We start from the raw sequence: 72,089 nt of genomic DNA, 5'->3' as shown, positions 1-72,089 counted from the left end.
TAGGGGCGGGGGCAGCCGCTTTGCGTGGTCAGAGATCGTAGAAGGGCTCGGGAGGGATCACTTCTGTGATTAGCTCGCACTGGTTACTTTGGTCCGTCTCTTGCTTGTTTTCGGCGGATTCTTTGATCGTCACCCAGAATATGGGGTCTGCCAGGGAGTAATGTAGAAGCCACCTCAATGGTTTGTCATCTGGCCATTCTTGGTCTGTCTTGCCGTCGTCCGCATCCCAAATCAGCCAGGTGGGTGGGTTCAGGATAATTTCTCGCCACGTCTGTTGTGTCTTGCCGGAACCCGCAGAAAGGAGTTGTGTAATCTGTCCACCCCGGGGACTACTGTCCCAGGTGAAACGTACTTGCCACCTCTGGGTGCCGTAATTTCAGCTTCTGGGAACCCTTGAAATGTTAGGTCCGTGAGCTCTCTAATTTATACTGCCCAGGTAAGGGAAGATTGCGGCCTTGTACTAACGTGACCGGTGACTCGCCTGTGATGGAGTTTACTCTCCGGCGTAAACAGTACAAGATATCTGGGACGCGCCTATGCCACCAGGTGTGGTTGTCCTCAAGTTGCAATCTGAGCTGGACTTTAATCTCTTGGTTTCGTCTCTCGGTGGGATTTGCTCTGGGATGGTATACTGGCTTTGAGTGGGGCAAGAATCACCACCTCATGCAGAATTAAGCCCACCTGAGTCCCGAAAGCTGGATCTTGTTGTCTGACAACAATACCCTCGGAAATCCCCACCGGGGAAAGAACTCTGTTTCCAGGGCCTGCGAAATAATCCCAGCTTAAAAGTTTGATAAGAGGTATGCTTCTACCCATCCGATAAAACAATTGGTTACAACCAGCAAGAACGTTTTTTCTATGTGATGAGCGTGACAGTGTGAACAGATTCGGTTGGTAGGCATGACACCTGCTGTTCCCAACTGTCCGGGCGTCGGGTCTTGCGACGTTGGTAGCTGGTCTAGTTGATACAGTGGTAAAATCATCTAAACGTGCAGCTGCGAAGAAGCAAAGTGAAGGGGGAAGAGGCATGGTCTCAACATTCAGGTGCCGTGCTTGTGCGGGAGAAAGTGGCTGTGACTGTTTTTGTTTTGTGAGTAAAAACTTTTTTTGAACCATCAAAAGTAAATTTTTACATTCTTGTTTGAGATGTCACTGAGGAACTAACAAATGCACTGTTTTTCAAATTTAGTAGTCATAGTAAATATTACTTGGTTTGCCAGAATTGAAAATGGCTGAATGTTTCTTAGGGAACTGCAAACACATTCTTTATAGATAAAATGAAACTCTTTCATCTTATGGGTATCCACCCTATCCACTGGCCATTAATAAGAATAATAGCAAAACTGAAAGTAACGTTTATCTGTTTACAACAAAAACCAAGTCATTAAGTTAATAGAAACAATGACGAAAAATATTAAGTTGGCAACCAAGCTACAAAATTTTAATGTCATCAAATCAAATAGTACTTAAAATACTTTCACAAAACACTTAATAATATGTTTACTAGATCTAAATACATTTGTACATAAAACTAAATACAATTATTGACGTCACAACCAGTAGTGTAGCCAGGATTTGTGTATGGGAGGGGTTAAGAAGCAGAATCGGTAGGGCTCGCTTACTCTTCCCCTCCAGTGCAGTGGCCGTTGATAGCAGTAAGACACCCAGGCTTTTAACTAACCTGCTTTCAGATAAGAAAAAAAGAATGGTTAAGGGAGGGGGGGGGGGGGTGGTTTAGAACTCCTAACCCCCCCCCCCCCCCCCGGCTATGCCCCTGATCACAACAAAGTCAGACATAGAAAAGTAGAGCAAAACATAAATGTCCGCCATACTGCCACAAAAACTGATTGGATGACATGGTTACCAACTACATCACTACATACAAACCCAAGTAGTTATTGTTCTCAAAGCTCAGCAGAGGAACCACACCACGCCAACACTCACTTAAGAACCACCGGCAGAGGCACGCTCAAGGCTCCCCTTCCAGTGCCAATCCGCGCCAGTCTCGCCACACTTCCAGAGGACGCGCCAGCAGCTATGATTGCGATGCCGAACTTGATGGGCTGTATGTCCCCTTCGTCAGTCTTCACCTGCGCGACACAAGAACCAGCTCTGCACGCACCTCCTGCGACGCGACACAACCAGGTCTACCAACAACTGACCTACCAGGAGCCTGTCCAAGCTCTCGTAGCTCCCTGTGGGCATGCCCTCGACCAGGGCATCTTGCATGTTCCTGAACTCGAATGCAACTGCCTCTGCCTTCACGTAGGTCGTGCCCAGAGACCTGGCCTTCCTCTTGAACGCACCCAGCAGAGACCACGGGTCGATCCTGTCCAGAACAATACAATTGTCAATTGCTTTACCAAAGATCGGGTTCATTCTCATCAGCTTGCTATTGTTTTTACAAAATCAACAAGGTAATGTTTTTGTGTTCAAACTTTGTGTCCAATGCACGTGGCGACTAGAGCAATAGGAGGAAGGAAACACAAAAATTATAAGTTTGATGGAAATACAATTTCTTATCAACTGTCCAATGTCATAACAATGTTTCGCTGGTGCTTACAATTTGTGAGTCGTTGGTAACGAGAGGGAGTTACGCGATAACAATCACCGGAGGGCTTGGGCAACAAGTGTTGAAATGATAGCTACTTGTTTATCACTAAGGTTTGGGTAAAAAATTGCTAATGTGGTTTTGGTACAGAATTTTTATTAGTTTTTTCTGTCTTCTAAATAGCATTTAGGTCCTTGCCCTGTTCCCCGACTTATGAACCCTGTGATAAATCTCCTCACACTGCTCTCGGCAGTCGGTTCAGGTGGAACATCCAACAATTCACCTCAACTCCAGAACTCCACAGCCCAGACATGCACTATGTGGCTTGCCAACGTAACAGGCTTATCCAACTATAAAAAATTGTGTATTTGTCTAGACAAAACCATGGTTTAAATTATAATTTAATAAGTAGTTTAGTAACAAGTAAGTTTAATTTTAGTACAAATTCTTAAGATTTAACTATAATCTTTATAATAATAGTAGGTATCATTAATTTATTGGCAAATACACTGATAACGTTTTATCTGAAAGAATGGCTGCATCCAAGGAGTTTATCCATTACTTGATGAGTCAAACACCATGCAATGATGCAGCTGCGAAGTGGTCCACTCACCAGCCTTCGTTCTCAAGGCCGTGGCTGGCCAGCGCAACGTCGTCCACGTTCATCCACGGGCACCTCTCCTTCAGCTGCTGGGGCGACAGCAGCTCAGTCTTCACTCCCAGCTGTCTGCAACCATTTATTCTGCTCTTTTGTGCTTGTCGTCTGCTTAACACAACCTACTCTACCGTCATACAGTGTTGAATATGAAGTGATGGTTTAAAGGATCACGTTTACCAAATCCAGATTTATGTCACTAAAATTTGCTCCAGCCGGTTTACTGAAGTGCCTAATTATTATACTTTTTTAAAATAATGAATTCCCCTTCCCCCCCATATAATATTGCATTAGCTAACATTGAAAAGTCAAATTTTCACACAACTGGTACTTTAAAAATTATTTCTCCCCTTATGACACTAAAAAGTTCAACATTAAAATCATCCAAATTTTTGGTGGTAAACTGACAAAATTTAAACTTTAGTACTGATAATTACAATTAAAAGTGATTCAAATGACAAACAAAGTAACCACAGCCTCATGGATAGTAAGTGGAACAGCTACAATGTAGCTCCTAGACTTACGTCTTTTTTATCAATGTTTTAAAGGGATCTTTTTTTATGATACTTTTAGCAATAATGATTTAATGTACTACATATATAAGTTTATTTATTAATCTCATGACCGGCGCAACACTAGCACCACCACTCTGGTTCCAGTCACTTCTGCCCGTCAGAGAGAACAGCTGTGTCTCTTCTGCTCTTTCAGCAGCGCTCTGAGTTGGCCAACCTTGTGGCATGTTGCAGCCTCACGTCACACCAGGTCGAATGTCTACAGTTTTAGCCCACACACATTTCCACATCACTGAGACAAAAGAGTTACTGAGGCGTGCTAAGACGCGTGGACATAGACACCTTTAGAGTCAACTGCTCATTTTATAGCATTCCCATCGCTTAGGACATATCAGATTTTGGCATAACTGAATGATACAGGGAATCATCTAGTCAGCTACGGGTACAGAGTCTCTGAGCTCAATAAATAACAGTGGCGCCTTACATCTTTTAAACTGATAATAAACTCTACTGATGAGATCCTTATAAAAAAAATATTGAAAAATTACATTACATTCCTATAAAATTGCAACAGATATAAACACAAACAAGCATATCCAGGGTGAAACTGTAATTTTGACAACAATAATTTATCCAAAGTGAGTCAGCACTCTAATGTTGAATATTGAAGCCATTATTTTTAAATTTTAATTTTTATAAAACTGATAAAAAAAACTCTGAACTGCAAAGATATTTCTATAAATAATTTGCCTGGAAAACGGAAATATGTGTTGATTTTAATCTGAGCTGCAGGAAACTACCGTACTGCAATCTGCATGGCACATAAAATACATCCTAAGTGGCGACATTGCATGTTCCCACTCAACTACCTCCCCTTTCTCTGGCGCTGAGAACACTTGGCCAGCCGATGGCTGAGGTTCACTCCAGCGAGTGCTACTGTTAACCACACGACAGAGAGAGAGAGAGTGCAAGGCCCTACTTCTGCAGCTTGTAGGCCTCTTGCAGATGCTCCGCGCTGCTCTCTGAGGCCAGGAACATGTAGCCACACGGCGTGAACCGCACGTCTGGGGCCTCGTGGTTGGGCACGGAAAGGTGGGTCTTGATATTGCGCAGAAACTCCGCGCCGTACAGCGACATCTGCACGTTCTCCGGGACCGTGAACTGCTGGCACAGCCCACCGCAGGACAGCACGGTCGACGCCTGCGCGTACTGCGGCACACCACATTCCCGTGACACTCCAGTGGACGGAGGCTCTTCTACCATGTGATGTCGCAGGGACACCAACCCCAGAAAATTAACCATACTGTAACTGGAATCATATGTTAGGAAGGCTAATGAAGGTATTGTTTTGAAAGTCATACGTTATTTTAATAATCATGTTTCCGGCATAATCATTTCAGGTATTTTATTTACTTGGAAAAAAAAAAGTCTTAGCTAATACAGGATGTCCATAAAAGAATGTCCCAGTTTCAGTAGTGTATCATAACAGTTTAATTCAAACTATTTACAACAAATCATACATAAAATTGAAGGTAAACTAACCCCACACTTTGGTTAACATGTCCAGAGTAATGAAAGCAATAGCCTCTTCAATTGTGTGTCTCAACTGTGGCAAATCATTAGGTATCTTAATATAACATGTGGGTTTGGTTTAGCGCACGCGCACGTCAATTGGCGTGAATTTTATATATATATATATATATATATATATATATATATATATATATATATATATATATAATATGTGTGTGTCATGAAATAGAATATTAGACCAGTCTAGTCAGGGTGGGTCTAATGGTAAAATAATAGCTGGCAGTTTGTAGTTTCTGGCATATAAAACAATGTCAGGTTTTCAGTAATGAAGATTGGAAAGTAAAATAGTCTCTAATTTAATACATATGTATAAGGCGTAAGGCCACTGAAAACTATTGACTTAGTAGTTGCATAAATAAAGGAGCCGAGGTGGGGGGGAGGGAATATACTTGCTCGTTAAACTCTGCAACATAGAAAAATTGGTATTGTGAAGTAGAATACAAATCCTCCCAGTCTATTCAGTCTATTATGCAATAGCGGATTTTTATTTCGAACAATTCACTTTTCCCGCAACATTTTCAAGTTTTCTAACAGGGCACGCCGATATATTTCATGATACCGCCTAAGTTGTAACATCTAACGACATAATTTTTGATACTGAAATATCAGTACCACAAAATAGACTAGAGCAGAGTGGATTATAGTCTGCTTTACAATACAATATTTAAATAATGAAATACATGGAAAATAGTGTTTATAGTTGCCCACCCAAAGCCCCATATTCCCGTACTTATCCCACAAGAATTAAGGGGCGGTAATGACATAAGCGACGCCATCTAGGTGACATCATCAGTATTGTTATGGAATCGGGATATTGATAGTTGCATGCAAGAGAGAAGTAGATTTACCGATGGATCCCTCTCCACCACGACTACTTCCAGGCCATCGCGAGTTCTCTGCTTCAGCCAGTACGCTATGGACGACCCGATTACACCCCCACCTATAATAACTACATCACAGTGATGTGGGAACAGAGGTGTTTCCTTCTTAAATCCAAGCGAAGTCTTAACATCATTTCCCAAAATTCGCAACGTCCTTTTCACAGGATGCTCTGGCGGTGGAGGCGTGTAATTTTTGGAATCTGATAAACTCCTAATTATTGTACAGTTGAAAATACATTTCGACGGCCTACATAACTTCAGCACTGTGCCACTCATGTTTCTGCGACTTTTCTACGCCGTAACAACAAATAACCACGCCTGTTCAGGTCATATCGCGATTGAAAAAAATACACAACTTAGGGCCAATTTCCCCACACTTTCGCTGTATAAAATTTACATCATTTTAGAACATAGGTTAAGCTGCTTTACTTCACCCGGCATTTCTTGTATTTAAGGATAATAATATATCGATACATCATAAATATCGATATTTAAAGTGCATAATATTGCAATATTTCAATTGATATTATGATTCCGTTATTAATTGATACAGATATAATAATTCGATAATATCGAAATTGAATAGAGTTCTAGTTTTCAATTGAATAACAAGTTTATAAAAATTATCTGTAAATAAATTAGGCATAGCAATTATTAAAATGGTGAACCGAAGGCTTCGAGGAGAATAAATTATTATTTTTAATTGGGGGGAGGGGGAATATTGCAATTCACAGATATAGCATTGCAATTCAGATACAGGTCGACTTAGGGGTAGGGCAGTGGCTGGTGACACATATCAAATGTTTTTTTATATTTTTGCGTCGTCCGACCGAAGGCCACCACAAATCCCGTCCTGCAACCGCCAGTATTCGACCCCGCTAACGGAACGCACCCCTAGCCATGGCCCACCCGTCAGGCGAGCACCGGTGCAAGAGGTAAAATCAAGGACCATGCCCTAATTAATCAGCCACCTCAACCCCAATTCATGATAAATCAGACACAAATTAATGGTAATGTCACTTTTTATTAAAAACCCCGTTCAAGGAAAGTGCGATGTAGGAGTGCCCGGGTCACTCACGTGTGAATTTACAATACATTTGTGAGTGTTCCCCTTGTGGCCTTCTGCCTAAATTAGAGTATTGTGTAACGTAATTATGACCTCCCCGTTTTTTTGTGTATTACTAGCCACCGAAGCAGTCAACAAGTGACGAACGGTCTCCCGTGTGACTCGTATTATTTAAACATAATTTATGTAAACATGTTAAATCTAATTCTTAGAGAGTATCTGCAAATTAGGTTAATCTTTATTATTTAATGTATGAATTTAGAGCCACTTTCAATCTCTTGTTGATTTAATAATTTCCGAATAACGGAACTTTAGAAAATTTGGCGCGAGAGAACGCTGAGGCAGGGTCTCCACAGTTAGTACTTTTGTACTAGATCTAGTACTTTTATAACCTTTTTAGTGGTTTAGTACAGATCTAGTACATTTTTCTTTAATATAATAATGCTATTGCAACTCCAATATGTTTTATTATTAAGCGTAATTATATTTTTAAAAAACTATGGAATTTATGTGTGTGTGGTGTGATATTTAAGTTCGAGCATTGCAATGTCATAATAACTTCCTAAATTGTTAAAAACCATAACAAATTATAATTTAGTATTTATTTTTTTCTAATCTAGTACTTTTTTCTCGCCTAAGTTGGTACGAAATATTTTTTCCTTGTGGACACCCTGCGCTGAGGCCACCCCTCGCGCCAAGGGCAAACGCCAGTACCGAGTGACTCGCGGACCGGGGCGGGTGTGCGTCCCACGGGGAGTCTTCATCCTTTGTCTCCACTGAAATTCACTACTGGCAACTTGACGTCGTCTGGCCGACGACCACCCCAGAGCCCGACCTGCACCCGCCAGTATACGCTCCCGCTAACGGAACACACCCCTGGCCATGGCCCACCCGAGTCAGGCGACCCGAACAGCAATCAAAGACAAAGCCGCGGAAACCTGAGTAGACAAGAGAAGAACCGTACCCATTCCTCCTAAAACATTAAATTAGGATTTTAGCGACAATAAAATCTCTTCCAGACACACCCGTTTGGAGTCTAGCGTAATGAGGTCACGCCTGGCGCGAGAGAGGCCGAGCCTCCCTCAGACGCCATGCCAGTTCGGCAGTTCAGCGCAGCTCATGGACCGGGGCGGACCTACGTCCCACGGAGAGGCAACATCCTTTGTCTACATTGAAAGTAACGTCCGGTAAATATAGTCACTAATTAACCAAACCCCTTTTATTACTTAACCTCTCCGTGAGTACCCGGTCCCTTTTTACGGTCCAGGACCTAATCCGGCCGCATCAACTTAAGGACACCCCGCACCACACTTGGTCAGTGGGGCTGCTCTTCAGCATACGGCACGGGCCGTCTCCCGCAACGTACAGAACTTTGTTTAAGGTCACGCGCACGGCGCTGACCACAAACCCGCAAGGGAACTTGGACAAACTTAATTGCGGTGCGTGTTTCACCACAGTGGGCACAACACCCGCGCCGAGACATTTGCATACGGGATTGGCCGTCTCCAATCGCCCGCCCCTTAATTCAGTGTATTTTTGTATCCCGTATTTTGTACTGCTAACTTACGTTACCCGAGTAACGAGTGCCACGTAACTTGTGCGCGCCCCCTTAATCCAGTGTATTTTTGTATCCCGTGTTTTGTATTGCTAACGTACGTTACCCGAATAACGAGTGCCACGTAACTTGTGCGCACCCCCTTAATTCAGTGTATTTTTGTATCCCGTATTTTGTATTGCTAACTTACGTTACCCGAGTAACGAGTGCCACGTAACCTGTACGCGCCCCCTTAATTCAGTGTATTTTGTGTCCCGCCTTTGTGTTACGAAATTACGTTACCTACGTACCCAGTGAGACGTCTGAGACATAACAGCATCCGAGGCCACGTAACGCGGAACACAAACAATAAGGCGCCACGGAATAACAAGTAAAAACCCCCCGGGGACCTCTGTAGAGTGTTGTATTGTGTACGACTCGCTCCTCTGAATAAAAGGTACGACACCACCACCTCAACTCCACGTCTCTTATTTAAAATCATCTCACGCAACACCGCCGCCGGCCCTAGTGGGCCACGCAGGGGCACATACATCCACGACCCCAAATTCACGACTAGAAACGAGCTAGTCTGGCGCCCACCCGGACAACACAGATCAAGAACCGCCTTTTCCCACTAGGAGCCACACCGGGACTCGAGCCCGAGACCCCGGACGACGGCAACTATAGTCATAATGTAAATCCTTTTTTGTTCCGTAAACTTCCCGTGCGTACCCGGTCCTTTTTACGGTGTAGGGCCTTACCCAGCCGCTTAAATATAAACTCCCCGCACAAAGAATTACGCGGGGCAGTTCAGCATACGGCACGGGCCGACTCCCGCCACCCAGGACTTTTGGATAATCGCCGAGTGCACAGGCACCAGCAACAGCGACGTAAAGACTTGTAATAAATTTAATAGCGAGCCGCGGGCCACACAGGTGGACCCGTGTACCGACGCTTTGCAATTTTCGGGATTGGCCGCCTCCAATCAACCTCCCCCTCAACCTCGACTGGCGTGAGGATTTAAGATTAGTGACGGCGCGTCAGAGCACCCAGTGTCAATTTAGTGTAATATTCGTAGGGTGATTCAGTGTGCATTGTGTAACTGTAAACTTCAAGTGTAACTGTTCGATCAAATTAAACGTCCACTCCGCACACTCCGTGCGCGACGTGTATACGACAGTGCAAAACCGAATCCTTGTAAGTTATTGTGTGAACTTCCCTAACCCAGTCAGGAATCAGCGTGCTATGCAGTGTAGGGCCCGTAACGTGTCAATAGCCAGGGATCCCTCCAACCACTACCACCGCCGACGTTCCTAGCGGGCCACGCAGGGGCATTCGCACCCAATGACCCAACTCTTGGTTAGATACAGAGCTAGCCTGGCGCCCTCCCGGAGACTCTTTCATTAAAAAAACCAGCCTTCCCACTAGGAACCACACCGGACCTCAAACACAAGAACCCGGACGACTGCAATTTATATTCATTATTTTCATTACTGTTACGGAATGGAATTATTTTGTATTCAGTGAAGTGACAGTATGACTTCTTAAAGTGAAAATAAAAATTAACAACATTGGTATACAATATTTATATTTTATTTTTGTATTTGACACACAGACACACTCATGTGTGTTTATGATTAAATATTAAGAATTATTTGTGTACTTAACATATGACTATGCATACTAGTGGAATGGTTTAAGATTAGGAATTTTAATAGATCTTGTTCAAACTATATGGTGATAGAATTAACAGAAATTGTTATATTTTAAATTTTTCCTTAAGAATTAAGAGAAGCGCCAATCAGATCACAGTAGCATGTGTTGTTGGCGCAAAATGTTTTCATGTGTATTATGAAAGGAGCGGGTAATGTGGAATTACTACCATCATGTTAAGAAATGATAAATAATTACTTAGGCTGGTATTAATAGTCGCGTCTTGAGCAATCTCTTGAGTCCATCTTGGCGACGACCGTCTTGTTTCTCAAGGCAGCGATTTCAATATCCATGTTTCATAGTCCATGAACAAGATATTGTCGGACCTGAGCAGAAGAAATGGCTGTGCGAGTTGTGTGAAGCACAATTAAAAATTGTAGATGTACAGACCGACTACGGCTGTCCTTCCCTGCGCTAGCTTAGTGCAATGTATGGTGAGCAGTCACACGACAAGTTTGAACGAGTATGTGCCTGTACAAACTCGCAGCTAATGTGGAAATGGTATTCGCAGTGTGAGTAGGAGCCTGCATTTATAAAAGTTGTGCAACCGTTCGTGCCTTCAGTTGTTGTCCGACTTGCACGAAGATGTTTTCATTTCATCCTGCCAACATATACGCAAGCTTAAGACCTAGCTTCAGCAGTGTCGAGTACAGATACCTACTGGGATGCTGGGTATCTACATACATATATGGAAACATGTAATGGAGGCGCTCAGCACTGGCGGTTTTTCGCAATTTCCTGTGTCCTACGAACCGACTCACCAGCTAATAGATTGCTGCGAACCTCTAAACGACATGCGTCTTGTCGTAGTTCAGTCAGTGAACCTGTCTCAACAAGCACCGATTCAAAGCCCAGGCGTGGCCGTCACAGACTTCGTCGTCCATGTCTCACCGGAATTGTCGTCGGCGCAGAAAATAACAAGCTGGAAACCTGTGTTCCTGAGCCTTTGTCCTGCAAACCAGTTGGAACTGGAATCAATGAACCAGTTGGAACCAGAGTCAGCGAAACAGTTCTCGGAGTCGACGATACAGTTCGTGCAGCGTTAAAGACCTTGCTTACGAAAATGCTTAATTCCTTAACCTAATATGCATTTGTGTAGTTTTTCGAAATAAATGTGTAAAACTTGAACTTGTGTGTTTATATTTCTAGAATTTTAATGTACCTGAATTTTAACCCAAATAAAAAGTAATTTTTTAAATAAAGTCAATATTTTGTCCTAAGTAGTATACAAGTAGGCCACAGGTATATAAGTGAGGTCCAGACAACGGGCCCTCAGTCGACCTCTTGTCGCGGTGCAGTGCTGATCGTCTTGTTTCACTAGTCTGGTGTATAAGTCCACTGATCTTGAGAACTAGATGGTTTCCTGAACGCCGACCTGGATGGATGATCTACCATTGACATCAGAGACCCAGATGACATCTGCGTCGTCAGCAGCGAAGCCGACGACAGCGGAGAGATCAATGACCGTGGTGTTGGCAGCATTGGAGAACCCGACGTCATCGGTAGCATCAACCACAGACATTTTGATGCAATCTGTGATCTCGACATCGACTTGTGCTGGTCTATCAGTTGAGTTTATAATATATACTGTTAATACAAAAATAATTTCACCTGCTATGGCATGATTGGCGCTGCTCCGCACATAATATTAATTGGCATAATTTTGAAAATCCATCCATAAACGTTATATATCCTACTTCTGTTTCAACAAACTCCATTATATAGTCTTAATTTTTCTTATCGCTTTTATCAGACAAATTTTCTCAATCACTGTTTAATTGTGCCGTGCTTACAGACTTACTCAAATTCCCGCGCAACATTTACAAAAAGTAAACAAAATCCCAACATTGGCCGAAGTGAATTCTTCTGGTGTGTTCGGGTATGATCCACTACTCTTGTACATCGCAGGCTACCTAAGTTTCATCAGCAACAGTGCAGACTTCAAAGAACTACGAACATTCATTGCGCCAGTGAAAATACTGTGGTGCGTCATTCAGTAAACCAACAAATGCTCGCAGAAATGAAAGAAGCGGGTGTCCAAATAATGCTCAAAGAATAGTATTTCAGATGACGGGTGGCCAGACTCCTTCCTGCGACCGTTGTGCGCTACGCTCCGCCCAATCTCTTGAGAGCACCACCCAAAGGTAGAATGCTCATCGCACCTCAAATCGTCTTTCACTGATCTGTGAGCATCCATTGTACGTTTTAATGATTATATCCCTATCGTCTTTTATTTCTTCTGGGCCTACTTTGAGCGGTAGACTTGTTTTATCCAAGTACCTATTTTTATTTTCTGTGTACAGATTTTTGAACTTAATCAATGCCCGCTGAATTCAATCCAAGCCATGTGGTGTCCTGGACCTCAAAGTATTCAAATTCTGTGCATTTTGCTTTTTGAAAAGTTTTCTTTCAATTGTAATGAAACACAACTTTTTAATGTACGAGAGTTGTGATGAATAAAACCAATGCCAGTTAACTCAGTGTATCTTTTGAACACCACCTGTTTGATGATGCAGAGGCTGAGGAGTTTGGGATGCCTAAAGAACCCATGAGCGCACTGGTTGAACGCTTTCTGTAATAATGAGTCGCTTGATGCACAGAGAAGGCCTCGTCCTTTGGTCGCACATATCGGGGCAACTCGCATCACGTCACGGTAATGAAGTCTCGGTCCGGTCCGCGTGTCCTTCCATGTGGTGGTGCCCTAAGAGTCAATCGACGATGGTAACCAACTACCTCGTCTAACTGCAATGACATCTTTCCAGACAAAAATGACTATTGCAGTGAATTTTAAAAGTCTAGTACAATTTTTTAAACAACATTTGTAATTTATCACTATATCTTTCGGCACAGTTATAAAGATTTTAAATGGTGTTTTTGTTGAAAAAGTAAATGTGAAATTGGTAAAGAACGTCTTTAAGGATTACTTTGAGTATGCTATTTGTTAATTCAGCACTTGAAACTTTAAAATGAGGTTTCACAGGTTTTTTTTTAAATTTGGTTATTACTTTATATAAAAAAAAGTAAAAAAAAATGGCAACTTTATTATTTATCACGAAAATAATATATAACTGATTTTTTTCCCGACGGAAATTACTTAAGTGTACACATAAAATATGTTTGCTAAAGTATTAAATAATACAACTATTAATGCTGACAAGTGCCAAATACCTTCAACACTCATACACATTCCGTTTGTGTCGTGCAAGCAGTCTTGCCACCATCTGCAGCAGCCTCGGTGCATGTGTGGCAACATGGCCGACCCTGCGGTGGCTGTGCTCTGGCAGAGGCTGGTATTTCCCCAAGAATGCAGAAATGTGAGTGGGTGTCTTCAAGAGTTCCTGCCACCATTGCAGGCTTCCGAAATTCGCCAAAAAACAATGGAACTTGCTATTGTAGCTACGTATGCTACGCATGCCTGCCCTGGTCACCTTTAGCACTATCTGCCAATTCACATTCTTCAGAAGGGCAGAGTAGTTTGGCTAGAAGAGGAGAAGTTTTCAAGTATTAAAATATACAGGTAGCTTTGTTAACCAAAAGAAATTGGTGTTGTTACAAAAAAAAATCAAATTTACCTGTTATGTAATTTTCTATAATTGTTACTATTCCTGCTAATACACTCACATTATAATGATTAAATGCACAAGTACACACCCAGTTTTTAATTTTGAAAGGAAACGAGGATCACGCTGAAGACACGAAGTATCTTCTAATAGTCACATGGTGACCAACATTGTAGTGTATATTCAGTACAAACTTTATTATTCACAATCTATTAACAAAGTGCTCAACTGTTTCTAAAGTCAGTCTCCCACCAGAAGTGACTCTAGATGATGTTCGTCTCCAGGACCCTTTCTTGTTTGATGAGTCTCTCAAATCCGAAGCGTGTAAGGTCGATTGTCTGGAAGCCGCCGTCTAAAATCAATTCCATGACGGCGCGACCAGCGGCGGCAGACTGCTGCAGACCTGAAACACAACACACTCGGTTCTCTCTCTGCACAGCTGCGAGGACTGAACAAAACGCAATCTTCACATCTGCAAAACAAGTACCACTCTACTGAACATGAATGAACTTCAGCCCTATGTGAAAATACTGTTACGATCGCGCTTGGCTGCAGTGCTTGGCATCGCCGCGCTCGTTCGGCCTGTCTGCGCCCCCTTCCACCTGCATCCTCTTCCTGGTATCTCGTGTCATACTATCGCGCGACATCCTGACAGTCGCAGTGCGCACCTGCCTCAGATCGAGTTACTTAAAAGAGGCCGCACTGCGGAATAAAAGGACTCAGACATGTTTATCGGCGCGTTTTGTGGGAACCCGATGCTTGTTGCGTTTATCGGCGTTCTTTGAGCAGCCGCCGCGTCCTTCGACAGGACTCACGACGCGTTTCTGGACATTTCGACGGCGAAGGTCGCGCGATAATTCGGAGACATACCAGATTGTTCTGGACGGGAACCCAAGGGCTATATAAGGAGGTTGGGCCGACCTTCGAGTCAGTCAGAGTCCGAGTGGGGAGTTCTCCCGCGGCGGAGTTTCCGGGTGATAGTGCCGCGGGTGCGGCAGAGTGGCGAAGTCCTTGGACGAAGGTTCCAGGGCAGGGAGTGAGAGAGTTCAGTGGAGTCGGGAGTTTTCCCGCGGTGGAGTTTCCGGGCGATAGAGTCGCGGGTGCGGCGGAGTCCCGAGTGAAGATGCGAGCGAGTCGTCGTGTGGGATCTCGGCGAAGAGTGTGACGGCAGCGGCGGAGTGCGGCGACGGAGTCCCGCGGCGGTGACCCACGAGGGGTGCTGCGGTCAGAGTTGCGCCGGAAGTGCGGCCCAGCGAGGTGTGTGAAACGAGTGACTGGGGAATTGACATTTCTTTAAGTGCAGTTAATTATTTGCCATCTTAGAAGATTATTTGTAAGTGACAAGTAGTGGTAATAAATAAAACTGTGTGTGATATAAATCTTTAAGGCTGTTCAAGTGGTCAAAAAATCGTCCCCACTTCGGAATGACTTTAAACTGATACATCACTCACAATAGAATAAAAACTGATCAGTGAACCCCCTAAGAGCGCTGTATAAGACTCAGGGTCGCGCCGCTGGGTATTCAGTCGAGAGGAAGGCTTCAAAGGGGAAGGTTGTGTCGCTTGGCTCCGTACAGCGGGTAGGGCGACGCGCGAAAGAAAATCTCCCCTGGCTCTCCTAGCGGAGGAATGGCTAACTGTTTGCAGCAGGTAGTCGCGCCGGCTTGTGGGCCATCCCAGGGGGCTGGGGGAGGAAGTGGCAGACAGCTCAGATCTCATTCCTCGCCGGGCGCGTTGTATGGGGTGGGGGGAGGAAGTGGCAGACCGCTCAGATCTCACTCCTCGCCGGGTGTAGGGTGTCCGTTGTCGGGTTCGGTGCGTGACGTCAGCAAGGACCGCAGATTTATATTTGCCAGTGGCAAGGCTCGCAGATAATGCCTTACTTTCACAACGAATTATCTGTAGATTCTCTGACGCTTCATCTACATATATAAAAATAACTTGAAAACATTATTTGGCTAAATTTTTGTCTCTTCGCCAGATTTTTGAAGCAATGAATATCTTTATTAGTTATATTACTGAGAAAGTAGTACTTTTGTCTGCAAGGTTTTTTTTTTATAACAACCACAGTCAGCGCAACAGTTGGAACAAATATGGTTTGAAAATCAAAAATATTCATTACTATAACAAAACCATTTAAAAGATTTTTAAACCTAAATATTATCTAAAAATTATGTCTGAAAATATTTGGATATGTTGTAGCCTTGCTGCTAAACATGATCCAAATTATTAAAATTGCTGTTATCTTTTTTTGTCTTAACATCAATAGATATAACATTATATATTTCACTTGTGGATGCGCAATATGAGAGAATTATCTCCATACTTTTAATATCACAGTTTCTGTTGGTCTAAAAGATATTCCGTTAACGTATGAAAAGAAAATCAAACTATTTGGAATGATATGTGTGTGAATTATATGGCAAATGTATGAGGTAAAGAAGACCTCACTAAAACTTAATACATAATTATTAAATTGCACAGACAGCGATAGCGATTGTTTCCTTGTAATTGGAAACCGTTTGCAAGATAATACATTGCAATATGGTTTAAACATTCTAAAATATGCTAACACACTTAATGTAGCCTTTTTTTTATCTTCTACAAATGACTGCTCTTATGAAGAAATTAATAGTGGGTAAAATTATGTACTGTTGGATATTTAAGAGCACACTTTGTTTAGGGCATTGCCCGTATGATATAGTCTTATAACGTTAAAAAGCAAGTTGAAGAATTTTATTTAAAGTGATTACATTAACTTTTAACATTTAAAATGAAACAAATTCTTCCAAGTAAGAGGATTGATACACGCACAGTATGTATGAGGTAAAGAAGAACGCATTAAAACTTAGTACCTAATTATTATATTGCACATTAGACAGCGATAAGTAATGTCTGCGCTAGCGATTGTTTCCTTGTAATTGCACAATGAAAGTCCCCCAGAATAAACCCTTCGCATATCAAATCTTTCTCCATGGCTGTGGAAGTACCGGTATGGTTTTTACATTTGCTTGAATAAACTACACTTCACATTAACAGCTCGTCTGTGATAATGATTTATTCAAGTCATTTGTTGTTAAAGATCTGATAGTTGTGCGATAGAATTACAAATTATTAATTTGACAATTGTGGGGAAATACAAAACAAAAATTGACATTAACAGCAAGACATATGCGACATGGACTGCATGAAATGACAACGTATCTTTATTTGTGAATTTTCTGTACATTTCTTTAGTTGTAAAACTTTGCATGTTCAAGTAAATTTATTTGCAATATATTTTTGTCGAGGCTCATTTTGTTGGGCACTGTATCTATTCAGTAAATTGCTTAGTTTGAATTAGGATTTGGTGTTGGCGAATGTTCAACTGTGACTTAAACATGCAATTTTGGCACCAAAAGACTAGTTGCCCATACAGACTATCAGGATTTAAGTATTCTGGTATTTAAAAATAAACTTATAATTAAAAAACTAAAAAATAGCTTTTATCATTGAATAAACTAAAAATTTAATTATATTTTTTGTCCAACAGTCATATAATGCCCATATCTCTGTGTAACAACAATTAGAAGTAGGTTAAAATCAATTTTTGAAATTTAAAATTTTTTTGGGGTTTTGAACCCCCTTCCAATTGAGGGGGGCAGTGGCGGATCCAGGATTTTGGTTTGGGAGGGGCTTGACCCAGCTGAGGCTAGGCTTTATCAAGGCAAACACTAAAACAATAGTGGACCCAAATGCTTTTGGAGGGGGCTTGAGCCCCTTAGCCCCCCCTCTGGATCCGCTACTGGAGGGGGGGCAATCGATTTCGGGCAAATTTCCCACCATGCCCAGACTCATGGACATACAAAAAATTATGGTTATTGCCCATAGCAAACAATCTCTTTGACAAATTCCACAGATAGATTAGTAACTAGAGAATCCTGAGTTAGGTTAAAAAAACACAAATCATTTTAAATTCATAAATGTGTATTAAATACGTTGAAGTTGTGTACTGTAACGTTTTCATTGTGTCATGCCAATTTTAGTTCTTCGTTTATGGTACAAATTAGGTGGTCCGTATTTATTTGAATAATAAAACTGTATTATTTGAATAAGACAACTAGTCTTGCAAAATATCGTCAAGAGTTGATAAGTCATGAACGTATATATTTCTATAATGAATTTTATGTATAGATCAAAACAAAAATGGCGATGAACACTAGTTGCTGTAGAACACATAGGCGCAGTAGAGGAAGCGAGTTTCTCACCATTTATTTGCGCATGCGAAATGATGCATCTGCATCTTCAGAGAATTTGGCAACTTATCAGAGATGGCAGCAACCTCCTTTTCAGAGATCTCGAGGGCTAAAGGATCTCTGCGAGCACTATTCGGAAGTAACTACTCTTTGGACACAGATTCAATAAGAGACAAGACAATATTGTTTGGAAAGAAAGGCAAGTTTTATGATATCCTGGTTCAACTGAAAAATACACGAAAATATTTCAAAGAGACACGTGTGGAGAAGAGAGTAGGTGCCGTGAACGATAATAATTTTGTAAATAATTTAGGAAGAAGAATAAGCACCGACGGAAAAATGTTATTTAAAATACTAGTATTCTATTTTCTTGTGCGTTACGTGTTACTATAATTTTCATAATATGGATTATATTGTGTATTTAACATAGCATAGATAAGTAATGTACGTTCATAGGTACTGAAGTTACGTACATGCATGTGCTTCAAATATTAACAGGCTAGCTAATACTAAAATTCTAGGTTCAACTTCCAACGAAAGAAATACCGACAATTGCTCCTCTTTTGTGATATTCGTTGCTGTTTTAACAACAAGCATCTGTAAATACGAGATAAAATTCAGGCCATGACTTTCTGGGGACGCGCTGTGCTTGTAATGCAAGTCACGCCCATAGCCTATAACTATCATTGCTGGGGCAAGCTCTTAGCACCATAAACATAAAAAATATATATATATTTTTAACCTCGTGACAGAAAATATCAAGTTGGCGCAGCGAATAAATTCAGTAAGCCAACATTCAAAAAACTAGCTCGCAGATGTTCATTACAACTTTTTCCCCCCGTCGTTTTATGATTTGTGTAATTATTGAGCAAAGAGTAACCTACCGAAAATTTTTCTAAATCATATATGTACATTTAAACATCGTTAGACGTAGGTACATAAATGCAGTCACAGTGGAACTACGAACTAGGAAGTTTCATGTCTCATAAAACCGTTTGCATTACCGTATAACGATTTTTTTCTTCTTTAAATAATATTCTAAATCGTAGCACGAAATCCATGAACATTAAATTAAAAAAAAATAACTTATACTTAAACTACGAACAAGCTTACAATACTCATAGTTTTAAACTGAAAACAACTATAATTCACTAGTTCTACAAGTGCTGCGGTTTCTCAATGAGCTAGTTTGTTGTGCCCCGCTGCTACCGGCCCTGCGAGAGATGTAGCTGTGACATTGCGACCCCTTTGATAGGGGCAACGGTGAACCTAGCCTTGGCGCACACGTCGCACTTCTGCCTGCGGAGCAAGAGTATTGAGAAGCAAGTACGTTGGCAACACTGCAGCGCTATCAGCTGTCTCTGGAGTTGCCTTACCACAGAGCCGCTCTCGTGAATAAATAATAGTTTAAAAAACTAAAAAAAACACGCTTTATATAGAAAACCAAACTAAAAAAAACGAAAATGAATTTTAATAAATTTGATTTAAGAATAGTGCAAATAATGTTAATAAATATAAATTAATAATAGTGTATGTAAGAAAAAAATGTATTTTATTAAAAAAAAAAAAAGCGTGGGGTGCATGGTGTCAATAGTTATAAATATTTTATTGACATTTATGAGTAGGATTATCATTTCGATGATATCTCAAAAAGCACCCCACGCTTTTTTTTTTTTTTAAATAAAATACATTTTTTCTTACATACACTATTATTAATTTATATTTATTAACATTTTTTACACTTTTCTTAATTCAAATTTATTAAAATTTATTTTCTATTTTTTTAGTTTGATTTTCTATATAAAGCGTGTTTTTTAGTTTTTTAAACTATTATTTATTTATGAGAGAGGCTCGGTGGTGGTTTAGACTTCGGCATGAAGCACGGAAGTTACACGAATAACAAATTCACTTACGAAAGTAATCAGAAACACAAAATGCGCGCGAAAATGTTTCTTTGCCGTACGCGGCGCGGCTGGTTAGAGCTCCTCGACGTAGTTACAAAAAATGACGCCTTGAGTGCCAGCGAACGGTCACGCGGAGACGAGGGTCGCGCTGGAAAGAAAGACGAAGTCGGTATCTCCCGCGGGAGCAACACGCGTCTACAGTTATTCATACCCCATTACTGTATTTTTCATCGTAAATATATAAACCAAATATCAGCATAAAGTAAACAGTCTAGGCTATAGCCTCTGAAAGTATGAATCCATAATATCCCTAAACTAATTTTATTTTGTTTGTAGACTACAACCCTACTTTTTTTCTGTTCAAATGTTAATAATGCTTAATATTGTAGAAATAAATCTCCTTGCTCTAACCAATTGAAAATTTCTGAGAATGATATTGAAAACATTTCAAAACAATTTATCCTTAGTCATTACTAAAAAAAAAAAAAATTACCTCTAATTGTATGAAATCATTTACGATATAAAATTTGTAATAAAAATTATAATTACAGCAGTTTTGGTTCCGAAATGTTACTATACATGCACCAAATGCATACTTGTTGCATATGTATGACAAACGCTTATATTAAATTGCCTTTAACAACTTGTCCGAGTCCCTTGAACGGCCTTAAATGGGCTATCCTTTACGAACCCCCGAGGCAAATCGTAACATTTTGGTGTCAGAAGTGGGATAGCCCTAATTAATAGATTTAGGATTCAGTTTTATTATAAGGAAAGTTAAGAATAGAATTTAGTTTACGAGAATATAGTTAGTGTTTAGAACTTTAGTGAATTTGGATTTTTCTAGAGTTAGAGTTTATTGTAGTCAGTGATAGTTTTGAATATAATAGAGTTATTGTTAGTTTAATTAGAAGGTTCGGCTAGGTCATTTAAAATTAAGAACAGTATTAAAAAAAATAATTATTTAGGTTGTTTAATTAGTAATTGCTTTAGAGAGAGATGGCTACTGAAGGATTTACTGTCGAACAATACAAAGAGATAAGGGTTGCCCTGGAAGAAATAAGAGCAATTTGGAAGAACTATACGGAAGAATTGGTAACCAAAATCGAGAACTTTACGGAAGAAATGAAGAGTGGAAGGAAGGAGAGGAAGAACCACCGTGAAGAAAAGAAGAGTGAGTCCAATAATAACCTAGAGGAAATGAAGAAGGGACAGGAAGAAATAAATGGTCAGGATGAAATGAAGAATGGCCAGGAAGAAGTAAATAATGAAATGAAGACCGAAGTGAAGATGAGCAGAGAAGAGAAGAACAGAGAAGAGAAGAACAGAGAAGAGAAGACCAGCGAAGTGAAGACCAGCGAAGAGAAGACCGGCGAAGAGAAGACCAGCCAAGATGAGACTAACCAAGAGGAGACTAGCCAAGAGGAGACTAGCCAAGAGGAGACTAGCCAAGAGGTGACCAGCCAAGAGGAGACCAGCCAAATTGAGACCAGCCAAGAAGAGAACAGTGAAGAGAACAGCGAGGAAAACAACCAGGAATTGAATATGAAAGAAGAGCTGAAGAAAAGCACAGAAGTAGTGAAGATGGGTTACAAAGTGTGGAATATTGAACAAGAAGAAATGAAGATAAACCAAAGAGAGTGGGTAAAATGCCAAGAAGAACTGAAGAAGAGCCAAGGAGAGATGAACATGAGTCAAGAAGAGATAGAGAAGCGCAAAGAAACGAAGAAATACTAAGAAAAGATGCAGGAAGACCAAGAAGAGATGAAGAAAGACCAAGAACAGGGGAAGGAAGACCGAGAAGAGACAATGAAAACACAAAGAGTGATGAAGATGGTGCAAGGAGTAACTGAGTGCAGTCCAGAAGATATTCAGAAGAACGAAGAGGGTATGAGGAACCAAGAAGAGACGAAGAAGAGCTGGGAAGATATGCTGTGTGAACGAGTAGTTAGGAGAGAAAAAATAGAGAGAAAAAGGGAAGAAACAAAAACCATTGGAAGGCAATGAGCAAGACTCTCATTAATATCGGGCCCGCCCAAGACAACGGTCGGCCTGGCTCGGGCGGCTGACTGAAAAACATTGGGCATCAGCAATGCAGAAGTGTCACTGGGTGACGAGAGAAGCAACATCTACTGCGAGAGAGGGTTATCTGGTGAGACTGTACAGCTCGCGATGGAGGAAAGGCAGGAGGCCTAAACTTCGAGTAGCATGGGGACCTCCAGAAGGAGATGCATTACCTGTTCGGGACGAACAGGTTTAAGGAGGGGGCAATGTTACGATCGCGCTTGGCTGCAGTGCTTGGCATCGCCGCGCTCGTTCGGCCTGTCTGCGCCCCCTTCCACCTGCATCCTCTCCCTGGTATCTCATGTCATACTATCGCGCGACATCCTGACAGTCGCAGTGCGCACCTGCCTCAGATCGAGTTACTTAAAAGAGGCCGCACTGCGGAATAAAAGGACTCAGACATGTTTATCGGCGCGTTTTGTGGGAACCCGATGCTTGTTGCGTTCATCGGCGTTCTTTGAGCAGCCGCCGCATCCTTCGACAGGACTCACGACGCGTTTCTGGACATTTCGACGGCGAAGGTCGCGCGATAATTCGGAGACATGCCCGATTGTTCTGGACGGGAACCCAAGGGCTATATAAGGAGGTTGGGCCGACCTTCGAGTCAGTCAGAGTCCGAGTGGGGAGTTCTCCCGCGGCGGAGTTTCCGGGTGATAGTGCCGCGGGTGCGGCAGAGTGGCGAAGTCCTTGGACGAAGGTTCCAGGGCAGGGAGTGAGAGTTCAGTGGAGTCGGGAGTTTTCCCGCGGTGGAGTTTCCGGGCGATAGAGTCGCGGGCGCGGTGGAGTCCCGAGTGAAGTTGCGAGCGAGTCGTCGTGTGGGATCTCGGCGAAGAGTGTGACGGCAGCGGTGGAGTGCGGCGACGGAGTCCCGCGGCGGTGACCCACGAGGGGTGCTGCGGTCAGAGTTGCGCCGGTAGTGCGGCCCAGCGAGGTGTGTGAAACGAGTGACTGGGGAATTGACATTTCTTTAAGTGTAGTTAATTATTTGCCATCTTAGAAGATTATTTGTAAGTGACAAGTAGTGGTAATAAATAAAACTGTGTGTGATATAAATCTTTAATTGGGCTATCCTTTACGAACCCCCGAGGCAAATCGTAACAATAGTAAAGTTTTTTCATTTTGTTCTAATTTGAATATGAACATAAAAACAATCTTGGCTACAAATAAAAAAATAAGTATTGTAATGAATCGTAAAAAGTTGCATTCTTTCACAGTTGTGGAAAAATTAAAAATAATCAGTGAAGCGGAAGAAATCGGTAACTGTGCTGCTGGGTGAAAATATGATGTCGACGAATCATGTGTGAGGGATTGGAGGAAAAGTAAAGACAAACTGCTTTCGGCCAGTGGCGATAGACGGGCGTTCCATGGTGCGGTAGCAAAGTTTCCGGAGATAGAGGAAAAACTCTACGACTACATACAGGACAGATGGCAATTCAGGTACGCTGTAAGCACGGAAATGTTTTTTTATTATGCATGTAATAAAAATAGTTTTTATTATGCGTGGCTAGGACTCGCGTGCTTTATCGTTTATTTGTTTGAACGAGGTCATTGCCCAGTGCACGATAATGGACACGGAAGATTGTAACTGTAAACAGCTAGGAGCTGGGCAAGGTCACGCGCACACACGGCATGTTGTTATCGATCGTGCGCGCCGATGCCACGTTCTACTCGCACGATGTTGCCACATTGCAGTTGCCTGCCTTCTGTACACATTTAACACTCAAACTGTAACAAATCATAAAGACTAACCAAAAAAGTACTATGCCACTTATTACAGCCTCGGTATTTTAAGTAAAAGAAATCACGACTAAATTATAATTTTTTTCCCGTGCAAATTTGCAATAAAATTTTTTTCCCACCATGGCATTCTAAAAACAAGGGTGCGGGTCTTACCCGGGGGCGGGTGGTACGTGGGTTTATACGGTATCCATGATTGTTTGACTAATATTTTAATACTAAATTATAATTGCTATCACTAAATAAACAAACTGGTATTTCATGGAAATGGTATTAAATACCTAAAGGTAACTTAAAAGTGTAAAAAAAGTGTTTTCTATTGCCTTTTTTAAAAAAATTCTTATTGTTTGTTCACTTATTTAAAACAGTCAAACAATTCTCAGGTCAGAAACCCACGTTATAAGACAAATGTGCTTTACTGGGAAGAGAACCATTGAAGATACCCACGTTATAAGACAAATGTGCTTTACTGGGAAGAGAACCATTGAAGATGTTAATAATGGATTGGAACTGTTATGTAACTGATAAGGCTTTATACATGTAATGTACGTTTAAAGAGTGCACGTCTGCTAAAAAGCACACACAATGTTGGCATGAAAAATGACCTTTTCTATCATCTTCAATCCAGTTTGCTAGGAAATCATACTCTTTTTCATACAGTTTTATGAATCATACTCTCTTTCATATATGACTCATATGCCAACCTCAATATATTGCATCATCTAGTAATGCTCGACGAAGCAGTGCTTCTTTCAGAGTGTGTACTACTAACTGGTGAAACAATTTCAGGACAGTTTCTGGATCTTAGAACATTTATTTGAACATTTCACATAAAAGTGGGGGCCTTTTTTAAATAAATAAATAAATAAATAAATAAATAAATAAATATAACTGTACATTTTTTATTTGCAGCATGTACCAATTTGTAGGTAAAAAAACTAAAATACATTCAGAGGTGATTCCTCCATGATTGAAGTGCCATCTCCAACTATTCAGGCCTCACGACACAAAATGCAGCTGAAAATTAAGATTTCTTGACATCCAGCACCGCTGCTGTTTATTTTGGAAATTTTCCATGACTTTCGTGACCAGTCCTTCAGTTTTATTACTTCTCCCTGCTATAAATAACGTGCAATAAGTAGACAATGGTTAAAACTTCACATGTACAGTAGAACCTCGATGATACGTTCCCGTTTCATACATTTTCCCGTGTCATACGCCGATTAATTTTGGTCCTGCTATATTTACAATGGTTTACTTTCCCGGAACATAAACTTATAAAATAAAATCATTATTTTCCCGTTTCATACGTTTTACGAAGCGGAAAAGTCCTAAAATTCACAATTTTTTTTGTTATATTCCTCCAAATAAACTACGTTTTAATGCTTTTATTTTGAAAAACCTTCATTGTTTACCTTTGCAAACGTAAGAAAATAACTTTATCGCACCATAGAAATGTATAGTATCAGGAAGAATGTGCACTTCGCTAGTAGCATCTATGGCCAGCACCAAGCGAGAATAGTGGCGCAAACTAGCAATGATTATGAAAATGGTGCACGCGCTTTACCAAGGAACGGATCTCATATTTTGTGCATTCATTAATCTTTGAATTGAATATACCCGTTTGCTATTGTTTTCTTACGATCGGATTGTTTTGTATTTTACGTTTCTCAAGTTAAAATTTTATTGAAAATTGTTCTGTTGCATAAAGTTGTTTGTAAAATGAAACAAACAAGCAAAAATTTCTGGTTTTCTTTTTACAATCGCCTATTTTTTTAAATTTCTAATTTAGGCTTGGTGACTTCCCCCCCCCCCCCCTCCCCCGTTCACCAAAAGAAAGGATTTCATAACATTTTGTAAGGGCACTGTTTCTCATGTCAGCTTTACTTGATTATGGACTGTATTTTACATTTCTGGTGGTTTTATGGTAAATATGTAGAGTAGCGATATATGCGAAAACAAAATGCTAAAAATCCAAATATACTTTTATTCTATGCTCTTTCACTTCCTCTTTTCAAATCAACCGGCGGAGATAAGAAATTCCAAATACTTTAGGAGATATCGAATTTTTTAGTTTAACAATACAACACCTGTACAGCCATTCGAACGACACCATTTTTGTTATTTTGCAGTGTGTTCTTGAATGCGTAATAAATAAAATGGTTGATTAGTTTAGGTCAGTTACATTATTAATACTTTCAAACTAAGTGGACATAAAAAATAATGTGAATTAATTTTAATGGCTGTTTAGTTTTAAAATATTTATAATTTTATAATGTAACTGACCTGACCAAACAAACCGGGACAAAGGATGAACAGTACGAACTAAAATGGTCGATTAGGTCAGGTCAGTTACATTATGAATACTTTCAAACTAAGTGTACATTAAAAATATGATTTAATTTCAATGGTTCTGTAGTTTTAAAGTATTTATAATGTAACTGACCTGACCTAACAAACCCGGACAAATGATGAACATTAACAACTCACGTAAATTTTTTTTGTTACTTATTACTTGCGCAAAAATATCCAAATAAAAAATAAGACTTTAAAATTAGAAACGTTAAAAGCCCACCTAAGTTGGAGGCGGGTACATTTCCTTTGCCATTAGAAGGAAATGATGTCGTTCACCTACGTTGCGATACCTCCGACAGAACATAAATAAATAAATAAATAAATAATCACGTATTGGTTCATTTGAATACTGGCCTATCACGGAACTGTCACGTGACAAAATTGACCAATCACGGAACTGTCACGTGACAAAATTGTCCAATAAGAAACATAATAGATACTCGTAAACCAGAAACAATGGTATTCACAGCTTGAATACGCAGGTATTGTGATGAAAATTAAAAAATTCGATATCTCCTAAAGTATTTGGAATTTCTTATCTCCGCCGGTTGATTTGAAAAGAGGAAGTGAAAGAGCATAGAATAAAAGTATTTTTGGATTTTTAGCATTTTTTTTTCGCATATACCGCGACTCTACATATTTAACGGTTTTATTATATGTATATATAATGATGAATTCATATTTTTCATTAATATAATGCAATTATTTACACATTATGTATTTAAGTTTAATTTGACATTGTGCTGGTATGCTAGAATGAAAAAAATATTTTATTATTCTACTGTATTACAATCTATATGAATAAAAAAGTAAATGTTCGTTCGTTCAAAATCTTGAATCTCCCCAAGTTCTTTACAGATTACTTTGAAATTTTGACACCCAGTTGCATTTGAATACGTGTAACAGGTAAAAATATAGATAGAAATATAGTTAGGTATAAATATGTATATAAATGAATGTTTGTGTGTTCTTATGTTTTGTAAAGATATAGATAGGAAGATACAGAGCAAGGGATATATAGATATCTGAAGAGATGTAGAGATATAGATAAGGAGAAGATATAGGGAGATTTATGTATGTGTACCTACTTCAGACAAATTACAAAAAAAATTGAAAGAGGCAAAACATTCCATGTCCTCATAAACAGGCTAGTTGAAACTGCGAACACTCACCGTGACCACTGAACCCAGTGCACATGTAGAGATTTTGGTAGGCGGGATGAAGTCCGATGATGGCATTCTCGTCAAACGTGTTGAAGTCATAAAAGCCAGCCCACGCACTCCTCACCTGAAACAACAATGCTAACTAAGAACAATGCTCACTGCAGCACTATTACACAGTAACACCTAGTCGCAACCTTCTACATGGAATCACAGCAAGTGCTGTTAGTGAACATGCAGTGTCTTTGTAGATGTCAGGCTGTGTCCTCTTTCTGCCCTGCATGCAAAACCAATGGGCTTGGGTAAAAAAAGCATTTTAAATTACAATACTTTACATCAAATGACGATACTAGCATAAAAGTAACTTTCTGCTGATAGATATTGCAAATAACCAATAGTCAAAAATGGCACCATAAAAAAAATTGTAGTTCCAGCATACTGAAGTAAACAGAAGCTAAGCCAATCCAGCCAAATGACTGATTCTCTCTCTCTCTCTCTCTCTCTCTCTCTCTCTCGCTATACACACACATATATATATTCAGAGCATTTTATATTTCTAAAGCTCTTTCAGGTAACAGAATGTAAGTTACAATGTTCTGCTCCTTGGAGAGCAAAAATAAGATTTGATTAACTTGTTACTGAAGAGAGTGTACCAAGAGATGTCATGGCTGCAAAAAGCTCAGCTGAACACTGCACCAATGAATAGTACATAGCATAAGTACAAGCTCCCTTAGACCTCAATAATCTACCATCGAAACTGTAAAGCTATAGGAAGCATAATTTTGTTCAGTAATTGGAAAATAATGACAGTTAATAAATTAACACTGAAAATCTAGTTGATAATTGCTTCATATCAACTATAATTTTTTGTGAGACAAATTTTTGTAAGACAATTTACTTAAAAATGGCTATATTTCTTATAAAAAAAAAAAAAACAAGAAAAACTGCTTTGATTTTTATAAAAATATATACATAGTGTGTAAAATTTATAAGTACGTACAAGTACTTGCTTCAAACTCCAGTATATACACATTTATACAAACATTGAGTGCAGTAAGAAGTGGTTAAGCTAAGCGAATTAAAGCTAAGGCTCTGCTTCACTTACCATTTCCAATTTTTAGGTTTTTTTTGCTAATTGCAAATTTTTATGAAGACATATTAAAAAAAAAAAAGGCAGCTAATGGAATGTATTAGCTGCTGTGGAACCCAAAACAAATGAAATCCTAGTGAGTAGAGTCATGCGAGTATAGGATTTTTAGGTCGAGTCCGAGTTCGAGCGAGTATTCAAGAAATGTTTCGAGTTCGAGTTAAATTCGAGTCGAGTAGTAAAATCCATAAATATCCATTATTTATATATATAACTGTCATGTTTAAAGACCAGCAAATATCAAGGCCCTATACAAATTTCAGGTGTGAGAATTCTCATTGCTGCAAATATTTTCATGGTCTTTAATAATTTTGTTTCTTTTGAAAATTCAGAGTATTATTAAAATTTACTTGTTGACAAAAAAAAAGTATAAAGGTATGTTTTAATCACAGACACCGAGCAAAATTTTATTCAAAACCATAGCATAAGTGCAAAAGTATTTGTCAACATTCTTACCAGTCCTAGCTGCAGGGTATATTAAGGATTTCCACTGTTCCAGAAAATTTTTGTAGCCATACAATAAATATCAACTTTTTTTTAAGAATAGTTATACTGTATATATAAGGCCTGAACATAACTCAATATAAAAAAAAACTAAAAAAAAAAAAAAAAAAAAAAAACCAACAACATTTTACTATAGGAACGATAATCAACATTTTTGTAAAAGTCTTTCAAGGAGAAACACCAGCTGTTCAATGTGCTCTGGAGCAAGGTTTTCTCGGCGTGTGGATACAGTAGAATCTCGTTATAAAGTACATCAATAAAGCCTCAACTTTTATACCTACTTAGTAATGAAAGTACTTTATTCTGAAAGTTACCTTTAAAACGTAGTATTTTTGAATTTTTGAAAATAAAGTAGTAGGGGATCAAATGTTACATTAGCTTGGAAGCAAATATTTGTAAAACAACAAGAATGTAAAAAAAAAATACTTATCTTAATACAGTAGCCTAAATTCTAGGCCTACATATACAAAATTTATATCTGTCGAACACAAAATGACAAGTGCATACCTGCCAATTTTTTAGTTTGGTCATCAAGAAAACTTTTAAATTGGGAAAATGTATCGTAAATCAAATGCGGCAATTTTTTACATGCTTTATGTGCAATTATTTTCTATTTTTCTATTCCATTTGGAATAATTTGCTAATGACAGGAAGGGCATATCAATGGCCTAGAATGAAAACCTCATACAGTCAATATTGTAAATGTACTGGGAAACTAAACCTATCCAGAATGTGCCAATTTACACAGCATGCATATGAAAAGCAAAATGATCAAGTACAAAACAAAAGCAATAGTATTCACTAAACAAGATTACTTAAAGACATACCTTGCTATATCACATGTTTGTTACATATTTCAGTCATCTCCTGATTATCATCCTTGATGCAATTTTAAGACTGAATGTGCCTTATTTTCTTTATCTAATAAATCTGAGGTAAACCTTGTTCATAACAAACATAATTCCTTGATTTCAACACAGAAATAGACTGCAAAGTTTCAGATGACATGGAGGACCTAAATTGGGTTGTTTTTTTTTGACCATACTGAAAATGCGCTCATATTCTGAATTACTGTGGAAAGCACGTTTTTCCTATGCTTAGGACACTTAACTTGTGTAGTTATGTCAGACCTACCTCCATGAGCAATACTAAAATCACACCGGCACATTGTGCAAAACACAAAAGTTTCTCCTTTTTGCGATTTCAGAATACACGGGAATTCGTTGTTATACGCAGCACGGTAAGTCTGAATATATTTCTTGTTGGCTAGCTAACTCACGGTTCCCACCATGTAAACACACACGGAAAAAAAAAGGTTGCACAGCACTACATTGGAACTACGAACAATAGTCAGCCATTTTGGCTATAATATAAGGGACAAGGAACAGACAAAGGAGGTACGGCTGACGTCACAATTGTGGTCCGTTCCTCCGTTTAAGGAAGCACTTTTTCGTTGCGGTAAGTGGAAAATGACCATAGACCGTCCAGTCCAAACCATATACAAATAACTATCTCCTGTTTTGTTTTCATTCAGTCTTCCGCCGGTGCGTCGGTAACATGGCCAGTACAGTTAAAGTTGGCAGGTATACATGGCCGGTACAGTGAACTGCAATAAACCGCCACGCAAAAATAAATCCGTAAGATATTAAAGATGCCTGTAAAACCGTAAAATAGTATTAAAATCCGTAAAACTTACGGACAATCCGTAAAAGTTGGCAGGTATGCAAATGGTTTAAACTATTTTGCAGATATGTACATTTATTGGGATAGAATTCCCTCGTCATCTACTAGGCGATGTCTCTTGCCACCAGCAGATAAAGATGACTGTTCATACAGTTTAATAATTTTTTCGTGATCTTTTATTATTGTTGACAGTGTAGTGGGCACCAAACCAAACGACCATGCCACATCTGCATTTTTCCTGCCTTTGTCAACTTCTTTTAAAATTTCCACATTTTCCTTTAGGGGTGAGCCGATCACCACATTTGCCGATCATGCCGATGCCAGAAATGTGGTACAGATCATGCCGATTTTTTTGACCGATTAGTGCTTTTTTAAGTTGGTTGAAAAATATGCTTTAAATTACTAAAGTTAAATAATTTTACTTGAAACTACTCATTACTGAATACCCTAAACAAATAGGTTTCATATATTTATATGACAAACTTTTGATTTAGACACTGATTATTAGTTGTTTTTCCCATAAACTAATCTGGAAATCTATTAATCCCTTTAACAAAATCTATAACACACTGTTGACCAACTAATCATCATCGTCACACAATTCGAAAATGAATGTTTGTCTATTAATCACTTTAACAAAATCTATAACACACTGTTGACCAACTAATCATTGTCACACAATTTGAAAATGAATGTTTGTTTACATTTTTCCGCTTTTTGGCGCAATTTAAAATGCTTTCTGCTTGATATTAAGACGCAGTTCGAACTATATGCCAGCACCCCCGGCTGACGTGGTATGGCCACTCACGTAAGGCTGTTCCAAACACCGCCACCGTTCGCCCAATCATCTGCTTGCTTTTGTATTTATCGGGTGTCGCTGTTCCAAGCTGACGTCAGTGCCCCAAGCGGTGTGCGTAGGCTTTAAAACTTCGCCTGTTTGTCTTATCTATCCAAACATTATGCCGGAAAGGAAAATAAACGCTGTAGTTTTACGTATTTTTACAGTATATTTTTGAGTTTAACATTATAACGTGCACGTGTGTAAGCTTTTGTTTGCTTTAGTGCATTTATGACTAATGTTCAGTGGCGGCCATGTTGCGGTGTTTGTTTACCAGTGACGAGTAAAAACACTGCGATTTCGTGTTTTAATACTAAATTTCGTGTTTAAACCCTGTGTTATGGCGATCTCGCGTAAAAACTGTATTTTACGGTGATTTCGCGTTTATCGTCGTTTAATCGCAATCGCGAAAAGAACAGGCCCCTATGCATGACTTAATAAATGTTTTGGTGGCTTTTGTTTACTCTTTTTTAACAAACGTAATTTTCATGAATATGTTTATTTTTTAAGAATAACTTTACTTATTTTTTTTTCTGCAGAAAAGATTAAAACACGTAAGTAACGTAAATGTTACTTAAAAACGTCAAGCAACAGTTCTGAAGCAAAATATATGTCGGCGCTTTTGTATTACGTAGAGATTTTTTTTGTCTTCAGAAAGCGGTAATCGGCAAAAAGGATCGGCATGCATGAAGCCGATCATGCAAATGACAAAAATGACCAAAATCGGCCGATCTTAATAATCGGCAATCGGCATCGGCTCACCCCTATTTTCCTTCAAAGTAAACTTCTTGCGTTTCTTTTTATCTTTTTGGCCATCCATCCTGATTAAAATATTCAATCAACAATATTGTTTGCCTCGTGCCAAGTCAAACGTAAACAAACCTCTCATCCATAGATAACCATAGCTCCGCACTAGTAGCGCGCGTCGCGAGCATTGCTGTGCCAGGCAACATTCCGACCTTCATGGCAAAACAATTAGAGCATGTCGGCCATGTTGTGACACCAAACAGTCCAAAAATTAACCTGCATAAATTAACATTATATTGGATTTTCTATTTTTTATATAAGATAAAATATAATTTTTATTTAACGTTTGTATCTGCGGTAATTGAAACTTTTAAAACGTGCTGTATAAATAACCAAAAGATGGCGCAGCTAAAAACAATTGTCTTGAAGAGGGGCGAAAGAGCAATTGATTGTTTAGATCGTCTCGTGCACTAAAGTGTGTGATCCATGGAGGACGAATGGCGCGTTATACTGTGTTTGTTTACGTTTTATACTTGTTAACGATTCTTGAAAGTGATAAAAATTAATCATAATGTACATTTATATTAAAGAACCCCTGCGCAAACACAGTAACTATTATGTAACATTTTCCTGATAACTGGAATAGAATGGTCGTATTGAAAGGTAGGATACGTTTTTAATGTTAAAGTGAAATATTTTTACATTGCTTACATTGGTGTTTTGAGCGGAAATTTAAAATCACACGTTGAACTGAAAGATACAATGGGTTTCTTTTATTTACATGCGCAAACAAGGTTAGTTAACACGTAATTTTAAATATTTTTATACTTCGGCCTAACCAAAAAAGTCTGAAAATACATCATTAAACTCGAACTCGACTCGTGAGTCGTGAACGGCCGTGCCGAGTCCGAGCACTAATTAAAAACTCGACTCGAACTCGAAATTCGAGTACTCGCAGGTCTCTACTAGTGAGTAATCACAATGCAAATAGTCGGAGTTTTTCGTTAGCACAGTATTTGCTTTGGTTTTGCACATAGCGGACAGTGAGCACGTATCTGGCATCAAAATGTACCACAAAAAAAAAAATACCGTGTTTATATAACGGACCAACCAAGGAAGTGTCAAAAAAAAAAAAAGGCATCAAAATGCAATAATTCACATTAAGTAAAGAATGTGAGAATTCAGTATTTTATTACATCTTCTTTCAAATTATGCTGCTGATACTGTTACTAAACTGCTTGTTGGAAACTCTTTGCCCGGCTCGTCAGCCTGTCCCCGCAGACCCACCTTGAGACACTCGAACTGCGACACTCTCTGGCACAGGAGCGGCCACACCGTGTTGTCGAAGAAGCTGTAGTCCACCTCCAGGTTGTCCACACTCGGCTCTTCCTCCGGCAGCGGAGAGATGCCTGCGATGTAGTTGCCCGCTTGCCCTTCCCGCCTGCAACCAGCGACACCAATCAGAACACTGCGCAGGCTCTACGTATGTGTTTTGAGGTTCAGGAACTAAGGTGACTATCTGTCAGAGAGCATCGTTCTTCTATGCCACTGATGACTGCAGGTAAATAAATATTTTTTTATCCATCAGTATTGTTTCTAGAATTGCATTTATTTGCTTCAAATTATTTTTACTGTTACCAACCAATGCCACAGCACCAAATAAATATACTTTATGACATTAATATAACAATATATGTACGTACATAAACATCAGCCCCAAGAACAGACACTTGTTTACACACATAAAGCTTTATGCAATCATAAGTACCGAAATTCGCTATTGCATACTGAACACTGCTAGAGCATTTTCTTACTACAAAATATGATCATTTTGTCGTAGTTTCAGTTTCGTTTGATGTTAACACTACTCTTTCAATTTCTTCTCTAAAGAGTAAGAAACAAACCACTTTCAAACTTAACGCTGTAAACCAAAATGCTTTCAATTAATCAAAAGTAATAAAATATACAAGTGCACACAAATATATGACTGAAATACAGAAAGTTTCTGCACCTGGTATGGGAATCCAGCCCAAAGAGCTTGTTTACATGTGTAACAACCCTGGCGACTGCCTTCCCCACTTGTAACTGTGTCTTTATTAAAGATTTATTAGCTTTTTATTATTAGAAATGAAATATGATAAGGTTTTCTGTTATTATGTAAACAACAGTTGTTTATTCTTTTGGGAGGTATTCGTGTGTTTGCAACACTTTTATGAACATAATTTTCATTAGACTTTATAATATTTCTGATAAGTTGCTTGCTTTATTGTGAAAAAGTCATTTACAGGTATTTTTACTTGATTTTGCTTACTCATGAAGGTTTTAATGTGCTTTCACTTTTTTCTTTTGTATTGTTTGCTAAGGTTCTTTGTATGAAAGCGGTATGATGCAACATTTCGTAACAGGAAGTTGGAGAGCAAGAGAGACAGACATTACTTGAGCGTGAAAAGGGATGCATGACTTGTTGCCATGTGCCAGGATTGGATGATATTTTTCTATGCAATTTTGTGATTGGTTGGAAATTACATTACATGATTGCCCTTGGTCCTTCCTGGGGAGATGACAGGTCATGTTAGTCAGTGACTAGTCAGACAGAGGCAGTGCATTTTGCAGCTGTGATTAGGGCTCTACTGATTGTATTAAACCTTCTTTTGTGTTTCTGAAATTTTATTAGGAAATTTTGGCCACATTAATTTGTAACATCCCAAAACAATGACAGAGTTAATCTCCTTATTGTGCCAAGGGCAGAGTCCTTTGACCTTTGACGTGTTCTGAGTTGCAAGCAACCACAAGAAGACCTATAACAGCCAAGATTGTGACCTATAGGAACAGCCAAGCTTGTGACAACTTTATGGTCACTAATCCAGGACCAGCCATAACTGTCAAAAAAAATTGGTGAGCTATTAAGCACTGCTTATTTCAAAGCACCTATGGTCAGTAATTCAGATAATATGTTCAAAGAACGTGGAATTGAGCCTTATAATCCCCTTGTGTTTAACGAAAATGTTTTTGCTGCACCAAAAACCACCGATCATAATCTTGTTATGGAAAAATCCTTAAGTAAAAATACTACTGCTCAGTCTACAGCAACTAAAGGCTGTCCCTCAGAAATTGCTAATAATGAAACTGCCAATGAACAAGAGGCAGAGTAAACTGAAGAACAAGGAAATTCAAGTATGCTACTCCCGTTGAGCCAGGAACATCAGGAATTGCTACTCCTGTTGAGCCAGGACCTTCAAGAAATGGTACTAACATTGAGCCAGGACCTTAAGAAATGTTACTACTGTTGAACCAAAACTGTGCTGAAATTTTTTTTTGATTTTGAACCATTATATATATATAGGGCCTGGAAAATTTCGGTGTTTTCAATATGCAAAAAGCGGTACTTTCAAATTAGAAAAGCGGTGGTTTAAAGTCGGTATTTTCGTTATGCAATGGAAATTTTACCGGTATTTTAAATGTTGACTAAATTGTGCAGTTATTGAATATAATAGTTTACATATTTAATAAACAATCCATGTAAACTAGGAATAGGCTAATATGCATAATAACAGCCAATTAAATCCAAAACAGTTACACAAAACAGACACGTTGCTATAGATGTTTGCAACTACAAATTTTTTTTTTTTTTGGCTGCCAATGCCACATGCTTAGCCGACTTTAGGTGTTTGTCAATGAAATCTTTTCTATCCCATGAAACTTTACAGTTGCAAAATTTGCACATCACTGTGCTATTGTCAGTACAATAAAACCCATGTTTCTGATACTGATATGCTCGTATTTAATGGAGTGGAGGAACATGGGGTTGCCACTTGAACAAACCCCAGCGCACAAATGAGAAGAAACTTAGTGTGAACTATACCCCAGATCAATTTTGAGCATCAAAACCATACACGAACACGGCTTATGTAAAAATAAGGTAATTATGCTGAAACACAAGACTTGGGTTAAAGGATACTTTAACCTTGTGTGGATCAAGTAGAAAACATTCGGCTATAAACGAAAGAAATAAGAACAATGCTATCCTGAAATGCTGTGACATGTTTTTGGAGTAGATAATCACAGCGACAGAACGACAGGATGCTCCCGCCCTTGCCGTCAGCGATGTTTATTTTGACAGCTCAAGCAATTATCGTTTCCACATCCCTTCGCAGCGTAAAAAAAAAAAAAGAGAAAAAAAAAGAGAAAAAAAAAGAGAAAAAAACACGCTGACAGTTTCTCACGCAGAAGGTTGAAATAAGGGAGGGAATGTGTTGAAATGTTAGCTGTTAAAAAAAAAAAGGGGGGGGGGGGTTGTTTTTACATGGTTTGTGGCTCTGGGAGGGATGAGCCTTGAAGAATTAGGAGGGGATGGGAGAAGCAAGCGTCACGTCACGTATGACGTCAAGCCGCCGGGCGGGTAAGATAACATGACAGCTGAGGCGGCTTTTCGTGCGATAGTGGAGGCGCCGAGCTCGTCTAGACACTGCCCTGTGGCCAGTCTAGAGGGGTGGTATCTATTTTTAGACGTCTTTTGTATGCCTGGCTGCTTACAGTACAGCTCTCGCCAAGATAAACGTGAACGCATAGAGCCCAACAAAGTGTAACAGACTTGTTTTTCAGCCGATTTTACTCAAATTTTCGACTTTCTCTGCTTAAATTTTTCATGTTTTCTCAAAAAACGGTCATATAAACGGAATGGACGCATCAGAGGGGGCTCGCATCGGCGGGATTCTACTGTAATGGTACTTTTCGGGGATATATTCGCAGTGTAATATAGAAATGTTGTGGTTTTCGCGAATGTACTTACTTTTCGCGTTTTCATGCGAAATTCGCGATTGCGAAAAATTCCAGGCCCTATATATATATATATATATATATATATATATATATATATATATATATATATATATATATATATATATATATATATATATATATATATATATATATATATATATATATATATATATATATATATATATATATATATATATATATAAAAATGACGACTGTGTGAAAGATAAAAAGTTAAGTCATAACTCATTAAGTCATTAGCAATGTGCAAGTGTCATAACACCACCAACATGAAAGAGATTTTGCTTCAGAGAGAGGCACAGAAGTTGTAACAGGAACATTTAAAACAATACAAGAGTCTCGAGATAACAAAATAAGATGTTACTAAGAAACTGAAGTTTGATTCTCTAAGATGCATAATGTCAGCTCAAATTTGTATAGTTCAGTGTCTTGCATTTGATGAAATTTATGTTGACCCTCCAGCAGAGTACTGGACAGTGTGCTGCAAATGCCACATATGGTGGCACAAGGACTGATAACATTTTTGAGGAAAATTTGTGTGCAATTATTGTTATTAGTTAACTATTAACTAGTGGTGCACCGATATGACTTTACCGATTACCGATTCGATTACATATTATGAGAGCAATATCGGCAGATACAGATTCAGTTACAGATTATAATGAACAAATTTTTTTAAGTGTAATAATGCACACAAATTTTTTTATTGCCATGTGAATTTAATAACAACATTAGGTAAAATTGAAAATACAGTTATAATAACAGTATAAAAATATATAAAATACACTATTTAGTCATTGCAAAGTGTAAATTAAATTACCTTCTATTTATATTTGTTATTGTAAACAACTTGAACTACAGTCTAATAATTAGAGGTACGTTAAAAGAGCATTTACAAACACCTTTCATAGCATTTATTTTGTGGTCTGTAGCATTTTGTAGCATTTATAAAATTAGAAAAATAGCATTTTGTAGCATTTATAAAATTAGCAAAATAGCATTTTATAACACATATACATTGAGAAAATTTGCATTTTGCAGCATCTATAAAATTAAGATATAAACATGTTATACTATTTATAGCTTGAAAAAAATAGTTTTTAAAATATAAATTTTTTCCTGTGTACTGTCAGTCAACAGTTTACCCATACCTATATGTCCACTCACTTTCATTACAGTACTACACCCATAATGTAAATATTATTAATCCTACTGGTTGAATTTTAATATAGCAAAAGTCTCCAAGTTATTTTCTGTCAGTTTCCTCCTCCTGTCGGTAAGCACAAGATTGTAGCTACTGAAAAACCTTTCAGCATTTTCATTTATTTCAAACAAACTGGTTTGCCGCTTGCTGGACTGAGGGTCACTTTCAATTTTTGTTTTTTTGTTTTTATGCCCACCTGACTGTCAGTGCTTATCCAAGTTATCTTTCTTCTCCCATTCCAACCTTATATTACATAGCCCACAAATTAAAATTCCCGATTCACTTACATAAAATTTTTCTTCTTTGTAGTCTCTCGCACGGTCTTTAATAGTTATTTTGAGTCGCCCCATATCTAGAGAAAATTATACCTACTTCCGCCGACGCACAAAAAAAATGCAACAAAATGAACACAATGCACCGACTGGACAAATGTCACAACATTTGTACATACAAAACTATGGTGATCTGATCAGAACGCAGCCAAAACAGTGTGTGCGCAGCGAAATTAAAAATAATGCGATAATAAACGCCTCGAAACGGACAGTGTGAGCGCGTCGACGGTAAACTGAGGTTCGCGCACGTGCATGTAGTTCAAACTTCCAACGCCAGATCAACGCGGCAGCACTTCAGATGTGCTGCGATCTGTTGTCGATATTGGAACTACATCTATGTAGGAAGTCGATTAGTCGAATCACAGCTTTTGTTCGCGGAGAGCGGCGAGTTTGTGACGTGACGTGACGTGTTTATTGTGTTGTAATTTCTTGTTAGTAAACAACGCTCGGAAGCAAAAAATAGCAAAATCGAAAGATGTTTCGTATTGATTACAGCTGATTAGATAATGTTGCAAGCTAAATAATTTTCAAAAAAATAATATTGATATATTGTGTTCGCACTGTTAGCGGGCATGGACGGGATTTTTTTTACTATACATTCGACAGTAAACGCGAATGCGTGACCAAAATTATACGACTGTGTTTGCCGAACCCTGAATAACGTATGTATTTGCCGTTAAAACATTAATGGTATATTTAATTTAAGTCTTATTCTGAACATAATATTTTGTGCTGAAGTGAATATTCTCAAAGGTAGTTATTTGTTGTGTAGGGCCAATCGGCACTTATTTTAATGATCTTCCAAGTTTTTTAAATCGTCGCATATATTTCGCAAAAACCCGGAAATTTCGCATCTATTTCGCATTTATCGCAATTGCAATTTTAACGTACCATTACTAATAATTGCAATTTACAATGGGTAAGTTTTTGTTTAGGAAAACTAGCATTATCATCGACTATCACATAAGGTTGCATCGAGAAATTACCGTTTAACAGTGTAAATATGTTGCTTTATTTTGTTCACTTGAGTTTATAGAAAAATGTTTCTACACTTTACTTTTTTTTCCCTACTCTCCATCTCACTATAATTATATAAAAATGACTCAAAACCAATTCTAGCACATGTGATTTTATTTATGTTGACTAAATATATAAAATTATAAATACTTTTTCACATTTCACGTCACATACAAAAAACACAACAGATAATGTTACCAAAGACACCCATAACGAGTTGGTAAAATTCAGTGATAAACTCTAGAAGGTATCGGGACCACGATTTTGAACCGCTACTACGACTCGAAAAGATAAATTGTCATAGAATTGACTGCAACTGCTTGTGGTATTTTGATTGTGTGCCATCTATTTTACGTCTTTGGCTATAGGTAATGTACAAGGCCACTAAACAAAAGACAGAACAAAAGACGAAACGTAAATAAAACGTGTAGGAAAAATGTATTTTTTATTGTTCGAGGCAATGAGATTTATTAAACTTAACGAAATATCTGTAATCATGATATGACGGAGTGAGATGAAGTTTGTAATATATACAAATATTACTGTATTTCGTCCTAAAATGTGTAACAAAATATTACACAGTAAAAACCTACTTAATTACACCGGGACGTAGATAATCGGCAAAGTAATCGTTAAGATAATTGCCGATTACGATTCATCGGTATCCGCATCGGTGCACCACTACTATTAACTACAATTTCAATACCTTAATCCTTTAATAACATGTTCATAAAAAATACATTACAATGTTCAAAGTAATCTTGCCCCATTACCGAGGTAAGCAATATATTTTTAAAAATATTGAAATAAATTTTTTTTCAAGACGTTACACCACAACAAAAGACCATTGTAATCATACACGGAAAGAAAGAAAAATTACCACAAAAAATTAAGTTATGAAAAATGGTCCATTATTTCAACTGTTGTCTGTACAAGTGATCTAAAAAATACTGGAGTACACATGTAACTCAATCATAATTCCATGTTTTTGCACAATTAAAATTCACAAAGCAATTAAATGCAAGCAGCCACCCCGATCTATGATTATTTTTAATTATTAATAAATACAAATTATCATTTATAATTGCATTTGTAAAATAAACTAATTTTAGTATCCGGGTTTGTGGCGGAGGAAATTAAAAAAAACCTTATTATAAGGAGTATGGAATCTGGTGGAATATGAATCAAAATTGAAGAATCAAACTCAAAAATATAAGTATCAGAACTGGAACCAGAATAGTTTTTGGAATCGGTCCAACACGAAACTATTAATTACCTGAACCACACTCCATTATGGTCGATGAGATACGGAGTACTCATACCAGGGCCATCTGCACAGTGGTAGACATACACGTACCTCTTCCTGGAAACACACGTTGGGGGACGCTTTACAGTAGAAATCTTTTTAATTGCATTAATATTTACAGAAAACATTCAACTAACTACAACTAAATTGTTTTATTTCAGAAAAAAAAATATGTTAATTTGGTCTGGATTACAAATTGTTGTTCAAAAACTGGCTGAGATGTATCACAGCCAGGGAATTAAGGTGCTCCTGCTGTGTGGCTCTCTAACAAAAGGTGCTGATCGCGGTCATTTCACGTAACACCTCTGCTTAAAAAAACAAAAGGAAAGCCTCTGTAAGGTGTGAGATGATCTCATTCTGAATGGATTTTACAAGACTCGGGAAAGTGCAAGACAATAACTGACTCTTATGCCAAAATTGATTTCTTGTGAAATCTCAAACTGTTGCCCAGCCTAAATGTTCTGTTCAGAGGCGAAGCATCCACGGAGGCTGTGGAAGCGGCATTTCCCTTCCATTAACCAGTGCACAACAATAAAAATATTTCATTATCATTTTAGTTGAAAAATGCAAAGCAACAAAAATAATTTTGGTAGTGTAGATGAGTGTCACAATAACGCTACGAGCAGTCCACATTGTGTGTCTGAAAGAGCTTAAACAGTTCGGTAAAACACATATAGAATTTATGGTTAGCAGTCGGTATCGGCTAAGCACTATCCATGAGTAAGAACGGAAGAACAGATGGATCGCAAGCCATATTACAAGAGCAACTTATTTTTTGGCTAAACAAGAACTGCTTTTCGCAGTCATGATGAGTCTACTTTATCACTTAACAAGGGTAAATATACAGAATTTCTTAATGATTTGGCTGAAATTGATAATGAACTCAAAATTTACCTTGAGAACTGAACAGTTTTCACAGAAATTATTTATTATTAAAAAAATTCACATAGTCAACTTTTGATATTTCAGACAAAAACACTATAACAAGTTATATAAGCAATTTTTGTAGAAATATTTTTGATAGTATATGTTAAGTACGTAGTTGTGTAAAATGGTACAAATACATAATCATAAGTATAATTTAATTGTTATATAATTTATTTTCTTTACAATGGTACCTACGTCCCTTAAGATGCTGCGAGATTAAAAAAAAATTTATTATTTTTAACTTTAAAGGTTCACTTAACTGATATTATTTAACAAACATCTATACAGGAGTGGACTAGATCCAGAGACTGGTGCAAAGCAAGTGCGGATTCAGGGATAACGTCATCAAAGGCTGGCTGCAGCTCACCGCACACGCTATTACTAGACTTTCTTACTGTGCCTGGGATGAACTTCTGCAATGAACCTTATGACTTAAGAAATAAGACAAGATGAGAATGATTCAAATGCTTGTAAAGACAGTAGTGATAATGATATTATAAGTACACAAAATGACAATCTCACTTGAAGTACTTCGTATTTTGTGAATTGTGTTTGAACATGAAAATGAACTAGAAATTTGTGTATTGCTGCAAGCTTAGTTATGTTAGTTAGTAACTGTCAAATCACATCAGTGTTAACAGCGCCCAAACCATGCCAACACTCACTTGGGAACCACAGGCAATGGCACGCTCAAGACTCCCTCTCCCGTGCCTATCCGCGCCAGTTTCGCCACATTTCCAGAGCGTGCGCCAGCAGCTATGATCACTTTGTCGAACTTGATGGGATGTGTTTCCCCATCGTCAGTTTTCACCTGCGCAACACAAGAACCAGCTCTGCACACACTTTCTGTGACCCGACGTAACTAAATAAGGACCTGTCTTTCCACGTCTACTGACTTACCAGAAGGCTATCCACGCCCTCAACCTCGGCACCTGGCTGTTTCTTGAACTCGAACCCAACTGCCTCTGTCTTCACATAGGTAGTGCCCAGAGCTATTGCCTTTCTCTTGAATGCACCCAGCAGAGACCACGGGTCCACCCTGCCAACAACAGAACACATTAAATAGCACACAACGATTCAACTTTCACTTTTTATTCCCTTCGGTACTGACTGTGAATGTCAGAACTTGTACACAATAATCCTGAAACAACTAATGTCAAACAGCTAATCTTTATGGTGTAGTTGGCAATACTCGCCAACAACTGTGCCCAGGGTTCTGAGCTATAAGCCAACTACTCTACCATTAAGATTGTGCCCACTCCACCAATCTCAAGGAAATTATGAATATATAAGTTTTCCAGTTTATAAAATTGCCTTGCAAACATTAACACTTCACTTAGGTGCAAAAACTTAGGCATAAAAAAATGTCTAAATTTGAGTTTCTATGACATTAACAGTAAGCATACACTAAGGATTAGAAATGTTCCCATTTCTCATAAATTATTATTAGTGTATTATATAATCATTCTGGTTACGTGCAGACATTATACATTTCAGAGTGCTTAAGAATGTTCATCTGAAAAGGTTGTTTCCAAAGGCAAGAGCAATTATTGATTTGTTAGGAAGGCCTAACAAAGCACACAGACAAATGTTTTTTCATTCCCTGATTTTTGATTACAGAAATTAGCTGTAAATTATGTCAGAAAAGGTAACAAACAATAAAACAAGGATTGTCGATCAAAGGACAAATACTTGAAGCATGAAAGAGATGGTGTGCCAGTTATATGCAGAAACGAGTGCAGAAACGACCTCTCCCGATATCTGGTATCAAGAATCGCTGGGGGGCGAGCTATGCGCATTACGACTGCTAGAGTCGGCACCAGCGGGTGGGAACTCTAGGCATCACAATGGAATTAAAGGCAAGTTATGATGAGGTTTGAAAACCACGAAAACTGAGTGGTGGGCCTAAAGAGTTTGTTGCACAACTGCCAAACATTGCCTAAAGACACGTTGACATAAAACCCAGTAAAAGATCTGTGTAATTAATTATAAAGCTTTTTTTAAATAAATTTTATTCGCACCATTAGCCTGGTGCATACAGTTAATGAATTTTGTATAACTGCTGGTGTTTAGCGCTTACCTTCCCATGTTAACTGTGTGAGGATTATAACCTCCATGAGTATTACATGGTTAATTGGGCATTTATATTTGTATATGATTATTGTTCAAAAGATATAGATGTGCACCTGCAAATTAATTATAGCTGCCTAGTATAGTTTATGTTCATCTTTTAAAACAGTGATGGCCAACATCGTTTACTTCAGGGGCCACATAGCACTTCAAAATACACTCAAGGGCCAAACCACGCACTGACATAATTTTTACAATTTTACAGAATTCTAAAAAAACACATGTTTTGTATGTTCTGTTTACTTTTTCTTATGAACTCCATTACAATTGACTAAATAGAGAAAATTTAATTCTAAGAATTTTTTTTAAAAACAGATACCTTTTATAAATACATTTATATTTTTGTTTTGTTTTATAGTACTTAGTGGGAGCACTGTGGCTTTTGGACACTCTTCATCAACGACTTAAAATCCACATCTATTTTTGATGTTGCCACACTAAGCAAATGTGATAACACGTAATCGGAAAGTCTATTCCTACTCTTGGATTTTATGTGCTTCAATGCTGAAAAATCTGCTTCGCAAATGTATGTACTTGAGAAAATTGAACACAGTTCAGGGCCCAATTCCTTATCAAAGGATAACATTCATGCGAAAGTAGTTTCCAAAACTCTACTCCAGTTGCTGTGGACATTTTAACAGAGGGATCACACTGGAGTTCACATAGTTCTAGCTGCAATTCTCTTGGCTGACACTGAATGTTACACTTCAAAGCATTGTTGAATAGTTCCAGGCTAGGACGGAATGTTTCAAAATCTTGAAATCTCCTGTCGAATTCTGAAGCCAGTTGGTTAATATTTTCCACGAACTGCACGAAAGTAACCGTTTCTTCACCCGAGAGCTTCTTACAGTTTGGATAGTGGAAGAGGTCATTTTGTTCCAGTGCAGACTTAAATACTTGAAGTTTTTTTTTTCTTTTTTCGAAATCCAACAACGAAACCCATCATCTCGAAAACAGTCTGATATTTCCCTGCAACTGCAAATTCAAAATATTCAGATTTTGGGTGATATCTGTGAGAAAAGCTAAATTTTTCAAGAAATCAACATTCTTCAGTGCTTACTAGAGATCTGTTGAGTGTGGAACATTGTCACTCAAAAAGGAAAGTATTTCATTCCGCAGTTCAAAAAATCTGACTAGGCACTTTCCTCGACTAAGCCATCTAACTTCCGTGTGTAATAACAAATCACCATAAGCACAATACAATTATTCTAAAAATGACAGAAATTTTCTGTGAGTTAAAGAACGGTTCCCCCCTCTTATCAAATTGGTGATCTTGGCAACAGTAGCCATTGTGCCTGACACACTTACTGATTTGGTACACAATTCCTCCTGATGTATAATGCAATGCAGAGTGGGCAGGGTAGCTTGTTTTTGTTTTAAAAGTCCAACAAAGCCACATAATGTTCCAACCATTGCTTCAGCATCGTCTGTGACAACTGATGATAGTTTCTCATAACCTCCATGTTCTTCAACTGCACTGTTAACTTACTTAAAAATATGTACACCTTTGGTTGTGTTATGCAAAGAACATACTTTTAACAGTTCTTCAGTAATACTGAAATCTTTTTAGATGGCTCTCACAAAAATTAACAACTGACTAGTGTCGGTAACATCTGTGCTTTCATCGAGAGCTAACGAAAAATACGAACAGTCAGAAATAGAACCTTTCAGGTTTGTCAGTATTTGATTGCTAATATCTTCAACTCTCCTAGTAATAGTTTGTTTTGACAGAGATACAGAATTAAACTCTTTTGCCACCTTACCTTCATTAAATGATTCTGCCATTCTTACTGCAGAGTTTTTTTTATAAATTCCCCATCACTAAGTGGTTTTTTCGCTTTCGCCAGCTCGTAGCTAACAACGTACGAGGCTAAAAGACATGCTTCTTGGTTTCTTGACACTGGTGAATACACTCTTTTGCTGAGAAATTTGTTTTTTCAGTTGTTCAACAAGATGTTTTCTTGACTCGTCTGAACAATTTTCATATTTGTGTTAATGATTTGATAAAAAGTGCCGTTTGAGATTGTATTCTTTTAATACAGCTAGCTCTTGAAGGAAAACTAAACAATGATGTTTCATGTCCTTATTAAGTATTAGCAAATATTTGTGTTCCCATTCTTCTTTGAAAACATGATTTTCACGGTCTACTTTCCTAAATTTGGAAAAAATTTCAAACTAACTACAACATCAAATAACTTGCGAAAAGTAAACAAGTAGATAATCTGTGTGCCGCGAGTTTCCGTGCTATTCTGATGCCATATGAGTCATGCTGCTGCACTCTCTCGACATTCGAAATACGTAAATACATAAGGTCGCTGGCTCAGCTGGTAAACCGTTACGTTTCTTTGTCATGCAATATGTTAACCTCTCAAATTTACTTGGCAGCTGTGTTCGATAAAAATATTAATTTGGTTTGAGCTATGACATTTGTATGGTTTGTAATGAAATGGAAGCCAATGTAAAGCAGAATGAGTGTAGCGACGACTGTGTATTTGCTAGTATTTTAAATTAATATTTTCCAGCTATTGTACAGCCGTTGCATAAGTGTGTTTTCGTCTCGACGGATAGTTTTTGCGGGCCACATAAAACGTTACCACAGGCCGGATCTGGCCCGCGGGCCGCCAGTTGGCCATCACTGTTTTAAAACATCCCCTTTAGGGTAGTCTAAGCCAGATAAATATCATGATTCACTATGATTGGTAAATTGCTAAGTGCTAGGTTCAAAATCCTTTTTGCCAATGTATAATTTTGTGAAGGCAGGATCAGTATCACTACGTTTATTTATTACAGTGTCATCACTGAGTAACGGCCAGTATATGCTGACAAATGTTTTCCAGAGAATTATTGCCATATTGTTCAATGTACCTCACTCTTATTGTTTATGGCTTAATAATTAATAAATGTGTTTATAGTCACTGCGACCCTCTCTATGTTTATTTCCATTTTCACCTGTTAACACAGTGAAAACAACAGTGTCATAGCGAGATGTTTAACATATACCTGTGCTACGGCATGCATGTGGCAAGGTGAGTCATACGAAAACTTTTGTTTCTAGCTTGATGTTTTAAGTCTATATGCTGAGACAACACATTGTCATTTAAAGTTAATTATTAAATAAATGTGTATTTTCCAAATTGTGTGTCTCAGTCAGTCATCTAAAAATTTAGTTTGGATGAATTGTCTGTGAGTATTGTTTCTTGTGATGTGTTTAGGTTGCTAATATTATCCTTCATGTGGCTTGCCTGCAGCCTGCGTGGTAATCTGTGCTCATGCAGTGCTGCATATCTTCATATTGTTCCCTCTGGCTAGTTTAGAGGATTAGTTTCATGTTATAAAATGCAGGCGAAGAGAGGAGAAGAGGCGAGCGTCTCGTGAATAGTTTGTTACCCACTGTTGCGAGGCCAGGAGTTGTGGAGCTATGTTGTCAAAATGGTGTACGCCCACTGCAGGAGAAGAGGTGCGTGCCTCGCAAATAGTCTGGAGGGAGAGTGAGCGGCACGATGCAGCCTCTTCGGCACCTTTCAGGGACTGTTTGTACCTTGGACTTTATAAAATGCACCCTATATTTTCTATGATCATATGCCATTAATATTTTACACGTTGTGAATAAAAACACTGTTTTCCAGAAACTAACACCAGGAGAAAATTGAAAATGGTAAAACAAAGTGAATGAAAGTAGATATTTTGAAAACAAACCACAGATTCTGTGAAGTAAAGTATATAAAAAAAAGTCATAATTTTTTTTGTTTTTTACTGCAATAGAGCCTCCAGTCTTTCACATTTGACAAACAAGGTGATAAATAATTTTTAAGTCGTGGCTCATGTATATTATTACTGTCTGTGTAAAACTTCAATGTAAAAGTAAAAAAGAAACATGGGAGAAGAAAGAAAAACTGAGGAACAAATTTCTCCCCCTATTGTCGGCAACCCATGTCATAGCATCATCTTAGCACGTCACATTCCTCATGTCCGCTGTGGAGGTTCACCAGTAAACTGTAAACTGTGCTCATAAGTGGTACAAGTTACACAGTTTGTAGGCACGGCGTGTAGTTTTTCAACTGAGGTGTGAACAATGCTCAAAAAATGACATCAGTGATGCAGTTGTAGGCACGTTGAGCAGTTTTTTTAAACTAAGCTCTTTTCAAATTGCTAGACAGACAAATTACTGCCGATGGTTTTCAAAAACTCACGGGATTCTCACGGTTTTCCCAGCACCAAGAAAATTCCTGGCTAACTCAAGGTTTCCCGATTTCCCCGGTCGAGTTGCAACCCAGTTGGTGGTGTTGCTCAACCTCTCAAGAAAGCGATTGCTTTAGTCTTGAACTACGTGCCTTAACCTTTATCACACAGGCACCATGCCAAGTCTGGAAGGTCGCAATAATGCTTACATAATACAGACATGCACGTCACAAATAACCTTTGATGGCCTCATTATCTGCACTTCACAACATTTATAGATTTTAGCTTGCAACGAAGCAGATACGGAATCCGCTTTGTTACTGATTCATCCCATGTTTACTATCACAATAATTGTGCTTACAAATTGCTTTGTCTACAGTAAATATTGGAGGTTTAAAGGCACAAATAACAAAAACATTTGAAGGCAAGATAGATATGATTTTTCTTAAAAATAAATCTTCTTATACCTTAAGTGTTTATTAATACTGACCCCAACTGTCCACATATTTCTCAAAAGCCTACAGGTATTAAACTTTTGGGGTAGTTGGATGTGTCACATGAAGAAGTCTTGAGGTTGATTGTCATAAAAATCTTTCTAAAGTCTGAAAATTTATATTTAACTTCAGTTTTATCAAGATTAAAACAAGTGTGATTAAGAAATAATAAGAAGTATCATCCTAAAAATAATTTTGGCTAACTAAAACATTAGCATTACTATTACTTGTTTGGATCTAGAGCCAAAAAGTATCAAATTAATAAAAAGTTTGACTTATAGCATTGCAAGCCTAAATTTTAAAAGCAGCTAAAATGTGTTATTACCTGTTTGGCTTGTTTAAGCTTTCAAGTGAAGTCATATGTTTTTCATTACTTTTTTTTTGTTATCATTTGTTTGAAAGCATGATGATGCAGTGTGACGGTAAATTATATCAGTGTTGGAGATAGAAAGAGAAAAGCAGGCGTTCCCTGAAAGAAAGGGACAGAAATGGTAGTTCCCCACAGAGTGTAGAAACTCAAGGGCAAATGTATCATCAAAATTGGAAAGAGACAGAGAAGTGAAAGCCCCTAGTGACATGTATGCAGTGTTTTTTTCTTTTCATTTCTTGTAACTTGTATTTGGGTTGGCTGATTTTTGAAAGTGTGTCTTAAGTTGCTGTATGATTGGTTGTGGAGGACACGTGACCGTCTCCCTCCTTCATGGACGGAGGTAGTCAGGTCGGTAGTTTAGTCATGTTGTGATCATGGTAACCAATGGTCGCGGCCAAGCGATGGCTCAAAAAGGAACATAATTATATAGTGGAAAAGTAAATTTTACAGCTGAATTTATAAACATTTTTGGACATTTCATCTACAATTTGGAGACTGCAGTTTGTACCATGAGTTCATGTGAAATCATGGGATTTAATAACAGTAATAAATAAACTTTTCCTTGGACTGCTAGTTTAAAGTAATTTGTTTTCTTAAAACAACAAACTTTATTTGTAATGTGTTGTGAATTATCTAGGACAGTGTTGTGGTCGGAAGATGGCAGCCTTTGTGCTGATGTGAAATTTTCATAAAGAATAATAAAAAGCAGTATAAATCAGTCTTTGTTCTTGAGCGGCTTTATTTTCATAATGAAACATTTAAAGCAAGGTTTTTACGAAATCTGAACAGTATTTTCGAACCCAACACATTCTTCAAGTGTTCTTATGGATGTGCAATTTAGACCAAGTTTGAACTAGCCAAGGAGTAACAGACTCAGAAATCAAAAAATAGAGCTAGTCTCAGTAATAAAAAAATAGAGCTAATGGAAATGAAGTCTAGGAATAGTTTGAGATCTCTAAATCAAAAACTTAACATTTCATATCAAAAGCACATACATATTGTTCTACATACTGTGTACTATCAATCTAGTCAAATCTAAATAGTTAAGTATTAAATACTTTCATTATCAAACGAAAATATGGACGCTTTATTTAACGTATTTTCTAGGATTTAAGATGAGAATTTTACACAAGGGTGAAGAGCTTAAAGCTGCTATTTGTCTTATGACAAGTCTTATTATGGGATAATACTTTGCCACTTTGCATGTAGTTAGCACACCTAGTGATACATACTTATGCTGCTGTTGCACAGAGTTGAAATACAGAGAAGGGTAGAACGGAAGAAAGGAAATAGATGCTTCAAAATGACTTGCCTAAGCTGTTACGTCTTGTATCCCACTAACAATCTCCCAGCAGTGCCGTTCTGCTTTTGACCCACCTTACTTTAAGATATGGTCTCTTTTTCTATGCTGCAGAAATTAAAAGCAAGTTTAGTTTGAACTTACTACTGTCAAGTCCTCGATTTGTAACTGTATGTTATAGCTCTTCTACACTTACATAATTTCTTGTCCATTCCATGGCCAAGATAAAGTGGAAAGTAATTTTCCAATTTAAAATTATCATTACTCACATACGAATCATCTTATATGGTGGAAACTATAATTATCAATAAATATTCAAAAAATAACTAATGACTTTTTATCTCAAACAAAATAGTTTATTTATTACCTGAAGGCCAAATATGAGGCAAAGATGCAGTACGCAAAAGTGGTTCACTCACCAGCCTTCATTCCCAACGCCGCGGTTAGCCAGGGCAACATCGTCCACGTTCATCCATGGACATCTCTCTTTCAGCTGCTGAGGCGACAGCTGCTCAATCTTCGCTCCCAGCTGTCTGCAACCACGCAACAACCATGACAAGTGTGACCACTTCTCAGACGTTCTTGCAGTGCGTCGCTGCACAAAGTTCACCAAATAATGTCATGGAACTAAAAAAACAACTATTCAGGAAGAAAATGTAGGTGGCAGTTTATATTGACACTGAGAAATGCAGCCATTCAGCGACATGCTTTTTACGTAGCCCCTCTTTTTGCTGCGTCTCGCAAGATCTCACCAGGTCTTTTGAATGCATTATACTCCAATAACACCATTATCCATCTTTAACTGCGAAAATACTTCCCAAGATTATAAAAAAAAAGTTTCACATTGGCCACTAAAGGTGGGCATAATTTTTACATAATTTTGGGGCATCCAAACTATTTTCATTTTATTTTTATGAATACAGGCAAGAATTTTATGGTTTCAGTGATATACAGTTTTATTTATATTTAAACTCATCATTAATAAGTAGAGTACTAGAGTCTAGGTATAATAAGATTAAATCTCGCATAGTATTTGTTGACAAAAGTGTGATATTGGTGTTTTTGATATCATGCCAAAAGACTATGACCTACAATCTGATAATTCTAGGAATTAATGGTAATGGCTAATGGAGTAAAATAAACGGTCGCCTTGTTATGAGCACAAATGAACGGTCAGTTTAGAATGCTGTTTATATCAGGAAGTAACAAAAATTTTAAATACAATTTTGGTTAAGTCAAAACAAGGGTTTATATTTGAACAGAATGAGCAGTTTTAAAAAACAAAAGAAGCTTAAATACAAATAGATTTTGCATAGAGCCACTTATGGATCTCACAGGAAGAGATTCCGAGTGCACCCCAGTGACTGTAGCCACATGCGCTGCATGGCAGGCAGACCGCTCAGGAACTGCTATGCAGTTATTAGTGATGACCTAGTCACGACAAGTGCCGGTTAATGGTTTTCCCTCAAAACAATAGTAAATAACTTAGAAATAAAATATAATTTGAAGACAATATACTTTTTTTTCTGATGGTGCTGCCAACCAATTGAAATAACACAAACCTATGCTACTTTTAGACGTCTGGTGAGGAGCAGTTGGGGAGACATTAACTATTAGCTTCATATTACGAGCAAGTCCGTCCAGCCACATAAACCTCCTTGTAAAGTGTGCCCCGTGGACATGCACACGTCTCTCCGACTTGCTTCAACCACCAATAAATACACTACCAGCTCCAGGCAACACAGCTTCTATTCATTTTGAAACTGAACTTCGAGTGTAGCTCCTTCAGATTAGAATTAACTACTTTCCATGACCTGCAGGAATTGCTTATATCATTTTGCAGGCCTTGGACACATTAAACTGTGCCAAAACATTTCACATGTACATTCCTCCATGAACGGTTTAGATTTCTCAGACTGCTACTGCAGGGACACCATGCACACTAATAATTTCTGTTTGCTTTCGTGTCTCTTTTCACCAGCTTGACGTCAACAAACCAAACACCAAGGAACACACTGGCATAAATAACTATCTACGTCTTCACCTGCAACACCCCGTGCCAGTGAACCGACACACCATCCATCTATCTCTGGCCAGAGGCGGGCGTGTCAGTGTTTCCCGGCAGGGACATCATTCCACCCAAGATGCAGTGAAACCCCAAAAGTCAAGCCATATTGATTGACATCGTCCCGAGCTGTGCCCTTCTGAGCCTGATGTGCCCCATGATCCAGGCTTTTACTTAAAAACATAATTGTTTGTGAATCACTTCCTTTGTAACAATAAAATTAAGTCAAACTGCTATATTTGTAATTTCGCCCACCCAGACTTACATCACACTCCTGAGATTGTGCACAAGGTGTGGCGATTGTAGCTCTACTCATCAGTAGACCAACTTAGCTATAGCAACTTGATTACTAAACTTTACAACAAGAATGCCTAATTACCACATGTTTGCAAAAGTCATACAAGGTACAATTCATGAAAACAGAGATTAAGATGCTTAAGGTCACACTTAGCTCCGAAAAGCAAGGACATCAGAACATTAGCGCCATTTCAAAAATTTCAAACTATAAAGCATACATTTAATAGCCTCACCAACATACTTTATTACGAAAGACCTTTGGGAATTAATAATAAAGAAATTTTAAAATTACCATAATCAAAACAAAATATTTAGTATTGCAAAAAAAAAAAAAAATTTGAACTGACAGCAAAGGAAATTGTAAAATAATTAGTGGTTTTATGTAAAGAATTATCATGGCATTTATCAGGAAGTATTTTGAGGGATCATGTAAAATGAGCTTGAATCAAACATGGGTCACCATCTCATCAAGGAGCCAATGGCTGAGGTTCACTCCAGCGACACACGACAGAGAGAGTGTGTGTGTGTGTGTGCACGGCCCTACTTCTGCAGCTTGTAGGCCTCTTGCAGGTGCTCCGCGCTGCTCTCCGAGGCCAGGAACATGTAGCCGCACTGCGTGAACTGTGGGTCCGGGGCCTCGTGGTCGGGCACCGACAGGTGGGTCTTGATGTTGTACAGGAACTCCGCGCCGTACATCGACATCTGCACGTTCTCCGGGACGGTGAACTGCTGGCGCACCCCCCCGCAGGACAGCACGGTCGACGCCTGCGCGTACTGCGGCACACCACCACATCCCCGTGACACGCCTGCCGTGTGGACGACCGCACCGTGCGAGTGGGGTACCCCGGCAGGAGTAACCTTCCCCTGCCGACCCACTGGCTACCTGCTACTACACTGGCCACAGCTGCCGACTGCACAGCTCTGTGGAAACACTGTCCGGATCACAAATGATTTGCTGAATTGAATAGTGTATAATTTCGCGCTAGAAACGTGTATACCTCAAGAAGAAAAAACAGTGGCCATGTGTTTTGTTCTTTGAGTGTACTTTGCACACGAAAGCAAGAAAATTGTTGGAAAAACAATGAAAGTGTTATTTAAAAGAAACAAAATTCAATTGCTTCTTTAATTATCTGTTTGTGGGCTTTAGAAAGAATCCCTTGAGGTAGGCATACTGTGCTGCCAAAAAAAAGTACCAAGGGTTTTTCTTTAAGGCCAAAATATAAATAAAATATTTTTAATACACTTCAGTTTTTTTTTCCTAAGAGTTTTATTAGCATATAAACATATAGAAGCCACTCCACCTTTTTTATGCCATTTTACTTACAATGTATTCCCAATACAGTCAGCTACCTGTGTTCCTAACATGAAGAAACTTACAACTGTATGTAACTACAATACAAAGCACATTATATATAATCAGAGGTATTATTATTCATTTGTTTCACTTTTCAGCCAGTAGGATGATAAAATATAAAACTAACTGCCCAAGGCTTAATATGTAAAACAAACAAACCAAACATGTGACCCTAAAGGATACCTAGCAAAATAAAGCATTCTTGAAAAGCCATCTTAAAGCTTAAAGTAGGTATGTCAGCAATTTTTGTCAACAGTCTGAATATATGCAAGGATGTTCACAAAATCCAAAATTCAGTCTTTTGTGAAAGTATGAGTTGCTTGCAGCTTACATACATCCTCGTGACTGTTCCATTTCCAGGGCAGTACATACCACTGATGCAACAGGTAGTTAATAGTTTCACGAATAAAACAATTTTCTAGTGTTTATATTCTGTTTCACAGAACACGTTAACATTGCAAATTGCCTGTTAAAAGGACTGTGAAAATCTTTCAACACACGACAAATAACAACTAAAAAGTATATTATTGGTACACACAATAGTGTGTTAAATATCAAAAGAATTTGGGTTAACTTTTCATGACTAGTTAAACATTTAATGTAGCCTCAATAGTAAAGGACCCTTACATAGTGTTGGATCAAACAGAAGCATTTTTATAAATAAGAATAAGCCTAATGCTGTGTCTCGGTTGGCCGAGAGAGGGCTCTAGAGTGCTCTAGAGGGCTCTAGAGTGCTCTAGCTCTTGCGTTTACATCAGAACTACATCACAGAGAGCTCTCTCCCGTCTCACTTCATCTACATGTGTGGAAAACAGAGTGGATGAGAGCAAGCCTAAATCACACTCTTTGATGCCTGTGTCGAAGTTGCTTAATAGCAGATTGAGGTTTTTACACGATAAAATTGAAAATAAACATTTTGAAGCTACAACTTTTACTTCAGTTGTCTTCGATTTCACAGAAAAAAGATTACAACCATTCTTAAAACTTCAGCTTGACTAAATTGGGTATTTTTCCATATTAGCGACTTCTGCCTATATAAAAAAAAAAGGACACCCGAAAAGTGTTAAATTTCATTTCTACAAACCGATGTGTTGGTTGTGATGAGATCGGAGTGCAAGATTGTGAGAGGTTAATTATCTGCAAAAGTTTTACAGCTTAAATGCTGCATTCATGTATGTACATCATTAACACCATATTTGTTTTCATTTTGGTTCTAGTTGAGTCAAATGTGGTCATATATTAATCATGGAAATGGTTTTACACATTGTTTTTTTTCAGTTTTGTGCATGATTGTAACTATAAGAAAAAATTATTTACAGTTATTTTCACTTGAATAAGTTATAATTTGTACTACCTATACATATGTTTACCATAATTGCCGATTTGTGTTGTCCATGATTATTTGAAAAAGTATTTTGACCCACCTAGTGGGAGGGAGATCAGAATCATCAAACTGAATTCGTTGTTCGCATATCATTTGGCTTGATGTTTTTTAAAGTGAAAGCATCATTCGTAGTGAATTCCATCAGTGCTGCATTGTATTTTCCTGATATAAGAATAGTTTGTGTTTCTATGAGTATAGCGTGATTTGACGCAGAACATACATTGGTATGGACTGCGAGCTCTAATGACGTTGGTTATCTCATGGGATTCATGTTTCATCGAAGGTTCTAGACAATTGGGAACATCTGAATTTTTCTGTTCACAGCGAAAAATATGTACACATCCATCCTCGGTTGATTGTTCAAAGTTTTACTTGTTTTTATTAGTAATATCCAGATTCAGTGTATTTGATCCTGATGGCATGATCCTATATACATAGATCATGTTGTATGTGATGATTTTTGTTTTAATTTAGTACATCAACGATTCTGTGCTTTTGAACCTACTAGCATGATTCTGTATAGGCCTACAATGATTCTGTAGTAAATAATCCTTGATGTTTTAATTTATTTAGCATGTCAAAAATCCTGTGCATTTGATCCTAGTGGAATGATATAGTAAAAGTTTGGGTCTGCTTAAAATGGGTTTATAGTCAGTTGAAAATGAGTAAATACTGCATTCACTTCAACAACATTGCTATAGCTATGTTGATAATTTTGGAATCACTATTTTAATAGCTTTTATCCCACAATTTCCTTTGACTTCATGACCCTGCCCACTAGCAAATTTCTCAGAATCCAGTAGGAATTTCAAAACAATATTTTAAGGCTAACTACAGGAACATCTTAAGCCGTAATTACAATAGTCCGTGGCCTCCCTCCTTCTTTATCACTCATCAATCACATCACCTGCAGCCAGTCAGATGCCCCCAAAAGATTCCACTAATCCATTCGTCAAAGCTTGGTAACTTCATACATTTGATGGATGGACAGATTAAATAAATCTCCAAAATACTAAAAAGGATTTTGCATGTTAAATTTTATTATATTATGTTTGGAGCTATGTTTAACTGTTTAGCTGCTCACATATTAATTTTTTTTACATATGTTAGAACACGTTTGAAAGGTGATTTTTGGTACGAAAATCGTCAAAGTCACAGAAGAGTAATTAATTACTCATGGTGACTTTGAATAAGTTAATCTAGAAATTTACCCTCAATTTCTAGGTTAACCAGTAAGAGAACTCATTTTCTAACTGAAAAGAATGTGATTGCAAGAGAGAATGAGACTGGCTAACAAAAGCACATAACAGTTTTAAAGTTTCAAGGCCTAGAAATAAACATGGAAAAGGTTCATAGATGCATGCGAGAGAGAAGTAGCTTACCGAAGGATCCCGCTCCACCACGACTATGTTCAGGCCATAGCGAGTTCTCTGCTGCAGCCAGTACGCTATGGATGACCCGATTACACCTCCACCTATAATAACAACATCACAGTGATTTGGGATTGCAGGTGTTTCCTTCTTCACTCCAAACGTCGTCTTAACATCGTCTCCCCAGCTTCCCAATGTCCTCTTCACAGGGGTCTCCGGCGGCGGAGGCGTGCTGGTTTGGGAATCTGACAAACTCCTGATTATCGAACAGTTGAAAATACATTTCGACTGCCTACATAACTTCAGCACTGCACCTCTCATGTTTCTGCAACTGTTGGAAACCGTAACCAACTAACAACTGCGCCTGTTTAATTAATCTCGCAGCTGAAAAATAAATATTGATGACAAAAGATTAAAAACAAATAAAACATTGTCAGACTTAAAAAAAAAAAGTAACTTCTTTTCATAAGCAGATTACACAACACAATCTACGTAAACATAAGGTCAAAGTTTATCAGGGGTCAAGGATCCTGTTATATACATGTGTCACTACCCAGTCGCCAATTGTCAAAGGCCAAAGTTTACTGTCCAGGAGGTCTCCGTATAATCATGTAAACACAGGCCGGCAAGGCCAGAGTCAAAGATTAACCGGGACCCTATTCTTGACCATGTCAGAATAATTTAGCTAGAGGAATGACCAAAATCAGATAGAGATGTGCTAAACCCTATTCTTGAACACTCACTAGCAGAATTAAGTATTGGAATGACTTCACAAAATGACGGAATTATTCCACCACCTCCTTTGATGGCGGAATCGCAAATCCTCTAGAATTTGAGTTTTTTTTCCCTTCAGAACTTCAATTAGTTGAAAAGGGAAGCTCCATTCTGGTTATGAAATTCTTAAATTTTGTGTGGATGGTTGGTTAAGTTAGGTTAGCTTCATTTAAATTTTGAAAAATAGTGTGTAGGGCTAAGCAATAACTTATTCATCTCATTATGTGATGTCTATTCAGATAAAAATACATGATTTGATACTGCAGGTAGGCCTATTGCTGATTTGCAGGTTCTAGATTTAAATTTTATTTAAACATAAAATAAATAAAATGTTATTTAAATAAACTCATATGGGATGGTTATAAGAATATTTACAAAAAACTGCATTTAAAATTGCAACATGTGTCTTTCCAACATATAAAATGTGTGTGTTCATAAGAAATAGCTTGTAAATGAACAACAATTTAAGGATATTACATTTATTTCAGTGATTGGCCATGTCAAACAGTTTCTTAAATATTAACGAAAAGTTATACCTATATGAAATTTTTGGTTACCTTCTTAACATTTTACCTACATGAAAATTATGGAAAATTTTGCTGTATAAAAACTTGAGATGTATTTGCTAATTGTCTTTTATGTTAAGTACTATTACATCATTTCCTTATAATGTAGTTCATTTTTCACACAAAATATTGCAAACATGTGTCATGTTTTGATTAGACAAAACTATAGTGGTAGGCTTATAGGCTATCCATATTTATTCATAAAAAAAACTATAAGTACCTATTCTGGGTGTACCTAATCTATTCACTCCAAATGAAACTAATTATATTTAATAATTTTGCTCAATTACAGCTGATTGTAAAAATAAAGGTTATCCTTATTACAAACCTATCCTACATTCCTACCACGCAGGTAGACATATGTGGAAAATAACCATGAATACAACACACACCAATAAAAACCCACACTAACAATATTAAATAAACAATATGATAGAAAAAAATAGTTACTGAAAGAAGATTTTTTGATAAATACAAAGATTGTTTCCCAGAAGCCCCTACTACAAACAATTTCTAATTTTCTTCCAAAATAATTGCCAAGAAATTGTCCATAGAAGTCATAATTTTGTAATGTCTTGTAATGATTATAAAAATTAATGTACAGATTCATAATTTTTTTTTGAACCTACAAACACCACATAAAATTTATTTTTACCTTTTATTTAGTACACACAAACATTGATATGAGTTGGAGCCAAATAAGCAGAAACTATAGATAAAAAAAAAGTGTATTATTAAGTAATAGAAGTGTTTTAAAATTGAACTCAAACATATGAATTTGTAAATATTTATGTAACAAGAAATAAAGTTGACTTGCATTACAAGATAATATTTTTCCCTGCAATAAAACATAATTTTTTTCATAAAAGTCAAAATAAATCTCTGTTTCTCTAACGTAACTTTAAAACTAATTTTAAAATTTAATTATGCATTTATACAACTCCACATTCATCAACAAGAGACAGAGATGAATAATCGAGAAATTTGTTAAATTGTGTTGTAAAAACACTGAGAGAACGAGAGACAAGGAGTACATAAAGTATAAGTAAGAGTTGTAACTCAACGTTAATACGAGAGAACCTTATCGAGCTAATTTGTTTGCCGAACATACCCGAAGTAGATGCTACCATACTGCCAACTTGGAAACTCATGTTAACAAAATTTTTATATCATCAAGTTGGTAGATATGCATTTTTATTGTATTATATGGCTCTGGTGCAGCCAGTTAATGTTTTGATTGTATTCCAACAAATGGTTTTACAGTGGCCCATTCTTTTTCCTTACATGACCTATACCTACGTTTGAATTGTTTTTACTTTCAAGAGCCAATAGAGTTATCTTTGATACAAGATAACATACTTCAGCAACAAATGAAGCAGAATCTCCAATGGCATTAACACACAATGTTTGAAGATTGAACTTAGTTGCAAAGTGTTTACACAAACCGCCTATTGCATCACATTCACATTTGCCATGCCCTGTAACACAAAAAAATAATTTTTTTTCCCAACAGTTTTGAATATTTTTAAATAGTTCATATAGTGGAAACCTATTTTTGAAATGTCCAGCCACCCCATCTGTAATGTACACTATTGAACTCAAAAGTTCTAACTGGCAAAATTTTGAAATTTCCTGTTTTATAATCTCTAAAGCACCGAGAACGTGAGCCGAGTTGTGAGCTGTATCATCAGATACAACAAAACTTTTTATTTCCGCACCAGAATATGCAACACAGCTAAACAGTGAAAGCTGATCAGTTTGCCAATGGTTAGTTTTGATTTCATCAGGCAATACAACCGACCAGTTGTCAAAATCAAAATGTAAAACAAGAGCATTATTTTGTTGGACAGAACTTCTTGCTTCAGCTATTCCTCCCCTTTGTATTTTCCTAATATAACTGTGAGGAATAGCTTCCTTACATGTCTTACATGTTTCAGAAAATTATTTACCAATACAGTTTTTTTTATAAGGTCACCATGTTCGCAAATCGCAAATGTAACTTCTTCCCCTTCATCCAAGCCAAAATTTTCAACAGTTAATGTTTCTGTGCCAGGGCAGTCACCATACTCCTCCAGACAGCAATCTTCATTCCTCGTTTCATCACACAAACACTTCAGCACAAGATATTCTTCCTCAATTTTGTTATTTGTTATATTTCAAAGAGCTACACAGATTAGTTGCAAGTTACTGCAGTAAATACAAGAGGACGTAAAAGAGCATATAATGAAAGTTAAGTTATTTCATATTTGCATGATTTTTTTTGGCGCTAATCCGTACAATACAGATTTACCCTGTTCCAAATAAAAAACAGTGTCATTAAGGTGTAACATTAATTTTTTGTATCTTTTGGGACACACTTCTATAATGCAAACTTGCATTATTATTGTAAAAGTAATTAAAACACATAATATTGATGTTTTCAACATAATATGTAATTATTTAAATTTGCTCAATATTGATTTTCGTTTGTTAATTCATGTTCAGTACCTGTGATACTAGTTCACTTGTTTAGTGACAACTAATGGACATTATTATTATAAAAGTATTTTAACAAAATAACACTCAGTAATGTTTACCTAAGTATTAGACAAACTCTGTTCTGTTTCTTTTGTTCCCTTTGCTTATTCTTTGTCAGTACCTTTGTTTACTTTGAGTTGCTTGTAGAACCAATGATAGGCACTTGGAATAGCCTTGCTATTGCACAAATCTAGAAGATCTGACTTCTTTTCCTTCGAAACCCCAGGTGGGCACTTATAAAGTGGTGAGAGAACTATTTTACTTACTGGTTTGGTTCGTGTCATGCGTTTGTCAATTTTGAATTCCATGTAATCATCTTGTTTGTACGAATACTTGTAGAAAACAGAGTTGGGAGAGCTTTTCCTGATATACAAACACTTTAACATCGTTCCATTTAACCTTCTGGTTCGATGTGGAAATTTTAAAGTTATTTCCTATGTCGACAGAAACAGCTAGCCAGTCTATGATATCTGATGTGTCAATCTCCTTAACAATGTACTGTTTTTTTGTTGCGATTCATTACAGCCATTTGAGCAAGAGTAGCGAACTGGCTTGGGATACATATCGGACTGTTTTTAATTACTTTTTTCATCTGCCCTTCAATTGTTGAATGCATTGAGTCCCCTTCGTTTTGCGTATGGCCGACGATGAGATAAGTGTGCGTAATTGATGGAATATTCAAAATTTTTACAGCATAAACATACATAGCAATCAATATTTTATTCTGAGCACAACAATTATCAGAATAAAAAATAACTTTTTTTCCCTTGGCATCTATCTTCCAAATAATTGTACACAAAAGTTGCAATTTCAGCAGCACCTCATTTTGCAACACCCTCATGCCAGACATTACCATATCCTTGTTTTCTGGTTGCATCATAAATTGTAAAATTAAAGACATTTAATTTCCTCTTGTAGAAATAAGCTGATATTCTTCCTCGAGGTAACCATATGACTGCTTGTAGGTCAAACATGGCTACAGCAGTTTCCGAGTCTTGCTGGACACTTTGCTCTTTATCTAAGCGCTTTTGATTCCTAGCTAATTCTTTTTCTTCCAAATGATTTGTTAATTCTTGTTTCATTACATTACAGCCTGCTCTTCTGGGGAACTGTTTTCATACCTGTAACAAAAAAGGCACTGATCTTTTATTGGTATGTGAAATCCAATATTGAATTGAGTGTTGAATACTTGTTCATATTTCCACTTCTTAGCGTGAGGTTTACATGTTTGGTTACAAAGTTCTTTGTAAAGTCTGTACATTTGTGAGATATCTAATTCACCATCTATAAATTCCTTTTGAGTGTCAGACCTACGATAATGTGACTCCTGTTGCTTAAACATATTTATATGATCTCGAATACCCTGAACAATTTCTGAGTCAATCTTTTCTTGGTGGTTATGCTTTATACGACCATCTTCTTTGATCACTCCAGAGGAAGATGTATGTCTTTATTTTGACAGTAGTCAAGAAAGTAGAGCTTATGGCAAACGTGTCTCAGAACATTTTTTTACAAACTCTAATTTTCACACCATTTACAAAAAAACTTACATCAAGTCATGCACTCCTATTGCACAAATCTTTCAAAGATAATACGCCATTTACAACACTGTATGCATAATTTGATGTTCTATTTGAATCATGTTTCTTGTAACAATATTTTGGTTTTATTTCTATCATCAACTTTGAACGAAGTCCCTCTTACGGTTGACGTCAGCAATTGACCAGAATTCTTTATTGAGTTTTTGTCTGTCGCTATCTGATAATTTTTCACAACACTTTAATCTACACTTATCATCACATCTCTTTCCTACACATTTTTCTGGCACCTCTCTCCCAGATTTGGTCGTAGGCTATATGATTCCCCTTTATTAACTTTTAATTTTGGTAAATATGTAGTTTAGCGGTATTTGCGAAAAAAAAAAAACTTTTATTCTATGCTCTTTAACTTCCTCTTTTCATTAAACCCGGCAGAGATAAGAAATTCCCAATACTTTAGGAGATATTGAATTTTTTAATTTCATCACAATACCTGTGCATTCATGCGGCCACTATTGTTTCTTGTTTACTAGTATGATTTTTTTTTCACAACGTAGGTGAACGACTACATCATTTTCTACTAATGGCAAAGGAATTGTACCCGCCTCTAACTTGGGTGAGTTATTAACGTTTCAAATTTTAATGTTTTATTTGTTATTTGGATATTGTTGCGCAAGTAATAAGTAAAAAAAAAAAAAAAAAAAAAAAATATGTGAGTTCCTACTGTTCATCCTTTGCCCCGGTTTGTTTGGTCAGGTCAGTTACATTATAAATACTTTAAAACTAAACAACCATTAAAATTAATTCACATTATTTTTAATGTCCGCTTAGTTTGAAAGTATTTATAATGTAACTAACCTAACCTAATCGACCATTTTAATTAATTACGCATTCACGAACACACTGCAAAATAAAAAAAATTCAGCGGTCGAATGATTGCACAGGTCTTGTAAGTATTTGGAATTTCTTATCTCTGCCGGGTTTAAAGAAAAGAGGAAGTTAAAGAGCATATAATAAAAGTATTTTCGGATTTTTAACATTTTTTTTCTCGCAAATACCGCTACTCTACATATTTACCCATATTTTTTTTTATTACTACTCTTTCCACTCTCTTCAACGTTTCATCTTCAATACTTAATTCTTGCAATGTTAAGTCCTGACTCATAACCCATAATTTCGTTGCCCACAGTGTCTTTGGTAACAATAATTTCTGTCGGTATACCATCTACTCCACTTCCTTTTTTCAATGATTCTATGTCCAAAGTATGTCCTGGCTCAAACTCCACAACTTCATTGCAGGCGATTCATTGTTAGAAGGCCTAACTGGTTTTGCAAACGTAATCACTTCAACGGCACATTGTGTATCAAATAATACCGGGGCACATAATATGACATTAACAGAAAGTGTTGGTGAACTGCACGATGCAACAACAAACGGCTGAAAATTACCTGAAATTGGTGCTGCGTAGTCTGAAGCAACCAAACTTGATTTAGTCGGTTCAATGTTTTCCTCAGTATTTGCAGCGTTTGAACGTACTGACGTTCGGCAATGACTTGACCCATCACTCTTATTAATTAATTAATTAATAATTTTACACCTGCAATTGGGCTTCCGCCCGGTGGCAAGGAGTTCCCACCCCCAACTACCCTCACTCCTCCCCCCTCTGGAGCCTCCTTCGTAAGTCCTTCCCTCCTCCCAGATCCAGTGTCCTCCCCTCAAGTTCGTTCCACTCTCGCCCCGTCCTCACAAGGAATACCTGTCTTCCTCTCTCTGTCCGTCTCCATTCTCTCTGAATCTTCCACTCATGATCCCTCCTTCCTCGATACAGCCCTCTGTGCAACCTAGCTCCCAGCTTTCCCCAGCCCCCCTCCCCCCCACGAATTACCTTATTCATTCTCACCAGCCTTTCCACCTTCCTCCTTTCTTGCAGTGTGTCCCACCCCAGCTCCTTCATCATCACCGATGGTCTGTGAGTTTCCCCCATCCTGCCTTCGCCTTCCCTTCTCCTCCACATATTTGTTACCCATCTCGCTGCCTTGCGCTGCACCCTCTCCAACTCCTCAATTTCCTTCTCCACATAGGGGTCCCACACCGCCGCGGCATACTCCAACACTGGCCATACCAATGTCACGTACGCCTTTTCCTTTACATTCCTACCTGTCCCTTTCAGTGTCCTGCTAAGCAGCCCTAACCCCATTCTGCCCTTCGTCACCACCTTCTTGACCTGCTTTCCCCACCCCAAGTCGCTCTGCAGGATTACTCCCAGGTATTTATACTCCTCAGCTTCCTGGATCACCTGTCCCTTCCAGCAGTACACTTTTCCCTCCACCCTTCTCTTCCTCGTGAACCTCACCACCTTTGTTTTCCCTACGTTTATACCCATTTCGTTTTCCCTCGACCAGCACTCCAGTTTCTGCAAGTCCTCTGCCAGGTGCGCCCCTTCCCCCACAGTTTCATAGAGCACACAATCGTCTGCAAACAACCGCAGCCTACTTTTAAACCCCTCCCCTACATCATTCATCATGATCAGGAAGAGCAGGGGTCCCATGACACTGCCTTGTGGTACCCCTGACATCACATTTCCCTCTTCTGACCATTCCTTACCCACTCTCACTCGCTGGATCCTGTCCCTCAAGAAGTCCCCTGTCCAATTTACCACCCTCCTGTCCTCTATCAACCCCTCCACCTTTTCCATCACCCTCCTGTGCGGCACCCTGTCAAACGCTTTCTCAAAGTCTATAAAAATAGCGTCTACCTGCTTTCCCTCATCCACTGCCTCCACCAAGTCCTCCAGCAGCCCCGCCATCTGCGTTTCACAGGAGTAACCCCTCCGGAAGCCGTGCTGCCTCTCATCCATCCAGTCCCTTTCCTCCACCCTTTCTACTATATAACCAAATACTGTAGAGGGAGAATACAGGACAGCTCTATACTAATAGCACAGCCGCGCGGGCGAAGAGCGTCAGCGCTGCTACCTAGCGGCTCGGCGTGATAACAGCACCCACGGCCATGCATTCCAAGCCTAAAATGTATTAAATTCAACTCGTCATTGCACCTAGACTAACCAACAGATTCTTTTGAAAAAAATTGTGTTGACCCTCGTATTCTTTGCGGCCATGCAGATGTTAATTTATTCGCTAAAAAGTTAGGTGCTTTCGATGTAAAAAATAGTTAACAATGAACAGCATATTTTCAAGGAAAATTGAAGTAAAAATTTTCAAGGCATTACATTGCTAATCATCGTTCATTTAGGGAATTATCTAATGAATTAATTAAATTATCCAAATTTTTTAACCACTAAATACTATTGATTTGCTATCGTTCAAAAGCCTATTGGTTAAAAGTTTTTTTTATGAATATGTGCAATATAATGAGTACAGTTGTTCATATAGTGTATAATACGTATATAATAATTATATGTACAGTTAACAGAGATTTGAGCACGATATTATGAAATTAAATAACATGGACATTTAAATAATATTGAAAATTAAAGGGAGATGAAAAAATACATAATAATTTCAGTATGACATAAATATGTAGAAGTACATAGCGTTTGACACAATGTAAATAAACAATATAATCCTTAAATTAGAACTTACAATTGCACTATCTTAAGCTACCATAAATATTAAATATGTATTAATACCTCATTACTTTAAAATAATAATATTTAAATAAATGCATTATTACAATGGTACCAGAGCTAGAACAAGTTTTACAAGATTCACTTCCATTGTAAATGAAAAAGGCAAATAATATACAAGAGACGAATATGCTTGTAAAATTTTATCCAGCTGTACCTAAATAGGTAGCAAAAAGTTTATTTTCCCCGATCATATCTTATAACCTAGAGGTGGGTCGAAAAGTATCATCCTGATACTTTGTTACTGATACGCGCCTGTATCAGGAATGGCAAACGAGTACACTTGAAAAGTATCAGAGACTTTAGTATCAGTTCAAAATTCACCTGGAACAACACCACGGCCAATGAGCGCAGTACCCGATCGCAGATGACGGTCACTTGGGCGGAGCTTGTGAAGGGGGAGGGAGCAGGAACGACGAATAAGGGATAAAGAAGGGAAAGAATGTAGGGGAGGAAGCGCAGGGGAAGGCGTTGAAGCCTTGAAGGAGAGGCGCAAAGCGATATTGTTACAAGCAGGGCTGCCACTCATGGGTTTTTCCACCCAGATCTGGGTTTTTCCAATGGTGTTTGGGTTTCTGGATTTTTAAATAATGAATTCCAACAATTCTAGGTTTTTTATAATTTTAATTATTTTTATACCTAAAACAATAATAAAGGTAGTAGCTACTGTATATGTTGCAATATCTGTTTGATAAATGCAAACAAGTCTATGTGTTTCACACACAAAAATACATATAAACGCAAAACTAGTTTTCAAGAAGCTAAGTCGAATATTAAATTAGACACATTCTTCAAAGAGGCTTGCAGAACACAAAACCAATGCAACAATTAACCTTCAAACCAATCTTGTAGAATCAGACTCTGAATAAAGACTAACGTACATGATGCAGTTTTATAAAAACAATTACCGGTTTAAAGAATGCAGTGATGGTGTTTGTTTTGTCATGTACTTATATATTTGTAGGTTTTTTTATGATATGTGCTGGTCCAAGAATTACTTATACAGCCATTTTGCTGCAGTGTAATTTTCTTGTATTGGTTGTATTTAACCGTTTTCAGTCTTGTAAGGTAATTAATTGTTTTATATTAAAACCAGTTATGTTTATATTTTTGAATTAGTACGCAAACATTTTCAACGATAGCATTTTAGACGCATCTGGGTTTTTTACCCATGTGTCTGGGTTTTTTTGTAGGTTATCTAGGTTTTTCATGAATATCAGAGTGGCAGCCCTGGTTACAAGTCGTTTTGTTTATTGTTCTACTTCAAAGTACGCTCAGTACGCAGTGCGTGCACCGTCTCGTTCAATAATAAAACTAATGAAATTTTAATATTAAAAAGTACATTAATACAAGATATAATATTTATATCTGTGCACCTAACAGCTATGAAAATGCAAATAAATTCTCAGTTGACACTAATAACAGATGTAATCAACATATGGACTTTTTTTTTTCGAAAACAATTAGTAGGTAACTAGTGTTTTTATACATTAAAAATTCACGATTTTATCAAAAATTAAAAATAAAAAAACAGATAGGTACATTAGTGAGCATACTATATCAATGTTTACGTTTCAAATGTTTCTTCAGATTAGTCGATGATGATTTATAACTCAGTTTTTGTTTCCACAAATTACAATTAGCAAACTCATTATTTTCCGTGAAAAAATTCCACACAAATGAAGTCTTTTTCGTGCACTTATCCATTCCTTATTTCACTATAAAGATACTAACTAAAAAAAAAGACAGCCCGCAACATGGTGATACACGGCCAGGACGAACTGCAGTGAATGTTGAACTGAATGATACTAGTTGTATTAGGCGGGCATGAGAGTATCAGAGGTAGAGAATTACCAGGCGTGATAAATAATGTATCAGATTCTCCTTCCGGTCGCACGGTCTGCGTACGCGGAGCTTTGTTGCCTCCTGGGACCGTCTGATACAGAAGTATCAGAGACTTGTAACATGGTACAATGCTGTATCAGTATCAGGTTGGTACTGATACCGAAAATTGCTGTAACAACCCACCTCTATTATAACCACTGCTATGCTAGATATTCCATACAATTTACATGTGCATGACTTTTTTTGCTTTTTTGTTTTCTTTACTCCGGGTTCTCCCACATTCATCGTAAAACAAATATTTTAATGTCATAATCAATTGTTTTATAAAAGGTGTAAACGATGCTTTTGCGAGGAAATACATTATCTGAAAAGGAATTGTGTGAAAATAAGAAGAAAAAAACAAAGCATAAAATCACTATAATATCAACAAACCAAGAAATAAGGCATATTTAGTTAACAATGAAAGCGGGAAGTGGGAAATATTACAACTCACGATAGTATGTTTTTCTAAAAGAAATATTTTGACTTGGGGAAAATTTTTACGTTCTATAAGGCAATAGAATTTAAAAAAAAAAAAAATTTAATAATAATTACTTTCAATTCTGACGGTTACTCTTTGTACTTGAGCGAGTTTAGTTTCAGAGGTTTTCGTATGGCGCGGCCGTGGTCGCGGCAGCTAGGGGCAGTCATCACGCCGAGCCGCGAGAGCGCAGCACCGTCGGTTTCTCGCGAAAACGAGCGAGCTGTCCTGTATTCTCCCTCTACAGTATTTGCCTCTATGCTTTGATGAGATGTTTGTATTGTAGTAAAGGCCCTGTCACACTGTCAAATATATTGTATCCAATAAATTGGACAACAAAATTTGAAGGGTGATTTTGGATGAAATACGTCTTCAAATATATTGTATTCAATATTATTTGACGAGCAATGTAAAATATATTTGAAGTCATTTCACACTATCAATTTTCTTTGAGTGAGCTCGTTTTACCAAACATTCTGTAGAGAACTGTAAATGACAGTACTATTTAGAATCAAAAACAAATTTTGGGTCAAGGAACGCGGGCTTTTTTAAGTAGGTTATATTCCAATTTAGGTAGGTATATTGTGATCATACACAGTTTAAAATTTACGTTTTCCAGGTGTTTGCAATGCCTGCATTAAGAGCATCAAAGTGTTTCAAAAGCTGTAGCTGTAATTGCAATTGTAGCAAGTCTCAGTAAACTAGAAGAGAAATCTAAGAAAAGGAAACGCAGATGGTGGACGAGACAGTGGATACTTTCCCGGCAAACAAATTGTGTTTTACCCCTTTTTGTCATGAACTTCGATAAGAAGATGCCGATTCATTTCCGAACTATGTAATAATGGATTCTGAAAGTTTTGATCTTCTTCTTTCAATTGTGGAGTCTCGCATTGCAAAGAAGGATACTCATTTGTGCCAGTCTATACCAGCAAAGCAGAGGCTGGCAGTTACATTAAGATTTTTGGCGACAGGGGAATCATTTAAGTCCCTAATGTTCTCTACAAGTATTCCACACAACACCATCTCAAAATTTTTACCTGAAATTTGTAGTGCAATTTATAGTGCTCTTCAAAAACAATATTTAAAGGTATGTTTAGTAAGAATAAAACATATAATTAAAAGTAAATCTGCAAGTAGGCATATCCCTTCTCATTCCCGCTTATTTTCTCACCCAACTAGCTGCTGTTGTATGGACACTTTCACTTGTATTTCATCAAAATTGTTCCTATACTTTAAAGTGAATGTGTTAATTTTTGCTGTGTTTAGAAATTGGCAATTTTGTTTTATTTTGAATTAAGTGTATTTACTGTTACAAACCTCAACCTGAGCCTTTAAGCTAACTTCACCTCAGTCACATTATCTCCTTAAAATAATTTTTTAACGAGATATTAGACCAGGTATGCTTGTTTCGTACAGCCTGGGAAGTATAGGCTTACTGACAAGGATCTGCTACACAAATATTTACATTCACGAAAAATTGTATTACTTTCAAAACTTAAATAATAATAATTGAACACGTAGGCAGAATTTTAATATTTCTAGGCCTTTCTTGCAAATCACCAGAGCTACTTGCTTACTCAGAGATGCTGCTTTAACATAAGTCAGTACCATCTATTGTCAGGAAATTATGAGTCTATATTCCAGAAAATTCCAGACAATACTTACAGAGTAGCAGCTATTGTGAAATAAGGAGAACAATGACTTATAAGAAAGATTGATTGGGTAAGCCAAAATAATTTTAGTTACATTAAGTCTCTGAATTGAAATATTTTAAAATTTATTTTAGGTGTTATTAATTTGGATTTGTAGGTAAAAGTTCCGAAATGCATATCCTAGTTTTGATACCTCATTCCTGATGGCACATTTTGTACGCAATGCTTGCTGTTTTAATTTAGTGTATCAACAATACCTGAACATAAGCAAAACTGGTATAGCAATCAAATAATGATCGTAAGTTGAATAGACGATGTTTTCTGGTTTAAGGACCAAATATTCCAAAACAACAGTAACTAATATATTAAGCTGCACTTCCGTACATACAGATTCAATTGGAGGAAAATATACAATAACAATTATTCCAGCAGGAAATAAAATAGTATTAATTCAATTACTGCATTTATTTCCCATTCGCCATTGCTGATATTTATCTATTACACTTCGGAAACGGAAACAAAAGCGGCCGCTTTATTATAGATAACTCTGATTGGCTGATCCCATCCAACATCCAACATATTTTAGAACCAGTCCTATACGTAAAATATTTGAAGGAAACTCTAGACATTCAATCTCTCAAATAAACATGGCTGCGATAGTGACGTTTAACGTGACGTCACAACCCTCAAAGATATTGGATCCAACATATTGGAAGGTGTTGGAAGCTAAAATTTGACAGTGTGACAGGGCCTTTAGGGATGCAACATCGCTCTTAAAAACATCGATATCACGAACATCGATGTTCAAACGAAAAAGCATCGATGTCAAAAAACATCGTTCTGACAACCGATACATCGATGTTTTAACCGATGTTTTTAAATATCAGGAAAAACATGCCAAAATGATTTAAACTATAGTATGTAGCCAAAAACCATACCTACTACAGATTCCTGACCACAATATCCACATCCTATTTACAGTCGTGTCTCGTGCAGAACAAAAACATGTATTAAAAGCAAATTCTGCTACCAAAAACTTAAAAATCCGCATGAACTACTTGACCAGCTCTCAGTAAACTTCAAAGAGTTGTGGACAAATTTAAATGACTACAACTTCACAACATTAGCAGAAGTAAAGGTAAACATTAAAACGGCATGTCCGTAATTTAAAGGTATGTAAAGCTGGCCATCTGTTCGGGGTTTGTGTGTGTCAGTGAGGCGGGATGATAAGCGCGATGCTCGCTGGTGCTTCTAGCGCAGTGTCTCCTCTGGACTGGCGCGCTGTCTTCTCATCGTCACAGGATAACTGAGAGAACTGATCGGTGACCGTGACATTATATGGCCGAGAAATGAAGATAAAGGTGTACTGCACTGCCCTTAAGTGGTTTCAAGATTCTGTATCGGTTGTTTTATGCCTAAAAATTATTCCGAAAACACACCTTTTAGCCATTTTCACTCTACTAAAAACACATTTTAAAAACTTAATCCGAATTCAAAAGTACCTTTCGGCATTCAGCGAACACTTAAATGCTTTTTGTAAACAGACCCCACTCGGATATCTTGAGAAGTTTTCAAATCACGTTGGTTTTTCCTGAAGCTCTGCGTACCGTGTGTGTGCCCGGGCAGACTGCAGCCTTAAGACACAGGCTTACTTAAAATAAAATTACCCTTGTTTTTTATGTTTTTAGTTATCATTTCATGAATATATTGTAAATAGTACAGATCATGAGAGATCTATTTATCCAAAAACCATTGCGATACGACATTTAGTTTTCAAGAAACTTTTTTTTAAATTTTCGATAGGTACTTATAAAACTTACATTTTTAAGTATAAATAAAAGTAGGTAAATTCTTAACCAGTTTGGTTGGTATCCTTATCATTTTTTCCCAGTATTTTAAGAAGTCCAAAATCGTTTAAAAAAATAACTATTTTTTTACAAAATTTATTTTTAATTGAAAAAAAAATAGGGATAAAGCATAATGTGTGAGTGCAGGTTTAAAATGTAACATTAATTTTCTCTATAGAGCTAACGAGACCGTATCGGTACCAATCAATAGCTTGTATGTAC

General features: G+C 37.6%; 2 protein-coding genes across 9 annotated transcripts in view; both read right to left on the bottom strand.

Annotated features, from left to right (window-relative positions):
• LOC134537835 (FAD-dependent oxidoreductase domain-containing protein 1-like) overlaps positions 1–6,671 on the bottom strand; it is a 16,697-nt gene extending 10,026 nt beyond the window's left edge. Inside the window, exons 1-5 of the mRNA XM_063378693.1 lie at positions 6,160–6,671; positions 4,698–4,927; positions 3,165–3,278; positions 2,167–2,329; positions 1,945–2,090 (exon numbers count right to left, since the gene is read on the bottom strand). Coding sequence (XP_063234763.1) covers positions 1,945–2,090; positions 2,167–2,329; positions 3,165–3,278; positions 4,698–4,927; positions 6,160–6,468 — 962 coding nt within the window. The 5' untranslated portion in view covers positions 6,469–6,671. The remainder of the gene's footprint in view (positions 1–1,944; positions 2,091–2,166; positions 2,330–3,164; positions 3,279–4,697; positions 4,928–6,159) is intronic.
• Positions 6,672–14,072: 7,401 nt separating this feature from the next.
• On the bottom strand, positions 14,073–67,940 carry LOC134537832 (FAD-dependent oxidoreductase domain-containing protein 1-like). Of its 8 annotated transcripts, none has more exons than XM_063378690.1 (10): positions 67,858–67,940; positions 56,977–57,068; positions 53,401–53,630; positions 50,914–51,027; positions 42,922–43,060; positions 42,687–42,832; positions 41,065–41,151; positions 33,726–33,879; positions 27,532–27,646; positions 14,073–14,468 (listed from the first exon to the last, which is right to left on the bottom strand). In XM_063378690.1, exons 3-10 carry the CDS (start codon positions 53,556–53,558, stop codon positions 14,329–14,331), a joined length of 1,053 nt encoding a protein of 350 aa, XP_063234760.1. In that variant the 5' UTR covers positions 53,559–53,630; positions 56,977–57,068; positions 67,858–67,940; the 3' UTR covers positions 14,073–14,328. The 8 variants fall into 8 exon arrangements, with proteins under 8 accessions (XP_063234760.1, XP_063234758.1, XP_063234756.1 ...); XM_063378688.1 differs by lacking the exon at positions 67,858–67,940 and adding an exon at positions 67,738–67,807; XM_063378686.1 differs by lacking the exon at positions 67,858–67,940 and adding an exon at positions 67,575–67,791.
• Positions 67,941–72,089: the final 4,149 nt, after the last annotated feature.

The sequence above is a fragment of the Bacillus rossius genome, chromosome 12, assembly GCF_032445375.1.
Source record: "Bacillus rossius redtenbacheri isolate Brsri chromosome 12, Brsri_v3, whole genome shotgun sequence".
In the NCBI taxonomy this organism is placed as follows: Eukaryota; Metazoa; Arthropoda; class Insecta; order Phasmatodea; family Bacillidae; genus Bacillus; species Bacillus rossius.
Note: the sequence above shows the minus strand (reverse complement) of the source record. Positions and strands in the feature narration are given on the sequence as shown.

Excerpts from the sequence above, each read along its gene's own strand:
- LOC134537832 (XM_063378683.1), bottom strand. The coding sequence starts at position 57,285 with ATGAGAGGTGCAGTGCTGAAGTTATGTAGGCAGTCGAAATGTATTTTC. Across the intron at positions 42,833-42,921 it reads AGGGCGTGGATAGCCTTCTG|GTGAAAACTGACGATGGGGA; the intron begins GTAAGTCAGTAG and ends TGTGTTGCGCAG. Across the intron at positions 27,647-33,725 it reads CGCAGTTCGAGTGTCTCAAG|GTGAGGAGTGCGTGGGCTGG; the intron begins GTGGGTCTGCGG and ends TTGTTGTTTCAG.